At 40.7% G+C, this 72089-nt stretch overlaps 1 protein-coding gene across 2 annotated transcripts; it reads right to left on the minus strand.

Annotated features, from left to right (window-relative positions):
* Window positions 1-13925: 13925 nt before the first annotated feature.
* Window positions 13926-37416, minus strand: ITPRID1 (ITPR interacting domain containing 1). 2 transcript variants are annotated; one of them, XR_007776881.1, is made up of 5 exons: window positions 34252-34943; window positions 31187-31226; window positions 30173-30265; window positions 29388-29590; window positions 13926-14599 (listed from the first exon to the last, which is right to left on the minus strand). XR_007776881.1 is itself a non-coding variant. In XM_050970944.1 (4 exons), the coding sequence occupies exons 1-4, from the start codon at window positions 36588-36590 to the stop codon at window positions 14541-14543; spliced, it is 468 nt and encodes a 155-aa protein (XP_050826901.1). In that variant the 5' UTR covers window positions 36591-37416; the 3' UTR covers window positions 13926-14540. The 2 variants fall into 2 exon arrangements, 1 of the variants encoding a protein (XP_050826901.1); XM_050970944.1 differs by lacking the exons at window positions 31187-31226; window positions 34252-34943 and adding an exon at window positions 36478-37416.
* Window positions 37417-72089: the final 34673 nt, after the last annotated feature.

The following is a 72089-nucleotide window of genomic DNA, read 5'->3' on the forward strand; positions in this document are numbered from 1 at the left end:
CTATGGGATCCCCAGCACCATTAGCTGGGGCAAGACATATCACAAGATACCATGACACAGTGAGCCAAATGGATTCGGTTACTTGCCTGATTGATTATCTCTTGGGCTAACAAGGGCTCTTCCAGAAAGCTAATGAGTTTCTGTTGGCACTAGAATGCCTGGGAGCAATGTGTCCCCTTGGGTCAGCACTGTACAGGAATTGCTGCCTTTCCGGTGCATGGCCACCCAGCAGATGGAAAGGCAAGTAAGCAAGGAACAAGATGATGTGGGTGATTACAATACACACAGAAATAACACCGAATTCCCATGTCTTCCTGATAGGAGATGCTGTTAATGAATTTTCAGGTACACACTGAGTGAATGGGGTGAGCAACACTGAAACATGTTTTAGTTATATTTAGCACTTTACAAAGGGTAATTGAAAAAAAGAAGGAGCAGCAGGGGTGGAAGGTGGAGAACAAGGAGAGGGAGGGTGCAGAAGGGGAGAACAGCTCTATTTTTCAGGTGCTGAATGCAAAACCTTTGCAACAGTTGAGTTTACATGCAAGCCCACACCTCATCAGGGCAAAGATACAGTGACTGGGGTCAACTATTTCTTCCCTGCATATAGCATCTAGCCCCATATCCTGCCCAGACAGCTTTCTTAATGGTGCGCTTTAGCGTATAAACAGCCAATAAGTAAGGACAGTAACTGCAGCTCCTGCTGAGAGCTAACTCTGCCCGTCATGCATTTGCTGGGTCCTAATACAGGACAGCAAATAAAGCTTCATTACAGAACACTGGAGCTAGCTGCCAGAGCCTACAGATTTGAATAAACAACAAATAAGCAACATCTGCTCCAGCATATGTGTATGGTAAAAAAAAAGTCACAAAATAAAAGAATTTGTAAATGCCAAAACCAACACTAAACTGCCTGTGCTACTGTAGAGTGAATTTTTAATTGCACATGCATACTGGCAGGCTGTGGGTATTAGTCTCACATTTGTGTGGTTGCTGCCAACCTGGGAGTATAGATGAATTTAATTAAATAAGGATTATCCCTTCTCCCCAGTACAATTACTTATTTATAACAATGATAAAATTGCCTAATAAAAAAAATTGTCATATTTTTAAAGACAGAGCTAGTAAACACTCTGTTTTTCCTGTAAGTCATTCAGGGGTGTTTGAATGTTTGAGTGTCTTTTAAAATTAAGTCTAGGTATTCTGCCAAAAAAGAAGGGGGAAAAAGCCTTGTCATAAAGTCCACTGCAGTTAAACAGCCAGACTCTACATTAATGAGAAATATAAAGAAGACACACTGCAGTCAGGGAATTGGCTTTCATGGAGAATGTAGAAAATTAAGCAATTGGACTAAAAATAAGGCCAGGCTACAAAGCCAAGGAATAATACACTGGGACAAGTACTTCTAAGAGTCTTCTCTAATATGCTTCATCTAGGCAAAGCAGTCTGTTTCTGTCTATCTCTATTTCTTCTCATGTTGGTCACTTCACACTTTCACTCAAGGAAACTCTCATTTCAGCAGGGTCATGCCAGGCTCTCAAATCATCATTACTCTCACCTGTTCCAAAAGATCCCATGGGCAAATAAGAGTGGACCCTTATGGTATCAGGCACTCCATGAGATTTGAAAAATAGGCAGCCTGTGCCCTAGGGAAATCAAAGGCCAAATATAAATTCAGGCATGCGCTTCCAGGAGATGAGATTTTCTTTTGTACGGTCCTTATGGACTCTATTTCCCACTTGCTCCTATTTTGAGGACCCCTCTTAGGGGTCTGAGCCACATCTTGCTGAATTTAATGGGAACTTTCTTAAAAGCTAGGTATTAATCACTAACAATATTACATTCACCACTGAAAAATTTTAGATTATTTCTATGATGCACAGCAAGTTGAAGTCACAGGAAGACCTCTCTGAATATGGAGGGATATGCTATTTAATAGCAGGACAAAGAATATGAAAAAAGCCTGTTTAAAAAAAGCTCGAAATCACCACTGTAAATTTAGGCAAAACATCAGAGACTCTGAAACGACAGAGAAAAGAAAGTGAAAAATGTTGTTTAAAAGAAGTCTAAATAGTGGTTCTACAAAGGCATAAATCTTACATAAGTTAAGTTTGCTTATATAATTTTGGTTGATCACTGAACTGGATCACAGTCTTACCTGAATTGAAAATAAATAATTTCAGTCTGTGTTTTCAATCATAAAATTACTACTAAATATGTGCTTATTCATATGTCTTGAATAAGTATTCAGGATATGCTGTTATTTTTTGGCCCTTATCTTGTGATTACTATACTTATACTACTTGTTAAATCCTTTAATTAAATAGCACAGTCATTGTTTAGAGATGGACAAAAAATGCAAAGAAGCATTTGTGTGTGTATTGTTACATTTTGAAATTTTTTTACCAGTAGGACTATGTCCACATTCTTGTTTTTTAGTTTATCAGTGAAGGTTTATCTAAATGGTGTTTTTCATTTCATTTCATCAGTACCGGGGAATTGCTATTATTTCTGGAGATACTTCTATGAGCAAGAATACTGGTAGGGTTCACATCTTTGTTCATGAACATCAGAACATTCATCAGAAAACAAAACCGAAGTAACCTCTTGTAATTCAGGTGACAAATCTGAATAGCATCAACTGGACATTGAACCCCAAAGGGTAATGAAACCACATGTTGACAAACTGGTTTCACATGTAAAAAGACAAAGGATGTGGCAATAGCAATTGAATGCCATAGGTATGCAATCCCCTATTCAGATAAACATCACACCACTACCACCAACCCCTCAGGATAACAATCAATATATTTACAGATAATTTGAAAACACAAATAAACACTAAATAAACACTAAAGAACTGAATAAATAATAATTCTATTCCATCACCTTTCCTGACTTCTAGCACTAATCAAGAAAACCCCACACATTTTGATAAAAACATTGACCCCGCTGTAGCACACTGACTTCAACAGGCTCATTATTTCACCCCTGCAAACACTGCTGCCACTCCAGCCAACGGCACCTGTGAATGCCCAGCACCAGGGGATACCTGAAATTTTTTAGATACTCTTGTGGGTTTGGTTTTCCCAGTGAACTTTCTCCCATTTCTTACCTGAAAAAGAGACCTCTGCAAAGAAAAGGCAGGTGAAGCTGATGCAAGGTGGGGTGTGGAGAATGAATGATGGGAAATTAAAATACAAAAGAACGATCCAATGACCCTTTCATTCCACTGGAAAGCTTCCAGGGAGGGAGGGCGTGGGTTGGACACTGGTCTGCTGAAGGGGGAAGGGGTGTGGTTTTGGCAGTTTCTTAGCTTGGAGTAGTTAAGTCTTTGCCTGGGTTGTAGAGGAGATGGATGTTGTTGTAATTATACCAAAGAGGAAATTGCTTGACAGGCAGGAAAAGGCTGGTTTTTACCAGGCTTTTCTGGTTTGTTTGTTTGTTTTGATTTTTGGGGGTTTTTTTGGGTTTTTGTTGCTGTTGTTTTTTGCCTGTCTTGTTTTTTATATATGTATATATATACATATATATGTATGTATGTATGTATGTATATATATATATATATATATATATATATATATGTATATGTATATATATATGTGTGTATATATAGAGTCTAGTAAAGAACAACTTTTCTCATATCTTTGCCCCAGAAAGAAAGCCCCATAATTTCAAAGTTATAATAATTTGGAGGGAGGAGATAGTAGTTTCCTTTCTGAGTAGGTTCCCACCTTCCTTGGCAGACATGTCTTTTAAACTAGGACAGATACCTGTGTAGGAACTTGGGTTGCTATATTATTTGTGCAGGCTTCACAGAAGTAATATATTTTGTTCCTTGTGTTATGAAAATGAACGAGGCCAAATTTCATGAAATGATTGAAAAAGGCTCTCGTTTATTTAAACACAAGCCAGAGAGAACAGAGGATCTGGGATAAGCCCAGATCCCCACACAGCAGCTCGAAAGAGGAACAAAGGAACTCCCCTTTTTATAAGCATCCCTGGTCCAGGATTGGTGGGTTTTGGATCCGTGCACCAATTGGTGGAATTCAGGCACTTTGATTGGTCCTTACCGATGTTCATTCTGGACCAATCATTTCTCCAGGGCGTCAAGTGGTTGGTGCTCCGGCCCAATCACTCTCCGAGTTGTCCACCCTCTACCCCCACCAAGTCCTGGACACCTTCCCTTCCCCCACAACCAACAACTCCCCATTCTTTCCCCAAACATTTTAACAACAAACTCATAACACCTTGCTAGTTGCTAGCTTTTTCATTAAATTTATATCTGTCGTGGTTTGAGAAGAAATGAGTTTTTTTGGGATGGTGTAGTCAAACCAATGGTTTTCAGATTTTAATATTGACACCTGGTTTGTCTACTGAGGGCATGGATACGCCTCTGAGAACACAGAGGGTTAAAAGCTGTGAACTCCCAGGAGAAATTCTCTTTGAGTTCCAGTCCTGGAAGAAAACAAACCTCCCCCTACCCAGCTCCAAGTTGGGCAGGGGAGGGGAGCCATGCGCCTGGAGGGAAGTAGGCCAGGCCTGAGCCGAAGGGTGGAAGAGCACTGCGAGGCTTCGGGCAGCCATTCCCCCCCCACCGGAGGGGGAGGGAGAGAGAGAGCGTGAGAGCCTGTGCCTGTGATAGCGCGGCTGGCGTGAAGGAGAAGCGGGGGGGAGGTGCCTGGCAAGGCAGCCAGCCATGGGAATTCACGAACCAATGAACCAAACCGGCAGAGACTAGATCCTTTAACCCTTCTTAGAATGATAGAAACCTTGCAAATGCTGATTCTTCCTAGACTTGAGAAGACAGAGTGAGATAGCAAGAAACGAGCAAGTGAAAGATATTGAGAGAAGTTGAGAAGAATCCTAGGTGGGAGGAGAAGATAGAGTGGCCTTTAAGCTGAACTTTTCTTGTATAGCCATGGCAAAACCACTTGAGTTCCTGTAACACAGAAACTGCATTCTAAGGAGAAGCAATAGCTCAGAGCCAAGAGAGTGCAGTGATGTTTAAGTGTATGAACAGCGACGACGGGTGAGGAGAGTGGTGGTGGTGCCCTCCGTCTTTGAAGAAGAAAAAGAAAATGATCTCTGTTCAAGAGACCCCTCAGCCCCAGGGAGTGAAATTTGAGAGAGACAGGTGTCCCAAAAAGAGAGAGACTGGGCTCTTTTTAGAGCTAGACAAAGCATCCTTAAAGAGAAAAACCCTAGAAGCAGCTCTGGTCCATGTGCAGTAGTGAGAGCACTAGACATAGAAAAAAGAAGTCACGATGGCAAATGTTCTCCGGGCGGTGCCACATGTGACACAGAAACACGAAAAGTTTCTACTGTTTCCTGAGGAAGTCTGTAGTGCAAGAGAGACTCCTCTCTTCTTGAGAAATTGAGAATTTATTATCTAAAGAGTGGTGATGAACTGAGAGTGAATGATCTAAAGAGTAGTAACGGAATTAGAAATTTAGTGGGGGGAGGAAGAAGAAATTTGGAAAGTTTTCATCCTGTGTTCTGTGTGTTTCTCTTGTAGTTTTAAGTTAATAAAGTTTTTTCTTTCATTCTTAAGTTAAAGCCTGCTCTGCTCTGTCTCTAATCACATCTCACAGTAAATACCAGAGAAAGAAGTATTCTCATGGGGGCACTGGCATTGCGATAAGCTCAAACCATGACAATATCCCATTTTAAAAATCCCTAAGATCTACTAGTCTTTCAATAAACACTGAATAGGAAGAGTCTCTAGAAAGTAATGACTTTCCTGCTTTGGAGACTGAACAGCCGTTTCCCCAATACCACCATCCCTGACAGCAATTGCTTCTCAGGATCTGAATCCAGATTACCCCAAATGATAGTGTAACATCTGGTCCAACAGCATGGCCTTTGATCCTTTCATAGGCTCCTCAAATAACTTCGTTTTCTAACATATTATTCACTACTATGTCAGCTCATATGATGATAGTATGTAATATAGTAGACGCAAACCATGGAGTAGAGGCCATGGGCCACCAGAGAGTTCTGGTTGAACGGCCCTGTTGAAGTTGAATACAGAATAGCTGTAGTCTTCAGTCTCCTTGTCGTGGAGTGACAGCCTTTATCCCAATATCGTGTGTTGTGTCTGGCCTTTCTTCCCCCCCCACCCCAGCTGTCTTGCTGCGGCGGGGCGGGGAGGGGGGGGGTGAGGGTGACCGGGCACCTCGGCTTTTGCTTTTGGCTGGCGGGCTGCTGCTGCTTAGCTTGCTGGCTGCTTTTGCTTTTGCTTGCTGCTGCTGCTTAGCTTGGCTGGCTTGCTTTCTTTTGCGCACTTTTTTTTTTTTTCCCTTCCCCTCTTTCTTACCCTCCCCTGAAGATACCGTACCGACTCCGGACCTGACCTGGGACGTCCAGGACCCCCCGGAGTCTGCGAGAAGAAGATCAGCACCCTCCACAACACTGCCTGGTTTCTTTTTCTTTTCTTGTGTTGGGGAGTGTTCCTTTGTTACTTGTTATTAAATAGGTTTTATTTTCCACTTTGCTCCTCCAAGGAATTCCTTCCCGAACCCGGTATTGGGGGAGGGGTGGTTGGAGGTTTGTTTTAGGGGACTCCCTTTCGGAGATTTCCCCTAATTTGTCCTAAACCAGGACAGTTAACTTCTTGGTGCGTTGGCCGGGAAACGGAGGCCAAAGACAGTGGGAAAAAACCTATAACAATAATATTTTTGGTTCTGGTTGTTTCGTGGACATATTGGTTATTCATAATGTCATTTGGGGTGAAAGCCTGCCGGTATTTCTGGTCCCTAGGGCTGTTTGAAGTTTTATTACCTTTGTGGTCCCTAGGGTTATTTCCTTACCCAAAAATAGCTCTGGTGTTATCCCTAATAAGTTATTTTTGTAGGTGGGGGGCATTAACCAGAATAGTCATTGGGCTGGCCTTATGTGTGATGATTTGTCGGGGGTTTAAAATGCTGGACTTTGTTTCAGGAATGTATAAATTGTTGACCTGGCTGTGTACTCAGTTTGTTTGGGGAGAAGAAGAAGAAGGGGCTTTTCAGCTTTCGTCTTCCTTCTTCTCCCCCGAATTGTTGACATCTCTATTAGAAAATATTGAATTTCCCCTGAGTTTAAAAGAAACCATCTTTCTGGCATTTAATTTACTAAGCCTTCTCTATACTGTCTGGAGTGTATATAAAATGAAAGCTGAGATTTCGAGAGGGGTTAGAGAGACTCCTGATTTGGGAGTAAAACAAAGCAGGAAAAATCTTGACTGGAGTGGGAAATGGGAGGATATGGGCCAGGCTTTAAAGGAATTTTCTGATCCTATAGACTGGGACTTCCCATCTGATCAAATTCAGAACCCAGTCGAGGTGGCAAAGTATTTGAGGGAGAAGTGCCATGGTAATACTAAGGAGGAAAGGATCACTGCAGTGAGCTGGGCCTTGGCGTTTGTTTACCGTACTCTGTTAGATACTGTGGAGCAGCAGATAGCAGAAAGGGAACAGGGAGATAAGTTGGTTACTATCCCAGTGACCCAGGCTGCAGCTAACATCCCAGGCTCCAGGCTAGCAGCTGAATCAGACAATAGGCCTCAACCCATGGCTGTTGCAGCTAATACAAGAGGTGGGAAGTGTAAAAGCAAGACCGATCGAAAGGTGGAGGATGATGATGATGATGATGCCGGAGAAGGACCCTCACCAAAATCAGAGGCCACATCAAGGGGCACAGGTTCTGGAGCCAATACTGACTCCTTTTCTCTGAAGGACCTCAGAGGCTTAAGAAAGGATTACAGACGACAACCTGACGAATCTATAATTAGTTGGTTAGTCCGCCTTTGGGATGCTGCAGGGGAGGTTACGATGTTGGATGGTACTGAAGCGAGGCATTTGGGATCCCTGTCACATGATCCTGTCATCGATCAAGGTATGATGAGCAGGGCTAGCCCTCACAGCCTCTGGGAACGGGTCCTGGATAGTGTAGCACAAAGATACTTATGTGCAGATGATCTCTATATACAGCAGACACGTTGGAAGACCATAGAACAGGGAATCCAACGCCTGAGAGAGATGGCGGTGGCAGAGCTCATTTTCTCAGATGATATAACAACTAGGGATCCGGACCTGGTACCATGCACACCTGTAATGTGGAGGAAACTTGTGCGACTTGGGCCACCTGAATACGCTTCTGCCCTAGCAATAATGAAGCGGGATGATACATATGAGACTGTGCTCGATATGTCAAAGAAGCTTCGAGCGTATGCAGATTCTGTGCACGGCCCAACTCATGCCAGAATTGCAGCAGTGGAAACCCGACTGCAGAAACTAGAGGACAAAATAGAGGAGAATCATAAGAAACTCCGGGAAGAGATTAAGGAGGACCTTATTCAAATCTCGGCTGTACAAATTAGAAGCCCTGGTATCCAACGTTGGCGCTCCTTTGATGGGCAGAGAAGGTACACCCCACGGGCTGAGTTATGGGCCTTTCTGCGCGAGTCTGGAGAAGACATGAGGAGATGGGACAGAAAACCCACCGCTGCTTTGGCACAACGGGTGCGTGATTTGAAGGAAAGAGGAAGTATCAGCAAAAAGAGAGCAGCTCCGGTTGCTCGTAGCCGAGATGTTAAGTATGATGATGACGATGACATGTCCGATCCCCTTGAAGGAACTTCTAAGGCACACGCCCAAGGAAAGAAGGACAATCTGGCTTAGAGGGGCCCTGCCTCTAGCCAGGAAGAGGCACGGGAAAATCGGGTCTTTTGGAAGGTGTGGATCAGATGGCCTGGCACATCAGAGCCACAAGATTATGAAGCGTTGGTTGACACTGGATCACAGTGTACCTTAATGCCATCGGAACACGTGGGGACAGAACCTGTTTCCATTGCTGGAGTGACGGGGGGATCACAACAGTTGACTTTGTTAGAAGCTGAGGTGAGCTTGACTGGGAAGGAGTGGCAGGAACATCCGATTGTGACTGGTCCAGAGGCTCCGTGCATTTTGGGCATAGACTTCCTCCGGAATGGCTATTACAAAGATCCTAAGGGATTCAGGTGGGCTTTTGGAATAGCTGCAGTGGAGATGGAGGGTATTAAACAATTGAATACCTTGTCTGGACTATCAGAGAACCCATCTGCCGTAGGACTCTTGAAGGTAGAGGAGCAACGAGTGCCAATTGCCACCTCAACAGTGCACCGCAGGCAGTACCGGACGAATCGAGATGCCGTGATTCCCATCCACAAAATGATCCGAGAGCTGGAGAGCCAAGGGGTGGTCAGTAAAACCCACTCACCCTTTAACAGCCCTATCTGGCCTGTGCGAAAATCTGATGGAGAATGGAGATTGACTGTGGACTATCGTGCCTTGAATGAAGTGACTCCGCCACTGAGTGCGGCTGTACCGGACATACTGGAACTGCAGTACGAGCTGGAGTCCAAGGCAGCAAAGTGGTACGCGACCATCGATATTGCTAACGCGTTTTTCTCCATTCCTCTGGCAGCAGAATGCAGGCCTCAGTTTGCTTTTACATGGAGGGGAGTGCAGTACACCTGGAACCGATTGCCCCAGGGGTGGAAACACAGTCCTACCATCTGTCATGGACTGATCCAGGCTGCACTAGAAGAGGGTGAGGCTCCAGAACATTTACAATATATTGATGATATCATTGTTTGGGGGAACACGGCAATAGAAGTGTTCAAGAAAGGAGAGAAGATCATTCACATTCTCCTGAAAGCCGGATTTGCCATTAAGAAGAGCAAAGTCAAGGGACCTGCCCGAGAAATCCAGTTCTTGGGGGTGAAGTGGCAAGACGGACGGCGTCAGATTCCTACGGATGTTATTAACAAAATCACTGCTATGTCCCCACCAACTGATAAGAAGGAAACGCAAGCTTTCTTAGGTGCTATAGGTTTCTGGAGGATGCACATCCCTGAGTATAGTCAGATTGTGAGACCCCTTTATCTGGTTACCCGCAAGAAGAACGACTTCCATTGGGGCCCTGAGCAGCAGCAAGCTTTCGTCCAGATCAAGCAGGAGATCGCTCATGCTGTAGCCCTTGGCCCAGTCAGGACGGGACCAGATGTGAAGAACGTACTCTACTCTGCAGCCGGGAGCCATGGTCTGTCCTGGAGCCTTTGGCAAAAGCTGCCTGGCGAGACCCGAGGCCGACCATTGGGATTTTGGAGTCGGAGCTACAGGGGGTCTGAAGATAACTATACTCCGACAGAAAAGGAAATCTTGGCTGCCTATGAAGGAGTCCAAGCCGCTTCGGAGGTGGTTGGTACAGAGGCACAACTCCTTCTGGCACCCCGACTACCGGTGCTGGGATGGATGTTCAGAGGAAAGGTTCCCTCTACCCACCATGCCACCAATGCTACTTGGAGTAAGTGGATTGCCCTCATTACGCAGCGCGCTCGAATTGGGAAGTTAAATCGCCCTGGGATCCTGGAAATAATTACAAATTGGCCCGAAGGTGAAAGCTTTAGTGTCGCAGATGAGGAGCAAGAGCCAGTGACCCGGGTTGAGGAAGCCCCGCCATACAATCAGTTGCCAGCAGAAGAAACACGTTACGCTCTATTCACCGATGGTTCTTGTCGCGTCATAGGGATGAAACGGAGGTGGAAGGCAGCTGTATGGAGTCCCACTCGACGGGTCGCAGAGGCTACTGAAGGAGAGGGTGAATCTAGTCAATTCGCCGAAATCAAAGCTATTCAACTGGCCCTAGGTATTGCAGAGAGAGAGAGGTGGCCAAGGCTCTATTTGTATACCGATTCTTGGATGGTAGCCAACGCTCTATGGGGATGGCTGAAGAGATGGAAAGAGGCGAACTGGCAGCGCAGAGGAAAACCAATTTGGGCTGCGGAAGAGTGGAAAGATATCGCTACTCGGTTAGAGAAGTTACCTGTGAAGGTTCGCCATGTAGACGCCCATGTCCCCAGAAGTAGGGCTAATGAAGAGCAGCAAAACAACCAGCAAGTACATCAGGCTGCAAAGATAGGGGAGTTGAAGATAGACCTTGACTGGGAGCATAAGGGAGAGTTATTCTTAGCACGATGGGCCCATGATGCCTCAGGTCACCAGGGTAGAGATGCCACCTATAAGTGGGCACGAGACCGAGGGGTGGATCTAACCATGGACAGTATCTCTCAGGTTATTCGTGACTGTGAGACGTGCGCTGCCATTAAGCAGGCCAAGCGGGTGAAGCCCCTCTGGTATGGGGGGCGGTGGTCTAAGTACAAGTACGGGGAGGCCTGGCAGATTGATTACATCACACTGCCTCAAACCCGCCAAGGCAAGCGCTATGTACTAACCATGGTAGAAGCCACCACGGGATGGTTGGAAACCTACCCTGTGTCCCATGCTACAGCCCGTAACACTATCTTGGGCCTTGAAAAGCAGGTCCTTTGGAGGCACGGTACTCCCGAGAGAATTGAGTCGGATAATGGAACTCATTTTAAAAACAATCTTATTAATACTTGGGCTAGGGAACATGGCATCGAGTGGGTGTACCATATCCCCTATCATGCACCAGCTGCAGGGAAAGTGGAAAGGTACAATGGATTGTTAAAAACCACCTTAAAAGCATTGGGTGGGGGGTCTTTAAAAAACTGGGAGCAGCATTTGGCAAAGGCTACCTGGTTAGTTAACACTCGAGGTTCCACCAACCGAGCGGGTCCTGCGCAGTCTGAGCTCCTTAATATAGTAGATGGAGATAAAGCCCCAGTGGCCCATGTCAGAGGTTTGTTGGGAAAGACAGTATGGATCAACCCTGCCTCGAGTACAGACAAACCCATCCGTGGGATTGTCTTTGCTCAAGGACCAGGTTATACATGGTGGATAATGCAGAAAGATGGAACAACACGTTGTGTACCTCATGGAGAACTGATTGTGGGATGAGACTCGTATATGAATGTCATTGTTTGTTGAATGTGAGACAGAAGGAAACTGTAAGTGTCAAAGGTGTGAGCAAGTAAGATGAGAGGAATGCGTAAGTGTTAAAGGTGTGAGTAAGTGAAAAGAAAGTTTTTATTGTATGTTCACAATATGGGATAAGGGGTGGAATGTCGTGGGGTGACAGCCTTTATCCCAATATCATGTGTTGTGTCTGGCCTTTCTTCCCCCCCCCCACCCCCGGCCGTCTTGCCGCGGCGGGGCGGGGAGGGGGGGGTGAGGGTGACCGGGCACCTCGGCTTTTGCTTTTGGCTGGCTGGCTGCTGCTGCTTAGCTTGCTGGCTGCTTTTGCTTTTTCTTGCTGCTGCTGCTTATCTTGGCTGGCTTTCTTTCTCTTGATTTTTTTTTTCCTTTCCCTCTTTCTTACCCTCCCCTGAAGATACCGTACCGGCTCCGGACCTGACCTGGGACGTCCAGGACCCCCCGGAGTCTGCGAGAAGAAGATCAGCACCCTCCACAACACTGCCTGGTTTCTTTTTCTTTTCTTGTGTTGGGGAGTTTTTCTTTTGTTACTTTTTATTAAATAGGTTTTATTTTCCACTTTGCTCCTCCGAGGAATTCCTTCCCGAACCCGGTATTGGGGGAGGGGTGGTTGGAGGTTTGTTTTAGGGGACTCCCTTTCGGAGATTTCCCCTAATTTGTCCTAAACCAGGACACTCCTATACTTATAAGGATCTGAGAGTTGATGTATAAAGCATCATCTGAGTCTGACGAATAATTCACCTTGAAAAAGCACAGCTTTAGTGTTGCTTGGAAGATGTGAGAAATGATGCTCACATTTAAAATTTCAAAGGCTTATTAAACTTTAACAAAAATACAACAAAGAACTGAATAAGAAAAAATTACAGCACTGGGAGTCTCCATGACCAGCATCCACAAGCTCGTTTAGAAAATGGATGCCTTTTATACCCTTAGCGCCTCCCAAAGTTTTGTCCATCAACTCTTTCTCTGCTGTCTGTTGATGAAGATTACTTTCTTACATCTTGATTGGAGGTCAGGTGTTGTTATACTGTGCCTCCTGGTAACAAGCCAGCCCTCCCCAAATGCCCTGACTACCAAGGCTATTACAAGGAGGAGGGGAAAGAGGACTATGGGAGGACATATTACAATAGCATCACTATACATCTACAAAACTTCTCTTAACATATGCATAATATCTATCTCTTAATTGCAAGAAACAACCACCATATTACTCATTTATAACAACCCCCCCTTTCCTTTTTCCATAAGTCATTTGGCTTGAACAATTAACTCTCATTTTTGATTTTCAATAATCTACTCCTACTTCTCAAAAAAAAAAGGAAAAAAAAGAAAGAAAACATTTAATGAGTTATACTAGCATCTGTTGATGTGGGCAAGGATGGTGGGAGCAGAAGGGAAAAAAATTAGGTTTTCCTTATATACTTATTTGGAATGGACAAACTGGGATCACAGAGGTCTGGTGTGGCTTTTTTACCCCGATTACTGTGTGTATGGTGTTGCTACCCATAGCAGGTCTATCTTAGTGGCAAGTACAGAGGCCAACTTGGTCTTGCCCTATAGGCCCTCCTATATTAAAAGACATGTGAGGAATGATAGAGGCCTGGTATAGCTTTCTTGCCCCCACCTTACCATGCCTATGCAGTTCCAGCCTGCAGCAGGACTATAATCTTCTCAGTGGTGAACAAAAGGGCCAATCCCTTTCTTGCCCTCTATTTCTTGTCTTACTATACTTTTTGGTTCCTAACGAAACCACCCCAATACCTTATTGGAATTATACCAATACAACCAGATGGGATATGCCTGGGCTTGTCTGGCCCTTGCTGCTTGACCAAAAGGCAGCAACTGTGGTGTTTTCACCTCAGAGACACCTCTGGCTAAGCTGGATGCTGCAGCTGGGTGCTAGAGACAAGTCAAGACATGCAGGAGTTCAGGTTTACACTGGTGGAGAAGCTTTAAGGCAAGGTGAAGGAAAAGGAGTCGGGTTCTGCTGGAGGGTTTCGATACAGACCTTTATTTCTGGCCCACAGGCCTTTGAATCCAGTATCAGTGCTAACAGAACTTCCTGAACTGTGTGCTTGCTGGCTCTTTTAACCCCAGGGAGAGGGGGAAGGAAGGGGTAGGGATCCCACAAACCAGGTGCAAGGCAGGCAGGTCTCAGGTGAAAGGGACACCTGGATGGGCCAATGGCCCCCAGGGATGCAGAGCATCTTTTGAACTCTGCCAATCACTCAACGCCCTTCTGGAATGCCAGGATTGACAGAGCTCAGCAGACATCAGGATGGGGGAAAGGAGAGATGATTGGCACCTGGGGAAGGACCGGGATAACTGAGGCAAGCTATGACATCACACCTTAACAATACCTCTTATGGCTCCTTGTGTACTTCCCCTCAAAAGATGCTTGTAATTCCCATTTATTAAAACAGGACAATTACATCAATGACACGATTCAAACTCCCCACCCAAAGTGTTAGTTAAAACAGTCTTTGAGTTAGCTGGTTACCACCAGCTTGACTCTACTTTTCAGACGTCTTTGAGCTTCTTTGGTTACCTCTCATCTAGATGAGGTCTGGATGTTATAGTCTGTCCTTTGGGTTCTTTCACCAGGCCTTTAATTCTGTTGACATATGGGTCCACACTCACTCTGCAGTTTGCACAGCCGATTCAGTGGTTAGCAGTACCAGCAGCATTTCCACGTAGAGTTTGATCCTTGGAATCTGAATCTGAAAAGAAAGAACGAAGAATTCTTCCTCTTGGTAATGATTTTTAATGTTGGGGAAGTTAGGAGCAAAAGCAAAAAAAAAGCAAAAATAAATTCTGGATGTTTCAAGGTGAAAACATAACACCTTTCAGGTGGTTCTCTTTTTAGCTTTCTCTTTAAAATAGTCTCAGAACCTTTCCAAGCCTAGGTGAAAGAAATAAATTCATAAAGGTTATAATACACTAATAATCTTGTTTGAACAAACTCAGAGAAATGTCTCTAAGGAAAAGAAATTACTTAGCAGAAGAAATCCAAGAAAATATTTTTGCCAAAGGATATATGTAAGGCCAGATTTTTTTTTGCTTTAGACCCATTTGACTTTTTCATAATAGCAATGAGCACATCATGTCATAGTGCTGGATAAACTCTTTCAGAAAAAAAATCAGACAGGAGGGGATCTATTAGATCTAAGTAACACAGTAACATTGATTTTGGTGTGTTGTCCATGCAGTCTGTAGCTTAAGGGGTCCCTAATTCTCATTTTCAAAGGCTAGAATAAGAAAGAAGGATCACATGGTTTCAAACAGTACATGGTCTTAATTTATTGATGTGGTAGAGAACAGTCAGAAGTTAAACAATATATACCCTATCTAATTTGAGAATATAGCATTTACCAAATTATCTTAGACATCTATCTGGGGAGTTTACGATCACCTGTGTTTACTGCCCTGTCAATGCCCTCACTTTTGTGTGAACTTCTAGTCATGGAGCTGCAAGTACAGCATGCTAAGTGCTTTAGAAAGACATTGAGATTGCTCCAGGGCTATAAATTTGCAGTGCTGCAGATCTATAAAAGACACTCTAATTTCTTACCAAGGCTGATAATTAGGTCCATCCTCCAACTCTTGAACAAGCTCTACTGAGAGAAAAGCTGCACCAACCTAATCACAGAAAAATACCCTTTTGGAAGGACTTGAAAAGATAAATATCTTTTCCTTGAGAAGAATGCTACCACCTCAGCCTAAATTTTCACAATGTTTTATTTGGGTTATAGTATGTTCAGTTTACAGTGATAGATCATTTCAAGCATCGAAGTAAGGTTAATTTCGCCATGCAAAAGCACACGAGGAAATTAGTTTGGGGAAAAGAGGAAAGATAGGAAAAAAGGATCAACCCTGGTCAATGACTAGTTCTATAAAAATATTCTTTACCATATGTATCAGTGTCCCTGATACATATGGTAAAGAATATTATCATATGTATGTGTGTTGGCAAAATAAAAATATTGCCATCTTACACTATCATACTGGTTGAATGAATGACATCTCAGTTACTTCAGTGGTAAATTCTTCGACAATATCCTAACACAAAGACAATTTAAGATTATCAAACCCTCAATGAATAGCGTGAGTTCTAATAATTTTCCCCATAATTCTGCTGTATGGTGTTTGTTGAAAATATTTACTTTAGCTTCCATCCTGAAAAAGAAAATCCAAACTTACACTGTAAATAGAATGAAGATAAAGTACAAAATCCAGGTTACCTCTTAGATTTCAAAAGAACTGGCACCTTGCAGGTTAGGTCAGCCACTTTTTTGAGCATGTGGGCCACTAGAAATGGAGATTCTTTTCTTGGCCTGTTTATAGCAGGCATCTTGCATGCAGGAGAATAGTGGAGCTGTTCTGCAGCTAGGTGCAATGAAGCCCACTCTTTGATGGCATTGATGGGCACTGGGATGTAGGATATACTAAGGTGCATTTGTTTCCAGGAACTTATTGGTGTGTAAGACAGCCCAATTAATGCATGCAAAATGTGTGCCTGGACTGTCCCCCTACCAGCAACATCTGCACAAGAACAGGTTGCTTTTCCTGGAGAATATGGGCTTACCCAAGCACTAGCAAGACCTGTTTCAGTAGCTGATGTGGGTTTAATTTTTCTGGTGAATTTTCTCCCATTTGTCACCTGAAAAGGGGGACATTGTGAGGAAGGCACAGTTGATGCCCAAGAAGGAATGAATGGTGGGCATTTAAGAAAATGTGGCTGAGTGCCTTGGCATACTGTTGGAATGATTCTGGGGAAGGGGGAGAAGAGGAGTGGTTTTGGCAGTTTCTTAGCTGGAGGGTCATCAATATTTTTCCCAGCTGGGAGCAGAGACAATTTTGTGGTTTTTTCTTTGCTTTGCACCTCTCCATTTTTGCAGCCATTTTTAACATGGAGCTCTGCCCGCTGCAGGCTTGTTGCTTGTTCCTTGCAAGAGAAAAAGAAAGTCCCAGCTACACCACAGACACAGTCTTCACTAGCTGCCGGTGCTGAGAGAGACCAGCACAGTCTGTGTGGGTGCCTGGGGGAGTCAACTCTTCTTCCCTCTCCCTCATCTGAGTTACCACCACCACCAGGGAGGTCCTGCTCTTGCTTTGGAGTACCCCCTGAAGCCGTGAGGGAGGTACTACAGCCTCTGCCTCAATGCAAGACAACAGTGTCCCCTGCCAGTGGTTGTTGTAACTCCACCAAAGGGGAAATTGCTAAATGGACGGGAAAAGGCAATGATGTGGGTTTAATTTTTAAACCCACATCTGGGATTAACTGGATTATCTTTGACTTGCTTTTGCTGTTGTTATTGTTGTTTGTATTGTCTTGTTTTATATATATAGTCCAATAAAAATTATTATTATTTTTCAGGCATTTTTTGCCTGGAAGCCACATAATTTTGAAATAATAATAATTTGGAGGGAGGGGGTCATCTTTCCATTCCAGGAAAGTTCCTGCCTTTCTTAGCAGACATCTGTCTTTTAAATGAGGCAGTAGCATTGGTTGCCAAGAAGGCCTTTACAAGAGCTGACTTATTCTTTTCCACTTTAATTGCGTGATCACGGGTCTAAGTTTTGCAGCATCCAGCAGACTAGCGTCACCCCTGCAAGTGTCCTGTGCTTTGGTCTGTTGGGTATTGACATAGGTCAGCAAAGATGAGAGAGCACTGACTACATGGTCAAGTACTTCCAGCTGTGCTAAATGTTCATAAGTTTGGCAGAAAGGGAGGCAATGTGGTTTTTAAAACTCATTACTTTAAATAATCAGGCACTATGATTATTCAAACTTGTTATTACCGAGGCACATACTAATTACTTCATTAAAATGTGGTTACATTTTTCCATTTGCTTCCAAAGGACCAGTTCACATTACATAGAGACATCAGTGTGTAGTTTTTTATATTAGAAAATCATGCAATGTTGAATTCATTGGGTCAAGAGCACCTAAATACTGCTCTCTGTGAAAAAAGGTTACAGAATCCAGCCTTAAATTCTCCAGTTGGCTTGGCCAGACTTGGATGCCATATTTCAAGAAATATTAAAAATCATGTGAAGAAAGGTTTTTAAGTCTGATCTCAAAAATTTACAGCTGCCAGCAGTCCAGGATAGCTGTAATATGTATAGTCATTAACTGATGAAAACTGATGACAAAAGCTATGTTTTCATTTTCATAGGAGTATAAAGCAAAACACTTATCTCCCAGAAACTCATAGCTGATATTGCATATTGTACTAACTCCCTGTAATTTCTGGGGCATTTTCTCCATGATACAATATATATAGAGAGGTAAGTCAAGAACATTTTATTTAAGGTATCTTGAAGACCTCCACCACTACACTACTAGGAAGTTATACAGTAGAACACAACACATTTGCGTGCATGTTGTGTTAGTACCTATTTCCTGAGGCAAAATATGTCACCTTGCAAGATTCATTGAGGACAGTAGATGGCAAAATGCTAACTTTCTTGGCTGTTGTTTCACTTAGAGAGCAGACACATTTTCTCTATGCAGTTGGCACGTAAGCTGTTGGTAAAGCTGGTTCATTGACAATTAGTCAATGAGGGGATATTTAACATGAATGTGGGTTGGTCCACTGGTTGTAACACCATTACATGTAATTCCTGATAGTTACTATATTTCAAGAATACTCCTTTCTGTCTTTGCCACTGCCTATATTTTAAATGGAGAAAAACTTGGCCACTTTTAGGAAAAGGTTTCACTTGATACTGTTTAAAAGAGTTATCTGGTCTATCTGATTTGACCAACACTACATGTTACACAGTGTTGTATACTTTCCATTTGTGTTAGGGTCTCAGAGTAAATATTTTTTGTTTTGTACATCCATTGTGTTATTCTCCATATAAATCATACTTTATGCTCAGTATTTCATCTGGATCCCACTACATATCACACCATAAACATGTCAAGTGCTAATCTCCTTTGGCTGACAGTGGCGCAGCAGTCCAGTCATTCCTTGATTTGAACCAGAACAAAACTTGCTGTGATTTGAATTTCTTAACCACTGCTTAGATTTTTTAAATTATTTTAAAGAGCTTGAGACATCTAAAGAGCAAATTGAACAAGATAAATTACAAATAAACAACAAAAAATAAACATTCACTCATGCGCAATGTAATAAATACTCAGGTCATGAGGAAATTATGTCAGGATAGCCTTGTTTCATGGACTATTTCTATCCAAGCAAGCAGTTCCTTCCATGTCTTGGTATGTTCTCTAAGTATTGCATCTCAAATGAGCAAGAGGTTAAAAAGGTCTCCTTAATCCCTAAAAAATAGTCTAAAATGGTAACACAATGCCCCAGATTGCAAGGCAAGACATATTCTATTTGCCATCTGTATGGCAGTTGTCTTCTATTAAGTGGGCAGTTTTCCTTATCCCTTCCACAAAACTCTATTCCTGAAAGAGCCAGACAGAAACAGGAAAGGACTGCAATAGGAAATAAATGAAGTATGAAAATGGAAAGACATCACTTTACTATGGAAATCCTTAGTCCCTCTCACCTCCCTCTCCCTTTTTCCTCCGGGTTTCTCATCTTCCATATTTTACCTATAACTTTTCTCCTTATCTCTTTCCCTTTCCAGAGTAATACATATCATACTAAATCAACTAACTTTCTCTGCTGACTCAGAGAATATGAAGAAGTAAACTGACAATGAGAAAACCTCCCAAGTATTCTTTAACTCTTATTAAGGATTTTCTTCCTTTTCTACCTCAAGGGAAATGAGGATTATTTAGAATGCTTTATCATTGAAATGGCTCAGTGATAGTAAACCAAACAGGGTAACAGTAACTGAATTCATCCAACACCACTATCTCTGGAATCAGTGTTTCAATACAGTCTTAAATGTCCAGAAGTGCATATGGTCTGCCTTATTCTGGTACTTCTTCTGGTATTCACTAAATTGTTCGTGGAAAGGTAAATGCTGTGGAACATCTCTAGACCTGAAACTTTGTGATGGGTTGATGCTGGCCAAATACCAGTGCACCCACAAAAATAATTTATTCATTTTCCTCTGCTATAGTTAAGCAGAGGAGCGGGAAAGAAAATTCATGGGGTGAGATAAGGATTAGGAGAAAAACACTTCAAGGGCAAAACAGGCTTAAAACTTCAAAAGGTAAAAGGAAGCATTTATTAACAGAATTAAAAGAGGATAATGAGAACTAAAACTGTTAGAACATCTTTCCCCCTCCCACTCTCCCCCATGCCCTTCTTTCCTGACCACCAACAGCTAAGGGAAACAAAACATGGGATTTTTAGTCAGTTTGTCACATCTAAAATCTTTAATCAGTTCACTCAGGGAGAGGAGTCTCTTTTGCTATGCCAACGGGTCTTTCCTACAGGAAACAGTTCTCTGTGAACTTCTAACATGGTTTTAATTTTTATGCCTAACAGTCCGCCCAGAACCTGCTTGCAATGTGAAGTCTCTCCCACAACTTGCAGTCTTCCCAGAACTGCTTTTCATGGACTATCACACACTGTTAGATACTGTAGGGCAGTAGAGTCCTGTACAGTGTAGGATACTGTAGGGTAGTTCTACATGAGAAATATCTATGGAAGTAATACCAAAGCTTCTGTGTAACTAACGGTCTGTAAAACCACCGAGAAGCTGTACATGCCTCTGTGAAAAACACATGTTAAAGATGAAAAAAATCCTGGGAAAACTCTCTTTCTCTTCCAACAAACAAAAAAGTAACACGCCCCAGCCCCCTGTCTTGACCCGGCCAGGCTAGGTGACCCCAGCCATGGGGCTGGGGCCCTTCCCCTAGGGCACCCGCCGGTCCCTCATCGGCTGCCAGGGAGGGGAGGGAGTACCACTGGCCAGGCTGGGCCATAGATACAATTTCCAACATCTTACCGCTAGTCCAGCGGTAATTAACAAACCAAAACCACTACAGGCAGCAGACAGAAGCAGGGGGGCAAGGAGATAAATCAACAGCTACCCCATTCACTCAGGCTGCAGCCAACACCCCAGCTACTCGAGTTGTAGCTAAACCAAACAGTAAGCCTAAGCCCATAGCTAAACTGGACAGTGAGCCTCAACCAATGGCTGTTGCGCCTACCACGAGAGGCAGAAAACACACAACCAAAACTGATCAGCCAATAGACAATAATGATAATCTGGGGGAAGAAAAGCCAAAAACTGACACAAAAAACCAAAAACTGACACAAAATCAGAAGTCACTATTAAGTCCTTTTTCCTACAAAACCTTCATAGCCTAAAAAAAGATTGCACTCGATGACCTAAATCTATAGTTATTTAGTTAGTCCATCTTTAGAATGCTGCAAGAAAAGCTACAATTCTAAACAGTACTGAAGCGAGGCATTTGAGATCCCTGTCACATACTCTGATTATTGACCAAAGATTGATGAGGGGGGCTGACCTTTACAATCTCTGGGCACAGGTCCTGAAAAGTGTAGCACAAAGATATCTATATACAAACTATCTCCATATGCAACAAACCCAGTAGAAGACCATAGAACAAGGGATTCAATGCTTGAGAGAAATGGCAATGGCAGAGATTGTCTTCTCAGATGACTTAGACACTGTAAATCCAGACTTGGTACCATATACCTCCATAATGTAGCAAAAACTTGTTCAACTTGGGCCACAAGAGTATGCTTCTGCTTTAACAATAATAAAGAAAAGTAACAGGGAAGAGACTGTACTTGATATGGCTCCAAACACAGAGGCTCCAAACATATGCAAATGCTGTGCATGGCCCAACACATGCAAAAATCACAGCTATAAAAAGGTTTGCAAAAATTAGAAGACAAAATAGAAGAAAATCACAAAAAACTCAAAGAAGAGATGAAAGAGGGTTTTCTCCAAATCTTGGCAATACAAATCAAAAATTCTTATACCAAATGCAAACATCTCCCAGACAGAGAAAAAAGGTACACCCCAAAAGCTGAGCTGTGTTCTTCCTGTGTAATTATAAAAAACCCATGAAAAAATAAGATAGAAATCTACTGCTGCTCTAACACAACGGGTGCTTGAATTAGAAAACAACAAAACTCAGAGAGGACGTTCCACCAAAAAAGAAGCAACTCCAATGGCCCATAACCAAATTTCCAAGTATAACGATGATGACAACATGTTCAATCCCCTTGATAGAACCTCCAAAACTTATGTCCCCCCAAAAAGGATAACCAAGCTTAGAGGGGCCCTGCCTCTAGCCAGATAGAGGCTAGAAAAAAACCATGTTTTTTAGACTGTATAGATTCATTAGCCTAGCACATCAAAATCACAAAAATATAAAGCCTTAGTCAACACTAGTGAGTAATGCACATTATTCCCATCAAAACAAGTGAGGGCAGAATCTATTTCTATTGCTAGCGTGACAGGAAAATCACAAGATTTTACTTTAGTAGAAGCTAATGTGAGCCTGACTAAAAGTAAGTAAAAGAAACACCCTATTGTAACTAGCCCAAAAGCCCCATGTATTTTAAGCATAGACTTCTTCCAAAATAGGTATTTCAAAGACCCAAGAAGACTTAGGCGGGCATTTAAGATAACAGCTATAGAGACAAAAGATGTTAAAGCAATTAAACACCTTGCCTAAACTATCAAACACCCCATCTACAATAAGACTCCTAGAAGTAGAAAAACAACAAATACCAATTGCCATTTCAACAATGCACCACCAACAATACAAAACAACTCAAAATGAAGTGATCTCCATGATTAAGATGATCCTTGAGCTAGAGAGCCAAAACATAGTCAACAAAACCCACTCACCCTTCAACAACCCCATTTAGACTATGCGCAAGTCTAAAAGAGAATAGAGATTAACTATGGACTCTTGTGCCTTAAATAAAGTACTACTACACCATTAAGCACTATTATACCAAACATATAAAAGCTCCAACACAAGATAAAATCCAAAGTAACAACATAGTATGCCATTATTAACATTACCAATGCATTTTTCTCCATTTCTTTAGCAGCAAAAAGCAAGACTCAATTTACCTTCACATTGAGGGGCATACAATACACCTAGAACCTATTGCCCCAGAGGTAGAAGCACAGTCCTACCATCTACCATAAATGAATCCAAACTTCACTAGAAAAAGGTAAAGCTCCAAAACATCTACAGTACATCAATAACATCATTGTGTAGAAGAACACAGCAACAAAAGTGTTTAAGAAAAAAAAAAATCATCCAAAGTCTCCTAAAAGCCAATTTCACCATCAAAAAAAGCAAGCTGAAGGACCTATTCAAGAGATCCAATTCCTAAAAGTAAAGTGACAAAACAGACAATGTCAAATTCCCACCAATGTCATCAAAAAAATCATGTCTCCACCAAACACGAAAAAAAAAATACAAGTTTCCCTAAGCACCATAAGCTTTTTTAAAAGATACATTCCAGAATACAACCAAATTATAAGCCCTCTCTATTTAATCACCCACAAAAAAACACTTTCCAGTGGGGCCCTAAATTACAACAAGCCTTTATCCAAATTAAGCAAAAGATTTGTCATACAATAGCCCTTAGCTCAGTCAAAACAAAACCAAATACAAAAAAAGTGCTCTATTCTACAGCCAAGAACCAGTCTATCCTAGAACCTTTAATAAAAAGTGCCTAGCAAAATTCAAAGTAGACCACTAAAATTGTAGAGCCAAAATTACAACAAGTCTAAATCCAACTACACTCCCACAAAAAAAAAAAATTAACAATCTATAATAGAGTTCAAACTGCCTCAAAAGTAATCAACACTAAAGCACAACTCCTCCTAGCACCCCAACTACCAATACTAGAGTAAATATTCAAAACAAAAATTCCCTCTACCCACCATGCCACCAATGCCACATAAACCAAGTAAATTGCCCTCATCACACAGCGTACCTGTACTGAAAAACTAAATTGCCATATGATTTTAAAAATAATTACAAATTAACCTAAAAATAAAAACTTTGGTCTCTTAAAAAAATAACAAGACCAAGGAACACATGCTGAAAAATCTCTACCATACAACCAACTGCCAACAAAAAACCACATTGCACTCTTTTTACTAATAGTTTTGTTGCATTTTAAAAATAAAATGAAAGCAAAAACCAGGCGTATAAAGCCTCACACAACAAGTTACAAAAGCTACTAAAAGAAAAAGTTAATCAAGCTAACTCACAAAACTCAAAGCAATTCAATTAGCCCTAAACATTACTAAAAAACAAAGCAGCCAAAGCTCTACCTCTACACTAATGAAGTGGAGCCAATGCTCTTCAACAATAGTTTAAAAAGTAGAAAAAAGCTAATTAGCTGCATAAACCACCCCCCAATTTAAGCTGCTAAAGAATAAGAAGATATCACTACCAAAGTAAAGAAACTACCTATAAGTCCTCCATATAAATACCCATATCCCCAAAAATAAAACTAACAAAAAACACCAAAACAACAAGCAAATCAATCAAGCTACAAAGATAGAAGTGTCAAAAATAGACTTAAATTAACAACACAAAAAAAGTTGTTCCTAGCTAAATAAGCTCATAATGCCTAAAGTCATTTAAAAAAATTGCCACTTATAAATAGATACAAAATCAGAAAATATATTTAACCATAAACAATATTTCTCAAGTTATCCATAACTGTAAAACATGTGCTAAAATCAAGCAAGCCAATTAAAACCCCTATAATAAGCAATAGTTCAAATTAAAAGAAGCTTAGCAAATTAACTACATCACACTACCCTAAATATGCCAAAGGAAACGCTACATGCTCACAATAGTAAAAACCACCACAAGATAACTAGAGACCTACCCTATGCCTTACACTACAGCCCATAACACCATCCTAAGCCTTAAAAGGCAAGTCCTTTAAGACCTTAGTACTCTTAAAAAAATTAAGTCAAACAATGGGACTCATTTCAAAAACAACCTTATAAAAACCTAATCTAAAGGACATAACATTAAGTAAGTGTACCATATCCCCTACCATGCACCAAACAAAATAAACAGTTGCAAACAAAATAAAAAAATACAATAAACTATTAAAAAACACCTTAAAAGCATTAAGTAAAAAATCTTTCAAAGATTAAAAACAACATCTAATAAAAGCCACCTAGTTAGTTAACACCCAAAGCTCCACCAACCAAACAAGCCCTACCCAATCTAAACCCCTAGATACAATCGACAAAACCAAAATCCCAATAATACATGTCAAAAGTTTATTTTAAAAAATTAAATTAATTCTGCCTCAAATACAAACCCATTCATAAAATAATCTTTACTCAAAAACCAAGTTACACATAATAAATAATCCAAAAAAATAAAGCAACACAATACAAACCCCCAAAAAATCTAATTAAGTAAAAACTATGAATAAATATTACTATTTAATAAATTTTATTACCATTATCTATATATAGCTATATACTATGTATAAAACATATTTTTATACAGTTAAAATACATACTAGTTTTAGTAATAGGCTAACAATATGAAAACAAAGAGTAGAATGTCCTAAAGTAACTTTATAATAGTTATATCCCCTTTTATCTATTTAGCCCAAAAATAAGTTTTGCACCTTTAAAACTAATTCTAAGAGCAAAAAAGAGGGGAAAAAAAAGCACACAAAGTTTATTTTGAAAAACTACACCAACTCCTCCACAGTCCTCCTCCTAAACTATATTATCTGCTACAATACAAACAAGACAGAGCTCTCCATCGCTTTTAAATAATTTTTTAGCTAACTAAAGCAAAAATAATTCCCTAAACTAAAGTTTCTCTTTTTCTTAGAACTATTTAAACCTAGTCTTAACACCTAAAAAAGCACCAACAAGTCACACCTGTAGCCCACCAAATCAAGGCTGAGCTGCAACATTTCCAACACCAGAAAGACTAATAAAAGATTGAATAAGCCAAACTACAACCTGTGAGAGCTCAGCACATCACTCCTGATGTCCAGAGCTACCGAGAGAACCCCTGGGGGGCTCAGGGGCCTTGGAATTTTGCCAAAAGCACTTGGTGGCTTGATTTTGATCCATCTAGGGATGTGCCACCGATGTGTGAGGAGATGGAACCTGTGGGAATCACTCGGGTGTGAATGGTGAAGGGAAAACATAGTTATAGGGTAAATCACAGATTTTGGGGTTTTGGTACAGGGGGGTTGTGGAGACAAGATGGAGGAAACAAGGCATGTCACAAGACTCTTCTTTCTTCTTCTTGTCATCCATCTTCTGGTGTGGTGTTGGCACTTGGGGATTGGTCTGGGGTGAGAGTGTATCCGGTGACGAGGGTGATAGGTATTGGGGATAAAAAGTAAATATGATATACGTAGTTTTTGTTATAAAAGGTGTGCCTGCCTTGGGTGAAGGTCAGAGTGCCTTTGGCTGCCGTGCTGGTCAGATCCCGGTCAGGCAAAGAAGGGACTTTTTAGATAAGATATAATAAACATTCTGAAGACCGAAAAACCCTGGAGTCCAGACTCATCTTTTGAGGCCCAGCCTGCCAGAACCATCCTAAGCGTGTGTGGGAGCAGAGACGAACAGCCGAACCCCATACAACCCACAAAGAAAACTTTCTAAACTTATCATCTCTTTTAGAGCAATAAAAGATTTTATTGTTCAATATTATTCAGTTTTTATACTAAAAAATATTTTGCCTGTTAAATAAACAAATTTTTTCCACTTTTCTCAAAAAAAATCTATTCCCAAACCAATTAAGAAAAAAGCCACTTAAACCTATTTTCCAAAAAAAAACCTTCAAAATTTTCTTCTAAATTTGCCCTAAACCAAAACAAATACAAGTAGTAATGAAATCACACCTTGGTTACTGACTATACTTACACTATGTAAACTCCTTCCCTCAAAGGCTTATTTCTGCTCTCATTCCTGTTTAATTCTCTACCTTCTTAGTTTCCATCCACCATAACAGGGTCATAGAATGCCTCGGGTTGGAAGAAAGCTTAAAGACTATCTAATTCCACCTCTCCTGCCCTGGGCAGGGACATCTTTCAGTGCAGCATAGCAGGTTGCTCAGAGCTCCATCCAACCTGGCCTGGAGCTTTTCCAGGGATGGGGCATCCACAACTTCCCTGGGCAACTTGTTCCAGTGCCTCACCAACACCACAGTAAAGGATTTCTTCCTAACACCTAATCTAAACCCATTCTCTTTCAGTTTGAAGCTATTCTCCAAAATCCCATCACTACATGCTCTTACAAAAAAGTCCCACATCACCCTTCTTGTCACTACCTTCAGATACTGAAGGGAAGGCAGCAACTAGGTCATTCTGAAGCCTTTTCTTCTTCAGGCTGAACAATCCCAACTCTCTTAGATTTTCATCATAGCATTTTCTCTTTTCTTCCTAAAAGCTCCATCCCTCTGATCATCTTGATAACCTTCCTTCCAACTCGCTCTAACAGGTCCTTTCTGGCTTGGGGATCCCAGAGCTGGATGCAGCCCTCCAAACAGGATCTCAGTAGAGCAAAGCAGCGGGGCAGAATCACCTCCCTCAGCCTGCTAGCCATGCTTAATTTGATGAAGCCAAAGACACATTTGGCTCTCTGGGCTGCAAGCACAAATTCTTGGGTCCTGTCCAGACGCTCATCCATCAACACCCCCTATTCTTTCTTGGCAAGACTGCTCTCAATCTGTTCATCCTCCAGCCTCAGTCAGAGGCAGCATCTTGCACTTGGTTTTACTAAACTTCATGAAATTTCCACAGGACCACTTCTTGAGTTTGTCCAGGTTCCTCTGGACGACATCCTGTTCTTCAGGTGTGTCAACTGTACCACCCAGCTTGGTGCCATCTGCAAATTTGCTGAACGTGCACTGGATCCCAGAGTCCATTGAGATTGACTAATACCCTCTAAGCCACTGACTACTACTACATCCATCCAACCAATTTCTTATCCGTTTAAGAATCCTCTCATCAAATACATTTCCACCCACTCACACCCAATAGCTCAGATCCCTCTCTTCTCTCTCTCTAAGGAGAGAAATAAAGTGAGAGCTGAGAAACCTCTTTTATGTATTGGTTTGCTGTAAATATTGCAATGTGTGCACAGTGCACAGGGCTTGCTATAAAAGGAGAGGGACTGGGGCGGGGGGGCAGGTGGAATCACATTTTTCACAATGCTTTGACATTTCACTTTCAATTCTTATTCCATCCTTACTTTTTGCTTGGTGCATTTCTCACAACAATACATGGGCTGTGTTAGAGATCCTGCTTCACTGAGCATCTTCTGTAAACAGAAGATTTCAAGAGCCATCTGGCTATCCTGTGCCACAACTTGTGGGAATATGATGTCAAAAAGGGACTTCGCAGATGTATGATATACCAGCGGATTAACAATGCCATTTTAATGTAGAAATATCTTCAGGATGAAGACCTTGTATTCATTTCTCAATAGCAAAATGCATAAAACAAGAACTAAAAGCATCTAAATTAATAAAACTCAAGACTGTGTGCTTTAAATGGTGCCATTTTGAACAAGGAATCTATTGTACTTAATATGATCTTCATCTACCCTTAATGCATATTTGAACCACAAAAGTGTTAGGTTCTAGTTAGGGTCTAATGCACAAGCTCTGGTACCTCTAGTCATGGGAAGTTAATATCTTGTTATCTGCTCTGAACATTGTCCTGTGAGAGGAATCCATCAAGGGTAAAAGGGAAAGTAGGCCTACATCTGGCCTGGCTGAATTCCATATCTTCTGTTGAAGTCAGGTAGAAAAATGATAAAAGAAAGGCCTCATAAAATCAGGCCTGCTCTGTTAGATCCATGGCTGCCCTATCACTTCTTCTAAGTGCAGCTAGTACTTTGCAAGCTCCCTTGTGAAAATAGTCCTGGTATGAATAATTTTTTAACATAACATCTATTCCTGGGTGAACAACAACTAGCACCTGCATGAACATTAAATCTATCCCATGAGAATCAGTAAAGAAAATATGTAAACAATTTAAGAACAGAGAGATTTGACAGATAAGTACATGGTTACCTTTTACTAACCAAGAGAGTAATTGGCAAGAAAGCTACTAACCAGTTGGAGTCACACACAAGGTCTGTAAAACTGTATAAAAATGGATTATGTGAATAAAGAAGGGCTTTTCCTGCATGAAGAAAATGGAGTCTCACGTGTTTTGTTCCAATATCTATTGACTTATATCACCAGTGATGGTCAGTACATATTAATGTACTGCTGGTGAGATGGCTGAGTCAATGGATGCATTTAATTCTGCAGCCTCTGCAACACCAGGGACTATGTCTGTGGGGTAGGTCTTAGAGATGACATGCAGTTTTTATTAAAAAATGCCACAAGCTGGTAGCTTCAGCACATAAATCAGAGTCCATAGCTGAGTACAGCTAAACAGTACTTCAATCATATTAGGAAGTATCATTGTCACAAAGGGATCCTCAATGTCTCCTAAATACATCTCTTTTTCATAAATTTTCTTTTATAAGCCTCTTCTTCTCTACCCTCTCAGTTACCACACTATTTATGGCTGAAACTTCTCCTTTTGCCAAAATGTTTCTCCTTACCATATAGGTTTGGCCTCTCAATGTCCATCTGCTTCTTCTGAGCTTCTAAAAAGGCTTGGATATCATATCCTTTTGCCACAGAAACACCACTGAGGAAGCGAGGAGGGATTTTTGTGCGGACATCAGGTTCTTCTACACCAAACCCCAAATTAAGCAGAATCTCCACTGGATCTTTTTCCCAGAACAACAGCCGTTCAGTGATGCTGTGGTGAAAACATCAAGATTATTTGCATCACTGTCTTGGTACCACTTTTATCTTGCAGTAGCTCTCATATGGTCTTGTTTTTAGTAATTATCTTTCCTGCTTTTTCTCTCTTGTGGGGACTATTGCTGAAGTGGAAGTAGTCACATTGCATTTTGGGTCATGTTGCTAAAAGATTAATATATGTTCCTTTCCCCAGAAAAATCTGGTGGCATTACATCTAGATAGCCTAGCAAGTAGAACATTAATAAAAGGTGTAAGTTCACAGCTCTGCAGGCTCCCTTTGCTCTAGACACAACACAGACAAGGCATGCTGCAGCTGCCATAAACTCTCACAGTCTTTTACCTTCCAGAGGATGCAAAGACCACTGTAGTTTCAGGAGGGTTTTGATTTTTTAAAAATACACTTGAGATCAGTTAACTATTATTGAGAAGATTATTTTAATCTTGTTCAAATAAACCAGTACATGGCTTTTACAAATTAAGACTTTGACTGCTTATTAAAAATTGTACTCACATTTGTTGATCTCTGGACAGACTAATAACTTGTATTCCTCTCTGATAATATATGGATGTAACTAACCTTTGGGGTGGACCAGTGGGCATGAGCATGTGCGAAAAGCTGAGATTCTTGCAGCACGGCATAACTGGACTTTCTGAAAATTCTAGCAGGGACCTAGTTGGTAAAAAAGCAACCATTAAATATGTTTACTTACATACTCCTCTGAGATGTCATTATTATTTCTTCCTAGAATAAACATTTTCATTTTGTCTTGGTTTATTATGATACATAATAATACATAATAGCAATATCTTAGAAGAGGAGCTGATATGTGGCAATACGCTTCTCAAGAGCAGTATGTTACAGTAAGTGTGAGAATGTATGTGTAAGGTACCAATTAATTATAAAGGTGGCACAGTGGCTCCCATTTTGACAGATGGTGAATCTTTGGGGAACATTTAAGGAGTATGGTTTCTCTAGCCACCTCCATCAAAAGATATAATTGCTCATAACAAAGTTTTGGAGACACAAGGCACAATGAGTTGCAGCAGCAGGAGTGGCAGCTGAGAATTATTCTGTTCTTTATTGTGTCTGTATTTTCTAATCTGTAGAGAAATAACTGCTTTTCAGAGCCCTCACACTGTAAAAGGAATATCCCACACCATGGTCGTCTTTGCCAACAGGTTTTATCATGCCCAAAATTACTTTACTTTACGTACACCTATTAAGGTCAGTAGCAAATGTTTATATAGAGTGGAAGCATTGCATTGATAATTTTCTTTTACCATTGCAGGTTATCCATCAGCTCACATGCCTAGAGGGATATACAGATTTTTGAATTAACACTGTTGATATAAGTTTGAGAGAAGAAAACTGCAAAGAAGAACTAAAAATAATTTATTTTTCTTACATTTTCCCATCAAAACAGAAATGGTCAAAATAGAGAAATGACCAAAAATCTGATTTAATAAAATAAAGAAAACATTAAGCCTGAGTGACAAAACTCAAACAAACAATATCACTGTGGGAAGCTCAAAGTATAGTTTAGTCATAGAATAATGCAATACGTGTCAATAAGAAAAGGAAAATAAGTACCTTTATATTTCATGAATCCACAGCAGTACACTCTAGGCCCCTGCATTTAAAAGTAGGCACTATGAATTGGGTTCCACCATGTGCTGCAGAACCATTGAAGATTATATATACAGCAAATGTGATTGAAATAAATTTCAATCCCTGGGTTTTTTTAAATAAAATCTCCACAATTGTAATATATTGCTTTATATTCTCATTCCAACATACACAGGTATGATTTTTTTGGTACATAATAGTTTTTCAAGTATATTCAAAATTTGGTGAATATTTGTGAATATTGGTTGCTCTGGGCTTAGCATCAAACACTAAATATGTTTGAGAGTAGTGACAGATGCTGAATACTTGCAAGGGCTTTTGGAGGAGGAAGTATATGTCCAAGAACTTAAGACATTGTTTCATGGACTCCAAGTGTGCTATATCTGTGAGCTGTAAGGTATATATTTGATCATTTCATGAGGATGAGCTAGAAATAAATTAGATAAAAATATACTGTGCCTGTAGTTGTAACTTCCACTTCTAACACTGAAATAACACACTTAGCTGATCAGAAAGCTGGGGTAACATTTGCCTACAAACAGCAGAAGATACAGGAATTACATAAGATAAATGCTATAGGCTTTTTTTTATCTATAAAAATAAATAGAGAAGAAAAACTTTCAAAGTTTTCTCTTCTGCTTAAAAAAATTATCTCAGTAAAGAAGGAGAAACCATTCTTTCAGAGAATTATTATTCTGCTCGTAAATTCTTACATGAATTTCTTCTAGCTTATTCAATAAAAGGATATCCATCCAAACTGAGAACATAAAGGTTACTGACATCCTGTTATTTCTGCAGTAACATAAAACAGACTTTCTAGCAGCAAACTGAGCACGTTTTGAACGACAATCAACTGCTAGTTATATACTATTTCCTACTCATGTGCCAACAGAAGCTGTAAATTCACTGTAAAATCCTAGAAAATGCAAAAAAAATAAGATTAGAAAGTGAGAATTAATACAATTTCCCCCCTAGCAGCACATACATACTCCTCTCTGTAAGAGAACATTATACCACAAACTGACTGCTGGTGTGATTTCTTCAATATCTCACATTGCCAGGACTCAGCGAACACAAACGCTGCAAAATAAAAACCTAGCACTGTGAAGCATTGGCTAGGATGTTAAGTAAAGAACATAATGACAATTTTAAGGATACCGTGTTTATAGGCAACATAGGCAGTAACAAGTCACCAAAAAATCAAATGGGAAGAAATAATAGGTTATTGCGAGTTGGGTAAGAGGCAGTAGCTGGTGTGGCTGTATTCTAAAATGGGGCAAACACAGGCTGTGACACCTTAACTAGCTTTTGTTGTAGGCCAAAGTAAGTTGTCCTGTATTTCCGTGAGGCAAGAGCATACCAATATACTGCTCCCAAGAGTAAGACATCCAATCTGTTAAGTGGTAATAAACTTCTCAGGACCCCTTGTCCACCTCGTGACTTGGACAAAGTTTACATCTCTGTGTAGGGCAACACAGGTCACTTCACTCATGGTTAGTGTCAAGCTTTTCTCCTAATGAGAAGACTCTCATGACAATTTTCTTATTAAAGTGGTTGTAATTTTTAGAGTTTGTTTTCTCCATATTCAAGACATCACAGAAATTGTAATGGGGAAGGCACAGTATTTATGTTTCCTGATCTATGTAAATATTTTGTTCCCAACACTAGAAACACTGAATCTGATTAACAAACTGGAACATACTTCAGGGGAAATAATGGAAATAATGCCCTTTAGAAATCTGTCAGAAAATGTAACAAACATAAACAAATAAAAAATGCTTTTTAGACCAACTGTGGTGCTAATTGGGACTCTTCGCTGAACATCTAAGTATACCTCTGCCAACCAATGTGGCCTCATATATTTGAGGAAAGATAGGACATTTTAAGCCTTAGTAATCTCTTACTAACAGGAGACAAGATTAAATCACAAACTGTTGAACTTCATCTTCTATTCAATAAACAGGAAATGCAGATATGGAAAGACTGATAAATAATATTTTGGGCTTCAAAAATATTCTTCTGTGGACATGAAGAGCTATGAAGTGATCTGAGCTTCTGGTTCCTTTCCTATTAAACAAAAATTCTCTGAATTCCCTGTGTTCAACAGATTAAGAAAGTAGGTGAGAACAAGTGAGAAGTTTTGCATTTAGGTCAAGCAGAATTATGGTCACCTAATAATCTCATACCATAACTTCCAGAGTACATTGCAAACGCATCCTAGAAACCTCTACTCCTTCAGCGGAAGAAAATGAAATCATGCCAGTGAAGAAGGTGAACCTGGGACTTTTTGGTTGAAGGCAAGAAAAAAATATACACCTTAACCATGGTTTTACATTCTCTCAGTAACTGCCCCCCCAGCCCAGACCAAGTTCTGTGATGCTTGATATTTTATCATTAAACAGTCCTTATTAGAAACGATGAATGGTGTTCTGATGTTCTATCTTACCTTCCTGCTCTTGTCCCTTGTTGGTAGACTGAAAAAGAAAAACCTCCCCAAAAGAACATCTGCTCTGTCCCAAGGAGAGACAAGGTCAGGAAGACAGTCCAATGGGCAGGCACAACACAGGTCATTCAGGACATGGATGGGGATGGCTCGTGGAAAAAGGGAGCCATAGGCTCATGTTTCCTGTATGCATCTCCTTTCCCCTCAATATATATCAACTTCATTTAAGTATTGAGATTCAAAACTTGAGTTTATGCTTAAAGCAAAATCCATTAAATTTTAGCATTCTGCATGAGTAAAGTCTGCCATTTCTGAACTTAAATGTTATTAAGAACCTAAATAAATCAGCTTTCTGGCCAGGTGTCTTGGTTTGGAAAGACAGGAGTCTGCTAAGGAAGGCAGGAGCCTCCCCAGAAATGGAGAATATAAACCCTCCCCACCCCTCTGAATTGCTATAAATTTTAAAGTAAGGGGCTCTCAAAAATATGGGAGCAGGAAATATGGGAGCAGGAAATAACAGTTCTTTAATAGGGAAGAAAAATAAAAGGATAAAAAAACCAATGCAGTACACTAGAACAACACTGACAGAGTCAGAACTCAACCTGACACCCTGTTGGTCAGGGTGTTGGTAGCAGTCCAGTTGGAAATGTGGCTGCAGTCCTCCTGAAGTGTCAGGTGTGGTTCTGTTGGAGCAGGAGGTCCTGTAGGAAAGGATGTATTCTTCCTCCGAAGATCCAGTGGAAGAAGAGGCAGCTGCTGTTCCTCTGGAGAATCCAGGGGAGAAGCTGTGGAGTTCTTCCAGAATCTCCAGACTATTTTTGGGTAGCAATGCTTGGTACCTCCCTCTGGGCGGAGCATCTCACAATGGGTTGTTATAGTTCTTATCGGTCATGCAGTGACATTCAATAGCTTGTTATCAGCAGATGTCCCCTACCGAGGGAGGAGTGATTGTGATCTCTCAGAGAGAGAGATAAGGAAAAATTGCCAACTTGACAAAAGAGACCTGCCATACAGATGGTAATAGAATACATCTTGCCTTGCAATCTGGAACACCAGGAGTGAGTAGAATGGAAGTAAAAGCCTTATCAGTGTATCACCTATGAGGAAGTTGTATGATAGCTCTCAACTGTTCCATGTTTGCATAATGACATGGTAATTAGTAATGACACCTGCAATAATAGCTAGCTCTCCTTTCTATGAATGTGGCTGACTTGGTCTTACCCTAATACTGAAAAATGTAACTATGACTGTAATATAAGGCAACTGCTTTTTTTTTTTCCTCCTCATCTAACTTCCAAATTCACTCCTAAGTCTGCATATGTTCTTTTTTATCACACTTTAAAGCAGGGAATATATGAAGTCATACTGAAGAATTCATGGGAAATACCTGTCTTTCAGACTTTGTTTTTATACCAAAGTTGGACAAAAATTGAAAAATGTCTCAATTTTGGTGATCAAAATACAATTAATTTTAAGTAAGTTTAAGGTTAAACTATATTTCTGTACAGTGGTATTTTGCCTATGGAATTAGGTACAATATGTGTAGCCACAGTTTGTGCTATAAATCATTCTTGTACAGTGTGCTACATCTACCCTGGGGCATACAGTCTTGTGAAATTACCATGTCAAAGCAGACTATTTGGTCAGAAAGAGATTGAAACACATGATGGGAAAGTCTGTCTTTCAAAGAATAGCCTAGAAATTAATGGAGCATTGAGATGCATTTCACATGAGGGACTGTGTCATAAGCAAGACAGATCGTTTCAGAACAAATAGTTGTGTAGAAAGCATTTTGATGGAGTTTAACAAAATAAAAAGCTCAATATTTTGTTCAAATCAACCAAAGTAAAACATTTTGTTCAGAATTTTCAGGGGTCACAATTTTCCTACCAGAATCTTCAATACTGAAGCACAGTGAAAAGACGTGGAAAGATTGCAACAGTCACAAGTCTTTACACTCAAGTCTTTAAAGATCTAATTTGGACATATGGAATATGAATTTACAAAGTTATTCTTTTTTTTTTTTTTTTTTTTTTTTGTTAAACTACAACGCAACAGAGTTGTTTGAAGACTGTCCATGTCTGCCTAACTCTAACTCTGAAAGTTCATAACTGGTTCACTGAAGATTAGACTATACCAGACCAGTAAACCAGCATGCTTTCTCTCAACCAATCTTTTCAGTTCCCTTTATGGTCAGTAAAAGAGTTCACCCATATTAGAAGGAAGACACAAAGAGGTTTTTTTTCTTTGTTGATGGAAGAAGCAGCCTGGCCTTGGACTAAGCACAGAGCTCTGAAATTATATTTGCTGACAAGTGGCACATTCACCCAGACAAAAATGAAAACAGTAAAACACTCGTGAAAGTTTGGTGAAAGAAAGATTAGATTTTGCTACACTGGCAACGTTTTCCCTACCCTCTGAAGAAAATGAGGCAAAGCACAATCATTACTATGACACTGAGTATCAATATAAGTATCTCGTACTTAAAAACTCCCGTGGGAAAAAAGAAAGTTGTGCTTTTTTAACATTTCAATAGCGTAGTGGGTTGAGCGTATCCACTAAAATTATTTACTCATTTTCTGCTGTGAGATAAAGACTAGAAGAAGGGCAAAAGCAGTCTCAAAATTTTAAAGGGTATAAAGAGAACTTAATTAACAGTACTAAAAGAAGAATTATAAGAATCAGAATAAACCTTCAGAACACTTGTCCCCCTACCTCCTCTTTTCTTTGCCACTGACAACATAAAGAGACAAAACCTGGGACTTTCAGTCAATTTACCCCCTCTAAAATAGTTTTCCTTCAGTTCACTTACGGAGAAGAGTGTCTCTTGCCGTGCCATGGAAACTTCTCCATAAGAAAGAGTTTTCTTGTGTCTTCAACATCACAGTGAATCAGCTGCCCTGGAGATGGAAATCTGTTCACCATGTGAAAGGCCCTCCCCTCGACTCACAGCTTTCCCCACAATTGTTTTCGAGAGCTCAATCTTTGGCTAATGGGGTACACTTTTAAGGATGAGCTGTTCAAAAGCAAAGCTTCTTTTCATCTATCTCTAAGCTCATCTTCATCTCTGGGAACAGAAATGCAAAGACCTTGAAGGAAGAAAGATCTCATCTCAGGAAGACCTCATCTTTCCTGGGGCCAAAGTTCTTCATCACTTATCTCTCTCTGTTCAAGCTTCTTACTGGATCACAGCTACTTCAACATCTGCTTGTTTTAGCATGGGTGCCTTTGATCATGTCTACCGTTTGAACGCTCCATGCCCCCATGCTTTTAATGAATTACATATATATTCTACTGTATCATAGTCCATCACAATGGCCTTACAAAAGAATTTCAGCTCTTAAGTTTGAAGCATCTCTTCTTTCTCCTTCCTCTGGATTTCAGCTCTTCCTTCTTCACTGATTTTGGCGTCTCTGTGTTGTTCTCTTCATGTGCCTTCACTTTTTTACTTTCCTCTGACTCAGGAGAGGATTGATGTCTGTTAGTTTCATCTGTGCACTGAGAGAGTTCATATCTCGCTGGACCTCTTCATATGGTGCTCTGATCTCTGCAGGGCGGTGGCTGCTCGGGCTGCATGGCTGTTTTCCGGTCCCTGCCGCGTTCGATTCCAGCCGTGGTGCTGCTTTCTGCGGAGGGCTGCAGGGCCGGCTATGTTCTTAGCCGCATGATCTCCCGCAGAGCCAGCAGGATGGCTCGCCAGCTCACGGCCGGAGCGGGGCGCGGCTCGGCTCCACCCGAAGTCAGGCGAAGCCGGTCTGGTCCGCCGGCCGTGGCTGGAACTCGGTGGCAGCAGAGTGTCAGCAAAGCCGCGCGGCACCACGCCACGCCACGGGCCGACTTGGCCGTGCCGCACGGCCCGGCCCGGCCCGCGCTGCAGCAGGGCAGGGTCCAACGTGGCCCTGCCGGGCCACACAGACCCCCAGTTACCTGTCCAAAAGCCGGAAGCCAGAGAGGTTTTCCAGGGCTTTGTTAGTCTTAAAATGTGATTTCACAGCGGGGTGTTCAGCTTTCCTAAGTGTTATAAGAGGGTGTAAATATTCAAAACTAGCCAGCTGATTGGTTTTGTTGGGTTCGGAGGAAGCTGTTAGCAGTTCTCACAGAGAATCACTTCAGCAGCTGATGGATTTCTCCTTAACTAAAAAAACAGACTATGTTAAACCAGGACAAACAGGAAATACAAACAGATGCAAAGATTCCACCAGAACCTCTGTGCACAAGAAAGCAACATTGAGAATAAAACTGAAGATGGAATTAGTGACTGAGAGCAAAGCACAAATGCTTGTTACCAGTACAATACGTTGGCCTGAGTCTGATGTAATCTCAAAAAGCAAGTCTGAAAACTAAATAAAAAATTTGCCTGCACTTATTTGTTGCGAAACATCAGTGGGTTTAGAGCCCATCAGTCAATAGAGAGCTCTATTGCTGATGATAGGGTGGGAAGATATTTTTTGAGGATGAATCTTTGGGCTGCTACTCTGGAAACACAAGTTCCAATGGACAAATCTCCTCTTTCTGTTGTACATCAGTTTCCTGTGTGCAACACAAATATAATAATACTTTGTCTTGCTAATAGTATTCTTTTAAATGGTAAGATTTCTGTCATTGTACTCTAATCAGTGTAATAATGTGCTCTTTTTTTCCTTTTTAATATCACTGTAACAGAAATTTTGAAGTCCTCTGAAACAGCAATGCTGGGCATCATGTTTTTTATCACTTCTCACGTCTTTCAGAAATTAAACCTTTCCCAAATATTCAGATGCCTTTGCAACCAAATGTGAGTTTAGTGTGACGGCACTGACATAGCTGTCCAGCTTCTAGCCCTCAGACCACGCAAACTGGTCCATCAAACCACAAAAGCAATGTTCCTTCAATGCAATTTTTAATCACATCAAGGTTCCTGAGATGGTGATAGGAGTAAGGAGAAGACATAGAAACCAGGCTGTGTAAAGACATTCAGAGAGAAAAATTGATTAAGCCCTGCAAAAGCAGCTTTTAAATGGCTTAGTATCAGGGAACATGATGTTGAAAGGGAAGACTTATAAAATGCTTAGACTTATAAAAGAATTTTAAATGTATTATTCAGTGAATTTGGAAAGCTTCTTCTGACTTTGGGAGTGTTGGTTCAAGGCACAGTTCAGCTGCCACAGAAGAAATGCCTTCACTTTGTTGAGACACTTGATCTGCATCACCTGGGACAATGCCACCACCTCCTGAGGAAATCCTATCCACGAGGTGAACTGCGTCTCAGAGAGGTGATTTTATGACTTTCCTGGCATGAAACACAAAAAAGGCCATGTCTAGGTCTGCAACAGTCATGCAAAAGAGCTCAGATGTAACATCAGAGGCAAAAAAATGTTGCAAAAACACTACGACTGGTTGGGGTGAAAAAAAAAATGCTTTCCTGTTACAGAATCACAAAATAACAAGATTGTAAGAGACCTTCAACACCACCTAGTGCAACCATCAGTATAGTAGCAATATAATGACTCTAAACAATACCCCCAAGAATGCTTCCAGAGATGGTGACTACATCACCTTCATGGGCAGCTTATTTCAATGCTTAATCACTCTTTTGGTGAATTTTTTCCCCTAATATCTAATAAGAACGTCCCCTAGTGAAACTTAAGGCCACTTCCTCTCATCCTTTCACTTGAGCCATGGCAGAAGAGATTGACCCCTACCTTGCTACAACTTTCATGTAATTGTTGGGAGAAATGAGGTCCCCCCCGAGCTTCCTCTTCTCCAGGGTAAACAACCCCAGTTCCCTCAGTTGCTTCTCACAGGACCAATTTTCTAGACCCTTCACCAGCTTTGTTGCCTGTCTTGAAGTGATTTATAATGATAGTCGATTCCATTATCATTTGCTTTATGCCCAAAAATGGTTGCTATGTCTTTAAGGCCCAGGACTGGATGCGTGCTGGACCAGGGAAGGGGGAAGCTTTGGGCTCTTTGGTGGCCATTTTTGAAGCCTCCCTGCCCAGGCATACTGTGGTGCTGTGTGGTTAGGTTTTGCTTGGCTATCTTGATTTTCTTGGCCCAGGCAAAAATTTTTCCCTTCCATGTCTTGAAGGAGCTGCAGTGGAAATCTTTCAGTTGCTTTGAGGTCAGCTGAACATCTGCTGGTCCAAGAACCGAAAAGCAGGACCAGCTGGAGTGGGCCACTCTGTTCCAACCCCAAGCCTTGGAGAAACAAGTCAGGGAGACAAAGCACACCAAGACGCTCCAGCTCAGCTGCTTCATCCACTGTGGTTGCTGTGGAGAGGAGGCTGATGCCAGAGAACCACCAGGTTTTCACCTACCTGGATCTCCCCCATGGAAGCTCCACTTTCCTCAGAGTGAAAGCAGGCACCATTTTGCACCACATGTCAGGAAGGGGTATTTCTCTTACATTTGCCCCATTTTCCAGGCATTTTTGGGTCTTTGTTCCTTTGTGTGTGTGGGTGGGTGTGAACTCTGATAATTTGGTGTTTATTAGTTCTTTACTTTTCTTCCTTGCCTTGTGGGCATTTGTTGTTAACAAACTCTTGGTCTGGGTTTTTTTTTCCACTTTCTGCTATTAGTATTCATTTTCTGTTGGTGGAGGGGGAGTGTTGAAACCCTTTAGAGCAGACTACTCATTACAGAGTGTCGTCTCTTAAATATGTCTCAAAATTGAGATGTTGCCCTTCTTTTAACACGCTCCAGCACCTCAGTGTTCTCTCTGTTTGAGTACATTTTTGGTGACTGAGTTGTTTTAGTATGACAACAGAATGCTAAGTATGCTTTTGCAACATAGAATTAATAGGAAAAAAATATGCTTTTTTCAGATCCCATAGCTGGGATGAAAATTCTGTGGTCAACTCTAGGAACTGTACAGTTCATACTCTGTATAATTTATGAATTAATTGTTGCTTTTAGGTAACATTTAAAAAAAGGAAATGGGAAGAAAACATCAGATGTCCTTCATACTACAATTGTGGAATCACTTACGTGACACAGTTGTGCTCTCCATTCTGATTTAGCTACACTTATGGCAGTTCCATCCGGGAAAAAGAGCACAGTATCTGTCTACCAATGGCTGCTCCAGTAAACACGAAGAAATATGCGTCTAGTCAGGTGCCCTGAGGAACAGAATAGTCATATTTTCTGGTCTGTATTATTCTTTCTTTTCAGTTGTCATGCATTGGGACAAATCATTGCTTGAAAACTTACTGTTTTCTCTCTGTCTTAATCAGTAGCAAAAGGAGATGACAAAATCCTTTTCTTTAGCTTTAGGATCTGACTTTGGGCAGCTAAATGAAGCTGGGGTACCCTTTCCCTGCCCATGGACATCCAAATTGTTAAGCACACTGAAGTCAGAGCTGCTGTAGGATGATATTTTTTTGTTGTTGTTTGCTTGTTTGTTTGTTGGGTTTGTTTTGTTTTGTCTCTCCAGCATGCCTGCCATTGGCTTTGACAAAACAAAGGACACTCAGTTTGATATTCAAAGCACCACTGGAACATGTGAAAAATCACAAGGATGAGTGACTCCAGGAATTGAAGCTTTTCTGAAAGCATAACATATAATAAATGCTGTAATAACACTTCAAGCTTTCTCATATGCTGGTAAATAGAAATTTTGAGAGTGTTCTACCCATGTGAAGCCTTTGGTAAAATTTCTGTCCAGAGGCCATAATATCAACTTGATCTGCTCTTTTCATAAAGCTGTTTGAGACAAGCAGTGTTGTTCACTCTAAATAACAAGATTGGAAGCTGATGGTATCTTCATGCTGCATTTTAATTATTATTAGAGAACTCACTCTAATTGAGAACACTACAGATAAAGGTAAATAACAATAGCTAAAGATGTTTCACAGAATCACAGAATGGGTGGGCTTGGAATGTACCACAGTGGGTCATCTGGTCTAACCTCCCTGCTCAAGCAGCCTCATCCTAGAGCACCTGGCACAGGTTTGTGCTGAGATAGTTCTTGAGTCTTTCCAGTGAGAGAGAGTCTATACCCTCTCTGGACAATCTGTTTCAGTGCTTGATCTCCTACATAGTAAAAAGTTCTTCTTTGTATTCAAACAGCATGAGACTGTGCTGAAGAGGGAAAGAGTTGCATTTTAAGCCTTCCAGATACATAAGGGAAAGTGCATAAATTCAGTGCAGAGGTTGCAAAAGCAGAAAATTAAAACAACATTGGAAACAGTATCAACAGCAATAATTTTGCAGTACATTCAGTTTAAGTCAGTTTCCTTAGCTCAAAAATGTATCTGTCCAGTCAAAAGAGAGTCTATGAAGAAAAGAAAGAAATAAAAGCTCTTTAGATCTGGAACTGAGCTCTTTTAAGTAGAATTAAAACCAGAAATTAAGGGAAAAACATTATCTTTACATCATATCTTACAGATAAATGAAATCTTTCTAAAATATTTTGCCATTACAAAGAAAATGATAACTCTAATCTGTACGGCTTGATCCAGTTATTAATATAGTGGAATAATACGAAACTGGTGCACCTCTGCCTCTGCTCTGCCACATGTCTGAAAAACTGGAATACAAGCACTGGCATTCTTCACTTGGCTCTCCACACCCATTGTTTATATTTTTTTGAAAATACTAAGGTCAAAGAAAGGCTTTTGCCAAGTTGGCAGTTTGACTTCATTATTGTTTGCTTAGCCTTTTGGCAAAGGTAAAGCAGAAATCAGAACTAGTTTAGCTTTTAACAATGGGAATTGTAGAAGAAGCCTAGATAGGAAAGAGAGGGTGAGGGAGTGAGTGCAGCAATAACTGACACACGGAGGAAAAAATTTAAAAAAAAAGCAAAGATGCTTTGGTTGCTTCCCTTTCCATGAAATACACTACTGTTCCTTTAATTTTGTGTGCCTTCTTGGCACATATACCAGGGAGAGGATTACACTTCACTAAGGAAGTAATGCAAACTTACCTTCATTTGGTTACCATGGATATGGCACTACAGGAGTCAAAGCCCACAATTTGCATTGCAAACAACCATGAGGAGTGAAGGATACATAATATGGTATTCTGGCAAAAGACTGTCCCAGGATCTTCTTTGTGACTGATCACAAGCAAAACAATCACCAGCTTTGGGTTTACTTTGCTATGAAGAGAAAAAATATAGGAGATGTTGCATTTCAGATGAAGAAGGAAGAGACAGAATCACTCACATCTGCAGAACAGTTGGTATTTCTTGTACTACCTAGTGTGGAATAGCTAAGAGATAGGTATGACAACAATTCATCTTTCTATCCTTTTCCCCTTTTCTCTGTGGGATATTGAAGCGAAATGAATATGCTGATAACCTGGACTAAGTACTGGAATGGTTTAAGAAGCAGCCAGATCTTAGGACTGTTAGGCTTTTTTGCAACAGTTTTAATCTAGCTGAGTGTCCTCTTCATTCTGCAGAAGTACTGTATAATATCTTTGTTACAAAAGGACCAGTTAAATGAGCAGTTCTCTAAGGAGATCTAGTTGGAACCAGTGCAGTACAGTTAATAGGAGGAGGAAAATCGTCTTGTTTCCCAAAAAGAAATCATGGATGACGATGTTTGGCTGTTAGATCGCTAGATTGCTAGTATTTTTTATTATCGCTGCTTTAAGCTCTGCTGGATATAAAGTCATATATCATTTTTATTTCAACTGACATGGGATACAAATGGTGCAGCCCTGCTTCTATGGAGAGACTTGGCCAAAGTCTCTTTTCTTTTGACAAAAAGAAAACTGCATACCAAATGATTCATCCACATATGTGAATCAAGTGTTTTCTTTCCAAAGGATCTTAGGCAGAATAGTGAATCAGATGTTGAGCAAAAATATTTCCCTCCCTTAGCACTGGACTAGGCACTTTTCTGATGGGGCTAGGGCAACTACGTCATTCCAAGATACTCTTCTTATCTCCCCGCTTCAGGAGAGTGGCCCACAATTGGTGACAGGGCACCAGCACCATCTCAGTAGATTTCTTTTGACAAGAAGAGTGCAATCAGACCTCTCTGTTCTCACACCATCATTCTCTGTGGGTATGAGGGACTAGTTAGGACCACCAACTCTTCAGCTGCTCTCCTAAGGATCCATGAAATAATAGATTTGCACCAATATAATCCCACTTACATCAGTAGATTTGTTTCCTGTTGCTGTCTGCCAGTGAGAGAATTGTCAGCCCCAAACGTCTTTGCCTTTTCACTTTCTTACAAACCAAGCAGATGGCACCATGCCTATCCTTGAATGCATTTTCTATCACTGTTGTCACAGGGAGCTCAAGCCTACTGCCATTGTGTCTTTGAGCAAATACTGGAAGCAAAGAAGAGGGAGCTTGACAAATAGATTAAGTTACCTCTTTGCTCCTCTGTCCCACCTCAGCATGGTCCTTTAACTCAGACCCCTTAGCAGTCATATATACACTTGAGGCTAGTTTTAGAAGTGGATAGCAACATCACTGGACCAAGATCTTCAGATACTGTGAGGATTATCTCAGGCATTTCCAGTAGCCTTACTACTAACTACCCATGGGATGGATTTTCAGGCTTCTGGGCCAGGCCTGAAAATCTGGGACAGGCCTTTCAGCCATTGTGCTGCTGGCGAAGAAAAAAGAGAATGGAGCATGTGTAAAACACAGAGATACTGCCGTAGCCTCATGTTGCCTACATAAGCACAATTGGACACATGCTTCAGTCTTTCTCTATCCTTACAGAGCACCTGACAATTAAATAAAACCCGGGGTCTACTCTTTCCTCTTCCCTTTCTGCACTAGCCCATGAAGCAAGTCAAGAAGAGGTGTGAAGGTGGGACTTGAAATGAGAGCAAACAGCTGAACTGGTAGCAATCCCTGCATGCCTACAACAGCTCTCCAGGTTTTCGAGTCCTCAGCCTACCCTTGCAGCAGTGCAGAGTGGGGTCATGTTGCCCGTGGGCTACTCATAATGCTCTTCCATAGGCACTCCACAGCAGCAACAGGAAAGCACAGAAAATGTCAGCCTGTCCTGTTAAGCCAAAGCAGTTACAAATTCTTCCTATGTGTAAGTCTCCTTGAAAACTGACTTAGCATTTTGTTTACTGTTAGTCTCATCCTCCTGCCCTGTGTGACCTTTTCCTTCCTCTGCTACAAAATTTGTTGGGAAACAGTTTTCTTGGAATTTCTTTAAACAATAGTGTACCAGCCAGCAGAGATGAGTAAGGTAGTCAGGATGGTAAGTCTCTTGAATGAAAAATTACTTACAGGGAATAACCTATGAAAACTACTGTCTTCTTTAATGTCTGAAAGCACATTTGGGCTCTGTCCTTCAATCACTAGGTTTATTCCCTCTAGGTGTTCAGTCTTCTGTTTATTTTATTAAAAAACCTACTGTTACTTTAATTTTAATAATCCTGTACAACTTCAAGGGGAATGGTAAAAGCAGAATTCCCTGGCTCCTCATAGCAGCATGACAATGAAATCTATATAGAAATGCTGAATCTATAAAAGGCAGATATCCTGCCATTTCTATTTCCACTTGTTTCAAGAGAATTACATACAGATATTCCAGAAGAGGCAAATGGCCCGGTTGTTTTTACTTTTAGTATTGTCAGAACCAGGAATAACTGCCCTTATTCTTATGGACAAAGCTAAATTTCCAGTACTGAAATTTAGAACATTTTGTTTTCTTCTTGATAAAATTAATCTTTGTAAGTCATAAAGGTTACAGCAATAGTTAAGTGAACTGGCCCTTGCAATGTAAAATGAGTCTTATAAGGAGCCATTTCAGGGTACAGCATCAGTGCAAACTATTTTTACATGTTGCTATTTATAGGAATACAGTTCAGGTAGAATCTGGTTCTCACCAAACTTTTTATCCCTACCTCATCTTTACATATGAGTTCAAATTTCTTATTAGAAGATAACATGGTTCAAAAAGCCATTATAGGATGGCTTTTCACTAATATTTCACTAATATCTCAATAACAGTTTAACACAGAGAATCAAACACTAATTCACCTTGGTTGCAGCTAATACTACACAATTTTGTCATGTATTTGGAACATATTCAGATAACTTTTGGTTGGTTCACAGGCAGGCTGGCTGACTTCAGTCAGAAGTCAGCATGCTTGGTGTGTGTTGGTTTGTAAGGAAATAAGCCAGATGAGGTTGATCTTGTATCTCAGACTAAAAATACTACAGGTTCACCAGAACTGGCCTGACAAGTATTTAATGGTAATTACTCCTTTTTTCTCTCTGCAAAGTACGAAGTTTCAACTGATTTTTTAGTACATAGGTTTTGTCCAAAATTAATCCTGATTTAACCGATAGTCATTTCAGATCTAATTCTGAGGCTACAAAAGTAAATTGAAAGTTACCCACAGAAAATTTGGTAAAGGTTTCATTCACATCAGACTCTGCTAGCCTTCATGAACAGTAACTTTCTCCATCTGTGAACTGGCACAGGAAACCCTGAGGGCAAACATTTTGCTTTTGTGTGTTGATAAGAGCTTATTTGGCATACTGGAGTCACAGGACGGACCGACATTGTAAGCGCATGCAATCTTTTGTAGGCCAGATTTTTTGTCCCTTAGTCAACCAGATATTTAATTTAAGCAATTACTAATTCTACATATCTGAGAAAACGAGGAGTATAGTTAATAAGTCAATAACTTAATCTGACTTTATACAAGCCAATAAACTACACAGCTTACTATCTTAGATAGCATATGTTTCATTACTCAAGTTTCAAACTTTAGCCACTGGTAATGGCATTGTCCCAAGCACCTAGAATAATATGGTATGAAAGACAGTCCTGCTGTGTAAGACACACCTTCCCTCTATATTAAATGTATTTGAACACAGTGGGACAACAGAAAAAGAGTTTTGTCCTCCAAAGATACTTTCCCTTCTGCCAAAAAATGCTTCTGAGGAGCAGGCTTACAAAACACATGCAGCTTCAATAAAGAATAAGGGAAAGTAAACAAGTCTTACCAGTGCCAGCACAGGTACTGCAGAGCATGCCCTAATGCTTCCTCAGAAGCCAGAGGAGGGACAAGGGAGAGTTTGCTGTAAAGCAGCTCTCCTATCTCAGCTTTACAGCTCTAGAAAACTCTCTCAGCTTTCCTGTTTCTAAAGGAGAGAGGACAAACATTTGCCTAACATGGACTGATATTTTCATAATCCCCACCCATTGATGCCCAGCCTCCCCAATTTTCAAATATGCTTTGTCTACTCCATATCATATAAGTGGTTTCAAGAATAGACAAGTTCAGGAAGTTTTGTATTGTTGAGTTTTTTCTTAAAGTGATGTGAGAAGTGGATGTGGCACAGAATTTATGGCCTTTGACAATTATTTTGCCTGGCTGATTGCAGCCATCTTCACTGTACACAGACATACAAGAATGCAAAACACTCTAGACAATCCTGCCATTAAAAAGGAGCTATTGTCATGTATGCATGTGTCTGCTCTTCTATGGGTGCATGTACTAAATTAGGTACTTCTATTAGGTGCATGTACTGTGGGGGATGTACTAAATTAGAATAAAGTGTTGAAAGCATATTTTTCCAGCATTCTCTGTGAATTTAGTGAGAAACAGAATAAAGAACAAATCTGGATGGCAAAAACTAATACAAGTTCTCTTGCAAACCAGGGCAAAAATACATCAATCTGTGCTCTTGCCATGCCTCTTCTGCTATCTTTTTTGTCACACAGGACACTCCAAGTTGGAGTGCTAAAACCAATTTGTGAAACCAGCATATAAATGACAGGAACTTCCCTGTCCTATGACAGCATTCTTCATAGAGATATCTGGCTGGTTGGAAAGTTCCTGAAGAATTTTCTTTCCCCAGCAAAAAACAGGAGTATGTTGAAATTGAGAATCTTTTGAGACTAAAGCTTTCACAAACTGGGATTATTTTAATGTGCTTTTTATTTGTTTAATTGTCTTTAAACAAGCATCTAGTATTTTCACATTGCATTTTACCACTCTGCCTCTATGGTAAAACTGGCAAACGCTGCTCAGCAACTACAGGAAGTGGGTACCCCCCCCATTTTTTCTTTATTACTTTCAGATACTTATCAATTACAAAAGTTGGCACATATTTTCATAGAAAATAGTGAGCTAGAAAATGGTATTGTAACTTTAGGAATTTAGGTGATTCCAGAATTCAGATAATGTTTTCAAAACAGACATAATCTAGGAAATCTACAAGGCCATAATTTTCTATTTCTCCATGCCTGCCTAAAAACTAATACCACGGTCCTTGCAAAGTTTGTTGGCTGTTATCTTTCCCGAAGTACCATTCTTAGGAGGAGATGGAAAATTACAAATTTTATAAACACAATTCAGATCACAAACCTTTTGGATCCTGTAGAAAGATTAGAAACAATGTATTAGTAAATGCAGTATGACCATTGTCTTCCAAATCAAATCTATCTTCTGTACAGATGATTCTTGTATCACTTACATGATTTAATTTTATCCTTACAGGAATCTGCTCATTATAAGGAGAGGATGAAGCCAGAACAGATGTCACAGGCAAAATGCTTTATATAAAAACAGGTATTCTGGGGTCACTGTATCTTTTCTTTAGTTTTTCAGCAGTTGTGTCATCCTCAGAAGTATTTTTTGGGCATATAAATTTCTGGTACTGAAGATAGGTGACAATCTTCTAACATACAGCAACTCTGAAATATTCCAGTTCCTCGCAGAAGATTACTGTAAAAAAAATACTGAGGAAGTAGTGCAACAGCATTTGGACACAAATGTTTATGAAAAGACCAAATAATGATTATTTGAATAGATGTGCAAATTTCCACCAGCAGAGGTCTTTTTCACTCTAGAATGAGTTAAGGAGTTCATAAAAGGCTGTCATTTTTCCTAAGGGAATATCTTAAAACAGTCCCAGTCTCTGAAGTATTCATTATCAAAGCAATCTTGGGTGGGATAGCAACAAAAACTCTGTTATCACATTTCTTATTTATATGGGATTGATAAATTTAAGTGGCCCTGCTGGTTTAAATATTTTTTCCTGAACATTTATATTTGCTAGGAAAAAGCTTGCCTATGCAACATTAAAACATGATATAAATCTCCTTAAAAATGCAGTGGGCAAATGCGAACCACCTGTTTTCTCCTTTTCTTCTCATGTCTACCAGCATCAGCTGTGATTCCCTTCCCAGAAAGACAAATCCCATTCTCATATAACTTCGCTGATGGCATGGCTGCCACTGAAGGGCATCTCTGAAAAATAGACTGTGTTCACGAGAATATACATGCATATAATTTGTCTGATGATCAAATTATGAACTAATACATATTGACATTTGAAAAAAGTAGCTCCTTTTAGATTTTTAGCTTTTCCAACAGTGAGAGCTCTTTAGAAAATGATTTGGAATTAAACAAAAATCAGTTAAAATTTAAGAAATATCTCTTAGGCACAAATATGCCATGAACATGAGAAAGCGTTGAACTGTACTGCAAAAAATTAGAAATACAAATGGAGAGAAATGGGTTACAATGATTTGGGTAAGTGGACATGTATGGGAGGAGAGTTGATAGTAGCTATTCCTCATATAATCATACTGGGAAACACATGTATGCTGGTTATCAGGGAGCTCTGATTTTTGGATTGTCTTCTGAACTTATGGGTGAAAAGATGCTTAGAGAAACATTTCCCTCCACATTGTCAAACTGCCATTAAAATACAAGCACTTACTGGCCAAGCTCTACTATTTAGTTTTTCCCTTTACTGAAAATACAATTTTCCAATGTGGATATTTTGTGCTATCTGCTGATGAAATACAGTATAAAACCAGTACTGTTTAACTTTATTACAGTGTTTATCATCTGCAACATCACATGATTTTTTCCCACACCCCAGGAGAGGTGAGGATTCAACGGCACTAGACTGTGTCTGTAAGCATGCACTGTCTTCTAAGTGTGTAGAAATAATTTCTACATAAGTTTAAGTAATTCCTAGCAATGCAAGGAGCATCATTTTATACTTAATTTGTAGTTCTAGCACATTTTTCTCGCAAGATACATCCTAAACAGAGAGATCAATTGTCTCTGTCTTTCACACTTAGTATTTTTGTAGACTTCCTACCCCAAAACCTACCATGATACTAGATCATGTATATGAAACTACAGATACAGAATCCTAGAATAATCTAGGTTGGAAAACACCTTTAAGATCATTGAGTCTAACTTTATTTATGCAGCTATGTAACATTTGACTTCATAGTAGTATAATGCAGTTAAAAGCAACTTAGAGGAAAAACACTATGGTATTTTTATTGTAGATCCAGTGTACGTGTGGTTCTCCCACACTTGAAAGCGACTAGCTGGATATGCTACCTTGTCTGATGTTTTGAGAAGGACAATATATGTTGGCCAAGAAAGAAATTCAGCTGCAAACTGGACTGTGGACAGGTGGTGTCCTGTACAATAACACACTTGGCAAAGATAGGCTTGAGTTTAATTAAAACTCATTGTCTCCTGAAAGACAATAGGAAAACTTTGACTGGACCCAGCAGCAAGGATAGCAAGGGACAGATTTTGTTTATAAGTGCTGTTAAGGCAGTTACTGGAAACAACATGAAACATGGAGGAAGGAATGTGAATTTTCCCTTCTAAGTCTGAAAACAATATCCCTATTTCTCCTTGGTTTACACCAAGGACTGAAAGGGGAGTTGAAGGAGACTGATTACTTTGCCTGCTTATCAATGCAAAGATATATTTTTCTGTTCCTACATTTAATAATTTTTATTTCATCTAGTTGGGGGATTTTTAAGATTGCCAGATGTCACAATTTTACTGGGACAATCCTGGTTTTTAAGATACATCCCATCTGCTCTTGAAAATACTTGTGATCATTTCTGTCTTGTTGATTATATACTTTTAGAGCAGCCAGCCAGCACGGGACTTCAGGAGAGAGGCTGATAAATAATTATACAATTATAAAAAGCTGTACATATTCCCACAATACTGAAAATTCATTATTTAGGGAGAGTTTTTCACAAAATGTAAATGGTCACCTGACACACAAGAAATTATATTTTCCCACCATTAGTGCCACTGCTGGGCACAGATTGTCCCTTAATGTGCATAAATTTCAAACTGGAAACCATAGTATACCCTTTCTAGGGTATGTGAGCTCCAGTCACAGAAGGAGCTCTGGACTTTTGGATGGTGCAGCCAAGAAAGGACATTCTCTAAACAGTATGGAGGGACGACATTGCGAGGTTACAGGTTGATTAACCCAAATCCAGAAAAAATGGAAGCTCACTCCTAGAGTCTGAGCTTTAGATCTACTATGCATTATTATGCATCTAGATTCCATTAATGTATTACATTATAAAGTATGTATCACAATAGCTCCAGCTACTAAAGTCAGGGGAAATCTATAAAAATCAAAGCTGTTCATTTAATGAGTTTGCAAAAGACTTCACAACATCTATCACAGGTTGTGCTGAAACTAAATGCATAAAATTTCTTTCAGTTAAGCAGCATCTTTGCTCGATTTTTCTTCTCTAGTGTGTGGGGAGTTAGAAGGAGAAAAAAATCTATTGTTTTTACTCATCCATCAATACAAACAAATATTTTAAATTTAAGAATTAGAAGTATGATAAATATATTTGAGCTAGTACATATAAAGTACAGCTACTACATATAAAGTACAGCTTGTACATTTATAAACACAATTCAAACTTTCTTTTGCGAATAACAGCATACAGGAGTACAAAGTTTCTCATAGAAGAGAGGATTTACCTAGAGATAAGAGTTCAAAACAAGGAAGAATAGAATACTAAAAAAGTAAAAGTTGCTTACATAAAATCTTGTGGAGACCCTGAGAAGCATTCCCTGGGTTAGGGAGACACAAGAAGCTTCCTTCAAAAGCTGTTATACTCCATTGGCTCCTTCCCTTGTTCCTATGTCCTTCAGCCACTCCCTCCCTATTCCCCCATTGGCCCTCATTTTTGTACTGCCCCAATACCACTGTACAGCCCCTACCTCTCAATAAACAAAAACCTGGACTCTCCCCAAGGGTTACCCCCTTGGACCCTCTATATCTTACTGCACGGCTGAATTAAACATCTGTGGATCTATGCTTTTAAACATGCATGGATCTATGCATGTGGATCTAAGCAGAAAGACCCTTTCTGCTTCCTTACCTTGGACTTTACTAGCTACAAAATCTAAATGGAATATTATGTCCATGAAACTCAGACGCCTAGAATAGGACTCATTTGTCCAAATGACTGATATCAATGGGAGCCACATTCACCAAACTAAACAGACAGCAGGAGTGAGATGGGATGCATTCCACTCCTTTTTTAGAGTTTAGAAAGCTGCCATATCTGCCCAATATTTACTGACTGTAACAAAACAGAATATTAAGTACTGACAACATATTTACTTTAGAGCACAGTAGAATTATAAGAGACTAATACTGTCTGGAAACAGTCATTTACTTAAAACAGTAATTTACTTAAAATACTTATTTGATACAGAAATCATTTTGAAGGGCTGGACTACTGAAGTGAGAATATGATTGTTTGGCTTTCTTCTGGGATAAAAAAATCTAGCACAAGAAAAGAAAATATTTTTCCCTTTGTGTTTATAATCTATGAAAGGAAACTCTAAAAATGTTTATCCTGACTTTCCAGCTCTGTCTACAACAGTCAGTTGTCTCACCAATCAATACAGTCCTTCAGCTTCCTCTTCCTCATGATAAATGTCTTGCCTCCAAACACAAGCTCACTGGAGCAGAAAAAAAGTGGGCTTTTTCTTGCACTGCAAGGTCCAGCTCACATGCAGGTACTTTAACAGCTATCCCCCATTCTGCTGCCAAGGCTCGTCTAAGCACAGCCCATGACACCTCCACATCTCTTTCAACACTGTAGTAGCCTGGCCTGGCCACGTCTAAGCTTGTTTACAGTTGGAGCATTTCAATAAGTCAATAGCAATTCCAGAAGTAGCATTGTTGTCCCTAAAAGCAGGATTTATCACCCAGTGTGCAGTATGCCAATCTCATACACAGAGCTGAAGTATTTGTTTATTTTTTGCTCCATGATTGGTGCTAAGTGGTAAATCCACAAAAGTAGCACGTTGATTTCTCAAAACTTAATGTATACAGTTTAGCAAATAAAGGAATCATGGCAAATTATCTAGTTCTCTTGTTAATTAGTATTCTTCCTTCTACTGATTAAATTATTCTCTTGATTCTCATTCTTATTACCCTGCTTGATCAGTCATTCTCTTGAGTCCCTTGGTTTCTTGAGTCAGTGGTCACAATCTCACCCTGCTGGAATTACCTCTTAACTAGCTGGGGCTAGTTAGTGCAGTTACTGAGTTGGTTTTTGACATTTTTCTTATCTCTGCCAAATGTCTTTGAGGTCTGTCCACTATCAGTAGCATATATTTTTTACCAAACGGTGCTGTAAAGCCCTAGACCTGAACAAACTAAGCAATATGATCTTCCCCCCCCACCCCATTTTGAGGCTATGAGGCAAAGTTTTTGATTCTCTGGTAAGTCAAGACCCCGTTTCACAACCTGATTTACTTTCTTTGTAACTGTCTGGCTACATTATTAACCATGTCTGATTCTTGAGAAACCAACAGTGTTACCATTTACACAAAAGATTTACAGAAACTCTCTGTCTTCTGCATCCTACATTTATGTAAGGACGTTTTTCATTTGGCATTTGTTACATCTGTGTTTAAAAGACTCTAAAGTTAAAGACACACAGATACAATTTTAGGTACATGGAGTGGAGCAGCACAAACAAAATTTATTTTAAGTTTTCAAGTCTCTACATGGTTATTTTCTTGTTTTCATCAAAGATAGGAAAGGCACTTTCACTCAGTAAACAATCTGAAGTGCCACTCATAAGTGGTTAAACTATCTGCAAATAAAAAACCTACACCTGGTGTTTATATAAAGCTATTCTGGTTTTGGCATCCCTGTCTTTTCCTACTGGGTGAAATACACATTTTTGTCCTAATATGTGCCTGCTGAAGAGTTGTATATAAGTATGGATAAATACTATAGTTCAGGTATACTGAATCTGCTGCTTCCAGGATGTGTACCACATATACTCTTGTGATTTTTAGCACAAAGACTATCTGCGTACATGAAATGTATCTGAAATTCTCCCAATACTGTCCACTTACTTCACAGCACATGTGCAAGAATTTCTGTCAAGAAAACATGCTAGACTCACTCTTCTTATAAAATGAAGTTACCACACTTTGGTGCCTGTGAACTATCCTTCATGTCAATTCAGCACTTCACTCCATGGTTAGATGTTCAATTTAAATACCAAGGCAAATGCTTTTTTTTTTTTGTATCAGAACTTTTGTCATTGTTTAGTCCAATCTGGATACAAAGAGATCAAGCAAAGTATGAACATTCATTAATTTGAGAGACCAAAGAGTGTAAACTGTAGATCTCTGGACTATAGGCAACTGTTCAAAACAAATAGTGCATCATTAGAGTATTTATGTTCTACAAGTGTGTTAAAAAGCAAACAAGATAGAGCTGTTAAAAATAGGTTAGAAACTGTAAAATAGTTGATAATTGTTAAGCATGTGCTGTTAGTTTGCTTGTTGTATTGTTAAAAGGGGTTAAAAGGGTAGTTATAAGAAATATGGTACTCAGCGTACCACAATACACCTAAGTGCACCACCCCCCATGCAAAACTAGCCATCCTGGACAGAACTGTAATGGGCTAATCCAGTGCCTTAAACCCTCATGCAAAGGAAGGATCCAAAAAGAAACCAATCCAGAGGGACAAAAATGAGATTAAAAGGGGCTTCAGACCTACTGAAGGCGTGCTGCTCCACCTGGAACATCGGGGACATCGCTGCTGAAGAAGACCCAGTGCCAGCGCTGCAGCATCCTCGACGGAAACGCTCGTGCTCAGCCCGCAGGCCCCCATGCTTTAGGCCTTTCTTTTTATTATAATAAGTGCTGAAATCACTTTTAGTACCAGGAGTCTGGTCCCATTTTTAACAGAGCCAAAGACAAATCTGCCTACAGGATGAATTAATTCCAAAAAAGAATAACAATACTGTTAAATAGGAAATTATGTAAATTTTTATTTAAATGTGAAACAAATCAGATCACATACCTTTGGGAAAGTAGAAAACAATCAAATATAATCTTTTACCTTTCTTACTCTAATTTTCTCTAACTGTGATCAAGACAGGAAGTACCAGCATAAAAATATAAAATAAGAAAACATTATTAGAAGTGTTCTTGTGCTGACAGGCATTGTGAAACTCCTAATTACTCAAAACTATTCTAAAGATGTGTTTAAGTACTTCATGTGTTTTATATACAGTCTTTTATTTCTCTGACAAGATTAAACAGAATAAAGAGAGAATGAAGTGTTTTCTCAAGTCCTATATTGCACATCTGGTACTACAGAAACCTTACAGGCAGGGGTTTTGACAGACCCTAGTGCCAGGCCTAGATCATAGTGCAGCACAGAAAGAAAAGGGAGATAACGTGACTATTACCCCAGCCTGGAGTTCCTGCTTGCAACACCCAAATTATTCAGTGAGTAAAAACACAAGGCAGACTCACTCTCCCTTGCTTCCTAAGAAATGCTAATGATAAAGAGGTTCCTGGCCCCACAGACTTTTTCACTTCCAGGGAGGTACAGGAGCCCACTAAAAGGATTCTCTCAGGCTGCCTGCCTCAGTTTGTCTCCTGTGCTCTGGCACACTTGACCCCTTCTTGACCCCTGCTTTGACATTGCATCCCGATGTGGGAGGGACGATTGTACCAGTCGCCTGCGTACTTCGATCTCCTTTCGCTTTCGGCATGCGTGGCAGAAGTGGCCACAGCCCGCTGTAGCAGCAGCAGGCAGGATTGCGGTTCGGCCACTGGCCAGGATCCCAGACTGCCAGGAAAGGCCAATAAATGCAGACCCATGTTGAAGGGTGAGAGCAAAGGAAAAAGGAAGGACTCTTTGCTTGCTTCTCCGAGCTGCTTTTATTCTTTCCTGTGGTGGGAGCACACCGAGGCTAAAACGCCACATGGAAGCCGGGCAGGTGATGCAGCACCACATGGGTCCAAGACCGTGTAATGAATCAAGGGCTAGATAGGAGGGGTCTGGGGGGACAAATGAAAACATAAAATAGAGCAGGAAAGGTACATACCAATGACTGAAGGGAAATATCATAACTGACAGCGAATCTTCTGGATAAATGGGTGTAAAGAATTATGACAGGCTTCAGAGGCAGGATTTTGTAGGATAGACAGGGAAGAATCTGTAATTATCATAACTGCCACAGAGAAAAGGCGGGAAGACAGGTGGAGGCAGAGACTAAACATATAATCTTCCAAACCCTACTGCCACAATCAGAGAGAGACCAAATATGATCTTCAAACCTCCACTGCCACACTGCTCTTTGCTTCTGCTATAGGAAAAAAAAAAAAAGACTGGTTGATTACTCATGACTTTTTCTTCTTTTGCAAAACACCCTCAGCTGGGAGTATGAGCACAGGAGATACCTGAAAACTGCCCTCAAACATTTGCTGTGAAGATGCTAATCTAAATTCACTTAGTCAGTTTTCTGCTTGGTTTTGCATTATGCCCATGCTCAGCAAAGCTAATGTCTTCATGTAAGGAAATTTTGTGTCTCAGCACAATGGTAGCCTGTTGTCTTGGTTTGAAAGACAGGTACCTGCCAAGAAAGCTAGGAACCTCCCTTGGAATGGAGAATATGACCCCTTTCCCTCTGGACTCTTCCTGCACTTTAATTTCTCCTTTGTTGTAGTTACACTGGTGGCAGGATGCTGGTGGCTCCCAGGAGGCAGAGAAGGTGCAATGATTCCTCTGTGGCTGCAGGGGGTACTCTAGTGTGAGTTTGGAGACCATGCAGGTAATGGTGGCGTAGCCGAGACGGGAAGTCACGGGCGGCAGCTGGTCATGATTGCCAAGCTACCGCGCAAAGGTGGCCCATATGGGGACACCCCCCCCTCCCCACCCCAAAATGTCTGGGAAACAAAGAAAAAGTAATTAAGCAGACTTGCAGTGCACGAAAATCACAGCAGACCAGCATCTTGGAGTCCAACACACAGGAGTGGCCGTAGCAACGTGCTACGGGTCCAGTGGTAGCCAACCCCAATATTTTGGCACCACATGCACTGGTTCTGAACTCAGAGCAGTCAGGTGGCAGAGAAAACAGCAAAGAGCTCCTTCTTCCCCCAAACCTAGAAACCTGACCGACCAAAAACCCAGCCCCAAAACTCCAGAGTAACCACCTCACCTTATAACTTGCAACCCACTCCCAGTCAGGGCCATTTCAATGCAATGTTCTGGCACCCAACTAGATCTTTTGTTTTCTTAAGTATCCATAGTTATTGTTTCCCAGCAATTTATGGGACAAAATTCCATGAGGGAAAGAAACAAAAGGAAAAAATCCTAACTCCCAACACCTATTTTATCTCACAGATAAGATTACATGTTGTTTTTTTCAAAATAGTTATTTAAAGTTGTGAGAAAGGATGCCTCACTTTTTAAAATTTTAAAAAGGTTTATTGAACCACAACAAGAGACTGAATAAGGAAAAGGGGACAGTGCTGGGTGCTTAGCTACAGCTAGAGGCACATCACCTATACCCATAACAACCCTTATATATGCTGTTGACAAGCCAAACCCCTGGTAAGCCAACCCTCCACACTCATGCCTATGTCACTCTTCTGACCCATCTCCTCCTTTGTCCTGCCTCTTGGAGTCTGTGCAGTCCTTCATGCTTCTGCTTTCCCAGTGGTTGGAGATCAACTTTCAACATTACAAAATTCAGATAAAAACCACCAGATCTTAATAGAATTTCTTTCAACCTTATAACACGCATTTAACATTCACACTATCCATTTATTACAAAGTGATTGCATAGCAGCTCCATGCCTGCTATGTGCCTGTCCCAGTTTAGGGCAAATTTGGGAGAAAGCATCCAAAGGGGTTCCTCTAGAAAGTAAATTCAAGCCACCCCTCCAACAACTATTTTGGGAAAAGATTTCCCTGAAGAAAAGTGGAAAAAAACTGTTTATTTAACAGGCAAAGCATTCACCAGCACAAAAAAATGAACATCAAACAATAAAACCTCTCACCACTCCAAAGAGATGACAAACTCAGTTCCCATCATGGGCTGCAGTTCAGCTCACTCAGTCTGTTATCCGTCCCTCCGGAGGTGGGTGGTCTGGTTTGAAAGCAAAACCAGAGAGAGACTCCAAGTCAGAAATACAATTTATTAGGAAAAGGGAAAAGAAAACCAAAATACATGCAATAATACAAAAGAAAAAAAACACTGACAAAGTCAGAATGCAACCTGATACCCTGATGGTCAGGGTGTTGGTAGCAGTCCAGTTGGATTGGTGGCTGCAGTCCTCCTGGAGTGGCAAATGTGGTTCTGTTGGAACAGTGATCCTGTAGAAAGGGTGTAGTCTTCCTCTGAAGATCCAGGGGGAAAAGACAGCCATTCCTCTAGGAACTGAGTGGAAAGACTCACTGCTCTGTCCCATACCCCAGATTATATCCAGGTGAGGATGCTTAGCTCCTCCCTCCTGGGCAGAGCATCTCAAAATGGGCAGTTATCATTCTAATGAGTCATGCAGTGGGTGCTTGATTGCCCACTAAATAGAAATGGCTCTTGGAGGGAGTTATCTCTGAGTCATGTGGCAAGACATTGATGGGCCCATTAACGGGAGATAAGAAAAAAACAATGCCCCTCCTGGTTTCAGCTCTTGAGGATGGGAATAGAATACATCTTTATATTGTAACCTAGGACAGTGGGAAATGCCAAGGCCCTGGCCAGGTTGTGGTGGCTACAAGTGTGAGCTCCCGGTGATCTTCTGGGTTTTTGAACAGTTCCAAGAAAAAGAAAAAACACAGTCCAGGGAACTTCTCTGCCTCAGCTAGCTAAAAACTAACTGAAAAGCAAAGGAGAGCTCTCTCATGCCCTCTGTCTGTTCTGCATACAACACAGTCCAGGAGAAGGATGCAGGGGAGCAAGTGCAGTTTTTGATAATGAACTCCATGCTTCTTTCTCTCCCCAGCTTTGCTCTAGGAACCATGCAAAACTTATTTCTGGGCTAAACAGATTAATGGGGATACAAACATCATAAAGTCACCCCAGGACAGAGACTTACTAGCAGACAGGATACTTCCTAGTCCTAAATGTAAAATAACTCTCCTGTGTTTTAACTTGAAAATTCTAGAGAGACAGTGAAGTCTTAGAACCTGCATGCATAGATAGACTTGCTGGCACCTATTTGCTAGAGAAATTGGATGAAAAATCTTTATCCAAAGTCAGCATATCTACTCGAAGGGTATCAAGATTGTCTAAACCTTGGCAGTTGTACTTTTTTCTGCAATCTTTTTAATACACATCACCTCCATGATGACATTTCTAAGTCTGTATAACCTCTAAAAGTCTTTATGCACTATATTTTTCTTAGGCAGGTGGTCAAGAAAGTCTCAGAGGAGTTAAGTTACATACTTCAGATCACCTGAGAAGTCTGGAACGAGGCAAGACTTTGCATGCTATTCTTCTTCTGCCCCTCATTGCCTGTTTTCAGAGAATCAGAAATATAACATATACAAAGAGCAAATTGCCTGGAGAAATACCCCTTCAATTACAAATATTTACATGAATGGTTTTGCTGAGACAAAGTAGAAATTTCTCAGGTTCTAGAAATCCGTTTTGACATCTTTTAGTTAAGGCTTGGAATCTTAGCTGTTTAGTCTGAGCTCAGAAAAAAATTGCTCCAGTGAAGGGAGCAGATAAGGTGGTGGGGGGGGGGGTGGGGAGACAGGTCAACTTGGCCTAGGAATTCTTTCTGATAACAAAGAACTAGCGCTAAATGTCACAGGAAGTCTGTAAGATGAATATGTATGAACCTATTGTGAAATTGTATGCATATGTATTTGGGGAGAAAGATAAAAAGGGGACCTGAAGATCCCAGAAGTATGCATGCCTTTTAAGGGAAGTAATCCCCCCATGCGGTCCAGTGCTGCAATAAACATACCTGCTTTACAACTTTTACAAAGTTGTGGACTTTTTGATTTTCTCCGCAAAACATTGTCATCCTATCTGACAGGATATTTCACCCTTTCAGCTCCTCTCTGCTTCAGTTTAATACTTGACATTGCCAAAACTTTGGGGCCTTTCTGTCTACAAAGTAGATTGTGCATGTGAATATCACCCAGTACTGACAGTAGAGGAACTCCCTCATAATTTCTGTGCCAGATGAGGCTGTGCACTCTTTGGTTTTAGATATGTAAACCTCTTGCTTAGTACAAAGTGGATATATTTTTTCCAATGCAAATAAAACCATTTCAACTTTTGCCTATGACCTCAAAGATTTGAAAAATCAAAATGACCCATTAAGGAAATGAAATTATCTTTAAAAAGCTAATCTACTCAGCTCTGTTCTCTTGGAAATTAAGGAAGGGAGGTAAGCAACAGAATTCTCTTTTCTAGCCATGACATGAAAGTATATAAAATGAGAGAAACTAAAATAGTTGCTAACTCCCACAAGAAGAAACGTAAGAAGAGTGTCAGGTAACTTATGCATTGCTTCAGGGACAGAAGGATTATGTTTCTGTGCTTGACAAAATTATCTCTACCTGTACAGATTATGTCATCCACATTAAGGGGAACATTGCTAGAATAATTACTGAGGTCTATAAAGTAGTCAGTGACACTACTATCTAAACATATTCAGTGTGGAATATGGCATTTAAATCAGGGAGGAAAGAACCTGTAAGACTTTGAGGGCTGCAAATCTTTCCAGCTATTTTGGAAGTACCAGTTTTTCCCATATGCCATACCATCATATTCTTCCTAACAGAAAGTCTGGTTCCAGTCCAGTTACCTCTGTAGCAGGAGTAGCAAGGGACTAACTCATTGCAACTGTTTTTATCAAGTGCAAGCAATGGTCTAAAACACTTTGGCAAGATTCCTGAATGTGTGGTATCAAGGCATTTCAGAATGAACATGCTTCAGTTGAATTTTCAAATTGAAGCTTCAATATTTAATAGCTCTTCTGCTTTCCTAAATGTTTCTAAGTATTTGATTTCTATAATGAAAAAAAAAAAACAAAAAAAAAACAGTTTGGCAAAATCAAGGCAATATTACTTTGACTTACTTTATTTTTCTGTCTTGCTTTTAGAGTTCAAAAAAATCCAGCCAAACCTACCATTTTTGCTCCAATAAAAAAAAAAAAAAAAACAGCTTATAAAAAGGCATTTTCAAGAAGAGGCCTCTGTCAGCCTTTACACAGTAATTAGGTCACTGCATTGTACACAGCTCTGCCCTTTAAATTTTTAACTTGTAAATATCTGCTGAAAACAGAGGTCAGAACAACTGATGAAGGGAGAGGCTTGTGTAACAATAACAGGATGTGGACTAGCAGAGGGCTTATCATTTTCTGAGAATGACAGTATACTTTTTTAGTAGCCATTATTCCAACCTTTGCAGGTAAAGCAGAATATACTGTCAGCAATTACAATTCTGTTAGCATAAATACCATCGTCTACCCCTTAGGTTCCATACATCACTCCTTGCCATGCCTATGCATGGTGACTATGCCTCTCCTAATAAAATAACTAGCACTGACCAAGTCATTAATATTCACTGACAGTGTCAGCCAGTTTTCTCTGCTGAGATTTAACTAGTTGAAGACAGCAGCACTTGGGAAGGAACAGACAACCAGGATTATACATTAGCTGTCCAACGGCAAGCAGCATTCCCTCAAATAAGTGAGGATGTAAATACATACTCCAGAGCTTCCATCCTGTAAGAAGGTGCTGCTGCCAATTCAAGCTGCCACACACTTTTGAAGATAAAGGAAGACATGGATAAAGAAAGACAAGACCAACTGCTAGCTAAAGTAATCTGGCTGCAAACACCATACACCTGTTTGCTACCTTGATTCCTCTGAACAGAAACAAGTCAGGCTGCAGCCTGAGCTCAGTGACCCTGCTAGCTAAACCTCACATATGAACATGAGTGCAACATCAGCGGCCCAGGAAGTCCTTCAGGCTCAATTTAAATTTTATCACAGCCATGATTTAAAAAGATAATTTGCTTTAATCAATATAATTGTCAGAGTACAAGTGCACAGCTAGGGGTGAGTAATGCTGATGTGAAAAACACAGTGTAGAAGATGGAAAATCTTCTAAGTGTTCCAAAACACTTTGCTGTCACTCACCAATGCCAAGGTGTTGCATTTTTATTTTTGCAATAAATTTTCTTCCTAGCCTTTGCAATTGTTTTTTATGGTTTTCCAAGAAAGAAGAGCACCCAAATCAATGTTTTGAGTCATGAAGCCCAGTTTCAGGACTTATATAAATGGGTACGACTTATACTAACAGATTGTTTCTGGTTTTCCCAGTTATGTATCTGTATAAAACACAAAAAAAAATTCTATTCTGGAGCTGTTTTCCTTTCCTTTTTGGACAGCCATTTTTTTCTTTTATTCTTTTGTTGTTGTTGTTTCATTTTGTTTTATTTTTTGGGAGTTTTTTTGTTTTGTTTTTTGTTTCATAGCTGCTAAGTCTTGCACAGTTCTACATGTGAATTTAAGTAAATTTCAGAATTTACTTAAATTCTCAAAAAACTCCCAAAAAACTCCCGGAATTTTCAGAAATGTGCTAATTCACATTTGCAAATTGGCAAGTGATTGGCAAACATGAAAATGAGTCCATTTAGCCATTTTTGTCTTTTGTTAAAATGTAGTTGAGGATCAGTGCACCCTTCCCCAAGTTATGGCAATGAGGAGAATGTAATGCAATCATGTGGGTCTAGTAGTGGTTTGGCTTAGTGTAAACATGTGCCCTGGGTATGGGAAGAATATTAAAAATATCTCCAGATGTGGTATGGAAGACATCAGAGAGTACTTAGAACAGCTGCAGATGTATCAGCAGTAAATGAATGTGGATGTGATCATGTTTAGAGTGGTGAACAGCTGAAATGTCTCAGGGTGCAAGGCAATTCTGGCTGTGAAGAGAGATAAAGAGCTGCTTTCTTTGCAAGGGGACAGCAGTTTGGAATATAGTTGATGACCCCAGAAGAGGGAAAGATGTCTGACAGGGAAGGGTATGGATCAGAAGATATGGTGATGAAAGCCACCTTTTGATTCTTCTGGTAGAGCCTAAGATTTTGCTCTAAGATGGGCAAGCAGGAAATGGAGTAGGAGTGGATATATCTTAACACCCAGACTCCCACTTGGCTGGGACTGCTCTGAACTAAGTAGCTCCTTTGGCACCCATCTCTCAAGAGCTCCTGGCAGTAGCTGAAAATTGCAGGTCACAGTGAGGGTAAGACATAGCTGCTGCATGGGGGCAAGCCATGCCAAATGTTTGGTGGTAGGCAACCACCAATTTTTTTCTTAATTTTCCCTCTTACCAGGAGTAACTTACTGCTTTTACATGAAGGATAGTGTCTCATGGAGAAAACGCTACTCTGCAGTTCTTCCACTATTCACAGCAGAGAAAAACTGGGTGCAAAATGTGTGCTACTGAACTAAGTTACACCAGAATTTCCAAGGTTTAGGGCAACCTCTGATCTTCTTCCTCTGTTTAACTAAGCCAGAAGATACTTGAAGCCCTTGAACATTATCTGCTAAATCATGCTTTATACATTAAGAAATTCTCAATGACTGCTAGTTCCAGCCAGCACCAGGTGTGTCCCTTTATCTCAAAACTAGCATGTTTGTAGAAAGTTATACCACATCTAAAAGCGAGATGCCTGGTAATTTTGGGTGATCAAGAAACAAAACAGGAAAAAAAAAAAAAAGCCAGAGAAAGTGTACAGTTTATCTTCAAATAATCTAGGGCAGCTTGCCCTAGAATTACCTAAATTAGCTTCATTACCTTCTTTCGTATGGAAATATTGTAAGAATGATAATCTTTCTGTGGCACTCAGGTAGTTAAATCCACACAATTTGCTTTTTGAAGCTTGGATTTCGCTGACTTTATTTCAAGCAATCAAAAGTATCTAATTTGCATTCACATTCACATTAGTGGCCCATATGTTAGCCCTGTTTAAAAGCTATATGCTGCATTCATTATGAAATACTTGGCTTCCAGCTTTATCCTTTTGCTTTGAAATTATTATGATAATATCGCAACTCTTCTTTTTAGGCTATTTTCACATTCAAGGGATTTTGTGAGATTTGGTTCTTTTTCAAAGTATTCCAAAGGAAGGGCTTTTAAAATTTTGTTTACAGTGTTATATGGGAACTTGCAAATTGGCAAAATATCTTTCTGCCATCATTTAACACAACCATGTATTATTCTTCCTACCTAAAATGTCATTAAAATATCAGGAGTTCGGTTGATCTCTGTATAAGATTTCAGATCACATGCAACATCATTAATGTCCTTCACAGTTCATCATGCTATTCACTGGACTAAATCAGTATATCATTATGATAAAATTAAGCTTCATTACATTATTGCTCTTAAGTTTCTTTTTCATTATAGATCACATAGTAAGGCATTTGCTTTTTAAGGAGTTCGCAATCCAAATGCAATAAAACTAAATTCACATAACTAAAAAACCTTAGTCAGTATCAGATTAAATACCCTGCCTATGGTCACATAAAAACTGACAGATGCAAGAATTAAATCAAGGTCTTCCAGGATGTCCTGCTCTGCCTAGAATAGAAAATCACCTATTATACACTCTTACCTGTCTCATCAAATCATTACTTTTCAGTACTTGCTATCATGCATGCATTAATACCATCACCAAAGTTTTACTTCCAGAATAATGCTTTTATTCTCTGGCTTAACTATTGAACATCTAATGCTCGTGGTTTGAGACACAAACCCTATTTCTTCCCATAGGAAACACTGATAGGTAATTTCACCTTGTAGACTGACCCTCATACCCCTGAAAACTTGAAAGATAAACTCCTTTCTCACCTGCATGTTCACTTAAGCTTCTAACATTTGGAAAATCCTTTCCCCCTTTCTCCAGAGAGCCTTTGGAAGCTCTCTTTACATTCTAGAAGGTGAAAAATAATGAATTTTCTGCTACAAAATGAACATCACAAAAGCGTATCTGTTGAGTATGAGACAAATAACCTGAAGTAAACACCTCAAAAGAAAAACAAAAGAACAACAACAAAACTCCATTAAAAATGTAGTAATTATTGAAAAAAAATGCTTTCTTCATTGGTCTTCAATCTTTACATGAAAACTGTTAAAGAAAGAGTTTATTGGATGGGTGAAAGAGAAGCAGAAGGTTGATTAAGCAAATTGTTTCTGAGGTTGGTAGTTTAAAATTATGAGGTTTCTCAGACTCTTACTTGAGTCAGTTTCAACCTAAAACCATTAACAAATTTACATAGTACTCCTGAGAATGAGTTGTTGTTAATGGTCAAACTCATTTACAATTACTTCCCAAGTACAAGGACTGCACCTTTCATAATAACAATTGCATATGGGAGGAGCATGAATAGAAGCCATTGGGTTATTACAGCCCCCATCATGAAATCAGAAATTCAAGGAATAATCTTCAAATCCCACCTGATTATGGAGAAATTTGAGATGAGACCTTGAGTATCCCATGGGAAGGGAAGTTGGGAAGTTCTGGGAAGGGAAGGGAAGTGGGAAGGGAAGTGGGAAGGGAAGTGGGAAGGGAAGTGGGAAGGGAAGGGAAGGGAAGGGAAGGGAAGGGAATGGAGGGCCGGAAGGGAAGGAGGGAAGGGAAGGGAAGGGAAGGGAAGGGACGGGCCAGGGAAGGGGAACGGGAAGTGCAGGGAAGGGAAGGGGAGGGCAAGGCAGGGAAGGGGAGTTCATACATGAAATATAAAATATCTAGGTACGAAACTTGTGGTACATAAAGGATTAGAAAATCACCACAGTGCATTTCTGTTCATTGTGGGCACATCTCTGGCATGTAACTATTTGAAATAAAGAGGAAATACTGCTTTTTATCACTAGACTAGTTCTCTGTCTTTTTTTTTTTTTTTTTTGAGAAAAATATTCCTTTACAATTCCTTTACATTTTGAAAAAACAATTTCTTTACAATGCCTGAATAGTGCAATATATATGGGATAAATTATAGCTTACTTTCTAGACGTCTCTGAGCTAGGCAATCACAAATAATCATCAACTCACAATTTGTGAGCTTTTCAACAGTTCTTTTTATGGTATTAGTTTTAAGCACATCATGCCAAGTTTTAATTCAAGTAAAAAAATTTCTTGGATGAACTCAATGTATATAATAAATTGACTGACCTTTTCATAACTGCAAGAAAACTTAGGTGAGTACATAGTACTGACAATACACTGAATCCTTCCCTCCTCCAAAAGCACAACAGTTTAGAGAGTATAGGCAGAAAGCCAAAACAACTCTGATTCAGTAGAGTCCAGTTGCTGTTTCTCAGTTCATTGTCTCCTGATGTCCCTCTCCAAGAGGCTTCTGGGGCCTTCTTCACTCGAGAGTGGTGGATCCAGGCATTCTGCTCCTTGATCTTGACTATGGTGAAGGTGGTGAAAAGCACCTGGAATGGTCCCTCCCATTGTGGTTCCAAAGTCTTTTCTGCATGAGTTTTAACATATACATAATCCCCAGGCTGTATGTTATGTACTGGTCCATCTAGCTCCCTGCTCCAAGTTCCAATCACATGTTTTCCATTTTCTCTGAGCTGTCTACTTAAAGCCACCATATAGGTATTGTGGCTGGAACTCCGAAAGTGGTATTGTTTACTCTGGTCACGTCTCAAGCATTGACCGTTCTGGTAGGGAACACTTCTGGCCACCCTGAAAACTTATTTGTCAATACTCATAAATACTGACACTCCCCTTTCCATGGGAGTTCTGAAAAGTCAATTTGCCACTGCTGTTCAGATCCATGACCCTTCCCAATCTGACCTAGTTTTGGTCTGGTGGTATTCTTGGGGTTAGTCTGGAGGCAAGGTTCTCACTGTCACTATTACCTGAGTAATAGTGGCATATAAATTCCTGGCAATGATTCTTTCAATCAAATATGTGTTCTAGAAAGCCTGTGGAAACTACTAAAAAGTCAACACTTCATTTTGATGCACTCTGTAACACCGGCAGCCTTGATCACTCTGGGAAAGGAGCCATACTTTATAAAAGCTTTTAAATAGTTAGGCCCCAGTGTGTTTTCTGGTGCTCCTCCTTTAGTAGTGACCACAGAAATGGGAAGGAATTACCAGCTCCCTTTCAATGGCAGCCCACCCCTCATGGTTGTATGTCCCTTTTGATTAGTATTACTATTATATTCTGGCTTACCTTCAAGGGAAATCTGTCCATAATTACCTCACCTTTTGCTGCTTTCTTTGCCTCTCCATCTGCCAGCTCATTTCCTTCCTCCAGTTCTGAGCTCACTCTCTGGTGTGCCTTAATATGCCTTTTCAGGCAGCTGAACTACTTCCAGCAGCCGGATTATCTCTTCTCTCTTTGTCAGGTCAGCAGTCCCCTCTCCCTCCAGATGGCTCCACGTGCATGCATGACTCCGAATGCCTCCCTCGAGTCTGTATAGATGTTTATTCTCTTTTGTATAGATGTTTATTCTCTTTCCTTTTGCCATTTCCAAGGCACGGGTCAGTGCAATTATCTCAGCCTTCTGCACAGAGGTGCTTGTTGGTAAGGGTCCAGATTCTATTACCTCTCTGCAGGTAGTCACTGCATACCCAGCATGTCATTTCTATTGGCAACGTAGCTACTCCCATCAGTGAACCAGGTCTCTGCATCGTCCAAAGGAGTGTCCTTTAAGTCTGGGTGGCTGAAGTAGGTAGCTTCAATCGTCTCCAGGCAATCGTGGTATACTGCTTCCCCTTGATTTCCACTGAGAAAAGAAGCTGGGTTAACAATATTAGTTACCATTATCTTTACATCATCTTGCTCTACCATGATGGCCTGGTATTTCAGGAACCTCTGTGATGAAAGCCAGTGGCTGCCCTTTACTTTCAGTACTGCGGACACTGTATGGGACACTAGCACAGTAATTTTTTGTCCCAGGGTAAACTTGTGTGCCTCTTGAATATTCAGCACGACTGCTGCTGCATCTGTGAGGCAACCTGGCCATCCTTTGGCTGTTGCATCTACTTGCTTGGAGAAGTAAGCAACTGCCCTTCGGTATGAACCCAAGTCCTGGGCCAGTATTCCCAAGGCAATTCCCTGTCTTTCATGGGAAAATAGAAAGTGAAATAAACAGGGCAGGAGATATCTCTCCTTTTTGATGCCTTTATTAAAAGTGATCAGCTCAAGGTTGGGAGGCCCGGCGGATCTGCGGGTTCGCCGTGGCAGCTCCCTGGAGTGATTCGGAGGAGGAGGCAAATGCAGCTTTGTCCACCAGGGGACAGAGCTGGAGGGTCTGGCCTCACATGAGCAGGCGGAGGTATACACCCCTGGGATCCTGATTTTGAGTTGGCAGTCTCGGGTCCTGGCTCTAACCAACATCTTCTCAAGTTGTGGTGAGGGGCCATTAAGGTTCTCAGAGTCTCTTCCGGCTTCTCACCTCACCCCTGATGTCTAGAGACCACTTTGATCTCTGAATTCCATATTGGCTTGCTGGTTTAGGGGTTTATTAATTGTGTTTGGAATAGGGGCTTGCCCCATTGCATTTTGGCTCTAAACTTATGTGCATATCAACTCCTGGTTCCCTCCCCTCTACCATCTGGGGGGGATGCCATCCTCCCACCTGGCCACAAGCAGGGTGATGCTGATACAGTAGAGTGAATTCTCAACCATAGATGGCTAACAACCCGATACTTAACAGGTGATTCGACAAGCAGCTGACAAAAGCACTCCTTGGCCAGAACTGGTTAAACTTGTAATTCTACAACTTTTGGGAAAAATATGGGTAACCCTTTTCTTGTTTATAACAGTCCCCCCTCTTTTTCTTTGATCGAGCTTTAACTTAAGCTCGCATCAACTTGCAATTCTTAAATTATGAGCATAGAATTTACCAGGCTTGCCTCAGTAGCATCATGTTCAAAGTGCAACCAGGCTTCTCCTACAGGGCATCCTCCCAGGAGTGTCTGCTTAAGTGGTGGTATTCTGGGCCAATACCTTTTCTCATCCTTTTGACAAAAAGACCAATCTGGAGAGGTTAACACAATTAGAGTTAAAGTTGGTGTGGACTCTTGACAAGAAACTTATTTCTTCCTCCTAGAGGAGTTGGTAGCATTTATTGCATGGCTCTCCTGGGCTCCCCTGAGCACCACCAGGAATGAAAGCCATCATTACTACCCTTCCCAAGAGTCCGGTATGGGTCATCTTACACAGCCTGCCCACCCAGCCTCTTGGGGTTTTTCTAGCCCTTTAGAGCCCCTTTTACCCATTCCTCTGGTTAAACCTCTCTTGGTGTGTCTCTACTAATTTGGTCTGTCCCGGGGAGGGTACTCTGTAGAGGACTGACCTGGTGTCCTTGGTCCTAATTTGGGGGCACTTAACTGAAATTACTCATTAACAGCCCTAACATTTTACAATCTTTTTCAAACACAGAACTTTTAAAACACTTTAAAAACTTTAACACTTTAAAACAGTTTTGTTATGATTCTGATATCAATCTATTTTTTCATACAGTTCAGTCTTTTTGACTCTTCCTTCTGAGAGTGAATTTTAAGTCTTTTGGTCCTTTTATAGCAGTATACCCTGGTGAACTAACTTGTGATGTAGTTGACTCCTGTCCTGAGTTAGGGGTGAGTCATCTGGAATCTAGTCTAATGCTAGAAGGTGAGAGGGAGAAGGTGAATCCCGGTCCAATACCAGAGGAAGACTGTGGTGTGAATTCTGGCCCAATGCCAGAGGGAGAAGCTGATGTTGAATCCTGGTCCAATACCAGGGGAAGATGGTGGTGCAGATTCTGGCCCAATGCCAGAGGATGTGAGTGGTGTGGATTCTGGTGAAGTGGGTCCAACTCTTTCTTCTGGTCTGCACAGTCGAATTAGCAATGAGTACCTGAAAGGGGCTTGCAAGTATAGGCATTAATGATTTCTTTAAAACTCAAATTTCTTGGGTTAATGTCATGTATAATTGGTTAATTTCCCTTTTTTTCTATAGCTTGCATGTTTCTCTAAACTTTTTCATACCCTGTAATTTGCAAGGAGCCATATTTATTTCTGTTTAACTAACTTAACTCCAGGATAGTGTTTTGGAAGTTCTCTTCTGGTATGCCTTTTTCTCTTTTTTTTTTTCTGCATCTAGCTTACTAGTTTTCTGTTCTGTTTTCAAGATCTTATCTACTCATCTTTTGCCTCTGTTTCTCAGTTTCACTAACAGCTTAATAATTATCTTTTTAATCACTTACACTCATAACAAACTTTTTCACACACTACTTTTCAACACAATACACTTCCTTCTAAGGAGATGTGCACTTTCATTCATCTACATTCACTCAATTTCTCATTCACCTTCCCACATTCCTTCACACTCTCAAGACACATAGTGCATCTCTGCAGGCCATACGCACCCCTTCGGCTAAAGCCCCCACCTACACAGGGACCATAGCCTGATTTGCAGGTCACACACACATGTTCAGCTAAAGCTCCCACCTGCCCAGGGACCATAGCCTGATTTGCAGGTCACACACACCCTTCGGCTAAAGCCCCCACCTGCCTGGAGACTAAAACCTGGTTTGCGGGTCATGCACTCTTTCTACTGCCCCTCACTTCCCACCCGCCTGGGAAGTTGAGGCCGACTTTGTGTGACTTCACTCTCACACACACTGCAAGAAAACAATAAGGTACCTTTTGATCTCACATCACTTATTACAAATTTAGGTGTTACTGCCCAATCCTGGTGCTATTGGATATCTCTTCACCCAGCTGTTTTGTCTAACCCTAGATGTCTTCCATTGCACTATATCTTCTGCTACATTGTTAAGACAGGCTTTATGTGCTCTTGTATCAATGAAGGATTTGTACAAATTCAAATCCTTCATTTAGGGGTCTCCTAAAGTATACCAAGGGCTCCTCTAGATGTTGTATGGGGTCCCCTAAAATATAGAGCCCTTGACACCCTTAATAATCACCCCTAAGGATCCTCCCTAAGTCATCTTGTTCCCTGGCTATTGCCTCATCTGTACTGAGCTTTCTGCAGAACTTCCTTATGTGACCTATCCCTCCACAATAATAGCAGCGCCTGATTTGAGGTCTCTCTCTTCCGCTTGTACCTGACAGTACTGCCCACTCCTTGCCTCCTCCTGGTGGTGGACCCTCGGATCGTGGGATAGAGTAGTTTGCCCCTACACTTTCTCTAGCTACCGCAGCCATTATCTTGGGCTTTGGCCTTTGCTCTTTCTTCGTCCCTCCTTAAATACACCTTTAATGCTTCTCTTAGTAACTCATTAATGTCCTTCTCTTGCCAATCTTCAATCTTTTCCAGTTTTTTCCGTATATCAGGCCAAGATTTGGTAACAAACTGGACTTTCAGTAACACTTGACCTTCTGTGGTGTCTGGGTCTATTTTGGAATACAGCTGGAAATTCTGCTTTAGGCAATTAAGCCAAGTAGCAGGAGTTTCATCTTTTTCTTGCGTACCCTCGAATGCCAACTTGGTATTAGTTCCTTTGGGAACCGACTCTTTGATCCCTCGAATTATCAAAGACCTATATTCCATCATGGCCTTCCTCCCCTCCTCCTGATTAGGGTTCCAGTTGGGATCGGTTAGTGGCAATTTCTGTTCACTTGATGGCACCTGGGGTCCGGGAATCTCCCAGATTCTTATGCCAGCCACCCTAATCATCTGGACCTCTTCTGGGGAGAATAATATGTTCAGAATGGAATTCATCTCCCCCCAAGTGTAGATATTTGGACCTAAGAATTGATCCACTTGGTTAGCTATACCCACTGGGTCCTCAGCTAAATGCCCTAACTCCTTCTTGAATCCTCTCACCTCAGAAGCGGTTAGAGGATCATTCACAAAGCCAACACCTCCTGCTACCCCTCCCATAGGAACTTCTCTGAGGGGAAAAAGTCTCTCTACCTTGGAGGTCTTAGATCAGGTATTGCAGTATGGCCCATCCTCAGACACCGAACTACCAATCTGAGAGACATCAGGATTCCCCTGAACTCTCTGCAGGTCACCAGGTGTATTTGGTGATAACAGTTTACCAGGCAAGGAGGCATTTGTGTCCCAGCTAGGAGGAGGTAAAGGGACAGCATTCGCAGGGGGAGCAGAGCCTGTGCAGAGTGCATATTAATCAGAGCTTGAGAAGAGGTGGAGAATGCAGCAGGTGGAGTAGACACTTGTGGTGGTGCAGAAGCAACTGGAGGAGCTGAAGGGGGTGCCGAGGGAGAGGCTACCATGGGAGATACTGGGTCTGCCGTAGGGGAAGCCAAAGGGGTAGAAGAAGGAATTACAGGAGGTGGTAATGAGATAGCAGCCGGGGGAAAAGCCAGATCTGCCCTTTGAGGTGCCCGAGGAAGAGGATTATAAGGTGGAGGAGCATCAGAAGGCAAATAATCCAGGGGGTCCCATCTTTTA

This window comes from Serinus canaria, chromosome 2, assembly GCF_022539315.1.
Source record: "Serinus canaria isolate serCan28SL12 chromosome 2, serCan2020, whole genome shotgun sequence".
Lineage (NCBI taxonomy): Eukaryota > Metazoa > Chordata > Aves > Passeriformes > Fringillidae > Serinus > Serinus canaria.

What these genes read in the sequence shown, in the direction of transcription:
- ITPRID1 (XM_050970944.1), bottom strand. Translation starts at nt 36,590, where the DNA reads ATGGTGAACAGATTTCCATCTCCAGGGCAGCTGATTCACTGTGATGTT. An exon ending in GGCAAGAGACACTCTTCTCC is followed by an intron (nt 30,266 to 36,477) that starts GTAAGTGAACTG and finishes TTTACCAACTAG; the next exon opens with GTCCCTGCTAGAATTTTCAG. An exon ending in CCCACTGGTCCACCCCAAAG is followed by an intron (nt 29,591 to 30,172) that starts GTTAGTTACATC and finishes TTTTCACCACAG; the next exon opens with CATCACTGAACGGCTGTTGT.